This window comes from Camellia sinensis, chromosome 3, assembly GCF_055761805.1.
Source record: "Camellia sinensis isolate YWXY chromosome 3, ASM5576180v1, whole genome shotgun sequence".
NCBI lineage: Eukaryota > Viridiplantae > Streptophyta > Magnoliopsida > Ericales > Theaceae > Camellia > Camellia sinensis.
The window spans coordinates 124,913,290-124,985,378 of NC_138963.1; the positions used below are offsets into that span (position 1 = coordinate 124,913,290).

A 72,089-nucleotide genomic window follows, 5' to 3' on the forward strand; every position below is an offset into this window, starting at 1 on the left:
AGGTGCACACCATATGCGCTTATGTAAGTTTTTACGAATATATATAGGCTATTTCATAAAATCGCTTAAGCTTTTACAAATATAAATAAGTTGTGATTTCTTAAATTTTTATGAGTTAACTTACATATATTTGTAAAAATTTACACAATTTTATGAGATAATTTATGTATATTTGTGAGAATTTACACAAGTATATATGATATACACTTACACACTTAAAAATTGTCCTTGTTATAAATTATATACATTGGGATACTTTCCTGAGATATCTTGTCTAAGGAACCTTAGAAACCCTGAAAAGGTGAAAACACTAGACATGTTCATACAAAGAAATTGAGAGTGATACATTTGAGGTATTTATGAAATTGACCCTACCCTCTCAATTTCAAATTTTTTTTGTCATCTAATCTAATCGGAGTTAGGGCGCCTGCTGGATGGTGCAGCCTATGGGCTTATTTTGGGATCCGTTTTGATAATTCGAACCGTTCACATTTTAGAGTATATCGAGTAGAGCATATTTATAAAAAATTAAGTTAATCGGATATCATTAACCCTTTCATTCATTCACATTTATATTTTCAAAAAATAAATGACATTGTGATTTAAAGTATTAAAATGAATACATATGTGAGTGGATGAAAGGGATAACGATATCCGATTAACTTATTTTTTTACAAATATGTTCTACTCGATATACTCTAAAATGCGAACGATTTGAATTATCAAAATAGATTCTGAAATAAACCCATAAAGTCACACAGTAGTGCTTGCTGTCCAATCTAACATGTGTATATGGAAACTAACGAAAATCACTCAACAAAAATTAATTGTTCAAAACCCTTTCCAATGTTACTCCCACAAACACTCCCTTTAAAAGAAAGAATATATATATATATAGTTTTTCACTTAGGCGACAAAGGAAAATATGATAAATTACATTTTGCACCTTTTATTTTTTATTATTTTTTCATTTTAACCCTTCATATTTTATATTTTTTTCAACTTACTCTAAAAACTAACTTATGTCTAAAATTGGACAGAAATATTGACCACCACGTGTCATAAAAATATTTATTATATGTAGCTCATACCTCATAAACAAACTCAAACCCAATATAATATATATTTTTAAGGAAACATTACTATTCATAAGGTGTTTTTAAAAATTGTTACACATTAGTGAAAAAATTTATATGTAACGCTCCGAAATAATTACAATAATCTATCCACAATATCAATAATCGACAACAATGATAAAATAATTATCTTCCATTAAATCCAATTGGGTTTACAAAAGAGAAACATATGCGGTACACATTCATTATGTATGGCCTTGAATCTATAGCATATGTTGTGAACAAAAGAAAAATAATGGAAGTTTAACAAATAAGAAATTCCCTAAGGGCTTACAGCTTTCCAAGACGATGTTTGGTTGTAACAAAAGTGGACTTAAGTCCAATACAGTTTAAGCCCTTGGCTTGTACAAAAAGTAAGTATAGAAAAATAGACAAAAGAAGCTTTCACCCCAAGTCCTTCCAAGCTATTGCCTTGGCGGAGACATATCATCAGCACTTGAAATGTTTTTTCCACATAGGGTGAGCCAAAACCCAGTAGAAATAATCCAACATAGTATATGAATCTTAACAAAGCTATAAGGTGAATGCATATACAATGCTCAGGCCAGAATATATATTTTTTTTATACCACTTTCCAAAACTATTCAATGCCAAGTTAATGTCTCGATTCGTAAATCACTTCCATTATAATAGAAAATAGGGTAGTGAATCACACTTTAAGAATTTCAAAACAATCCAACCCTTCCCGGAAATTTCATCAGGATGAAACCGTAAATCGGAACCCATGTAAACGTAGGCTATACAAGCATTATTATTGCCATTTCACAGAAATTCGTTCGGGGAATCGCCACCCATGTATACGCATGGTTTTCAAAACTTTTACCCAGGACACACAGGCCAACTTATTTGATGTAATAACAATTCCTTTCCTAGATTCACCCATTTTCTCAAAACAGTAACATTTCCAATCTATAAATGAGAGATAATGCTCAATGCAAATGAATGAAAAAATAGTTTCAATTCTCCTAATTCACATGCAATTTCTACAACAATCATAGCTATCCTCCACCGATAGCCCAAAACAGATATTTCTAAACAGATAATTTATATTCCATAAAGATACACTTTCCATATTCCAAGAAGTGAGTGATAATACATATCCAACTCTACTATCCTCATCCATACCAACCCAATTTCATAATTTCAACATTAATTTCATTATTTATACAAAATCAACATTTGAGGCATTTAGGGCAAAATTCTTACTCTTTTTCAAAATCAACCCCAAGTATCAAAATCAACCATTTCTACCCAACTCAACATTATTTCCAACATCAAAATCGTTCCCAAGAATCTATTTGAAAAACCCCTCTTTTGATTTTTATCCAAAACCCTAGGTTATTCCAAATCTTCCAAAACACTCAATATTGTTTAGAAATAACAAATAACTAAGTTAAAACGCATAGAAAATGTGGAAAATATCTCTATCTCAAGTTAGAAGACAAGCAAGAGCAAGGTTGAAACTTCAATGGAGTCGAAAATGGACTTTGCTCCGATCAAATGGAAGCTCTAGGTGAGCTCTACCTTATTAACAAAGGGACTAGGGTGTAAAGGTCAATGGATGGTTTAAGGGTTGAAGATGAGTTTTAGAGAGAGGTTGAGATATATTAGGGCTTTGAAATGTTTAGAGAGAGAGAGAGATGAAAAGGCGACTCAAAATTGGCTATTTACGAACTGATATACGCACAGTTCATTTGAGCGCAAGATGTGTCGCTTGAGCGACCAAACACAATAAGTTTTACCGCTCGAGCACAGAATACAAACTCCCAGTAGTTTTGCATACAGAGATTGTCGTTCAAGCGCAAGAAGCTTAGCTTGAGCGAAGAATACAAACTCTCAGTATTTTCGCAAACCTACAAAAATACTAGAGGTTCACAAAGACCATTCGAGCGTAAGAAGTGGTGCTCAAACGAAGGAACAAAAATTTGGGCAATAAAAGTTTGAAAAACAAGCCACTAACCTATTCTAAACGCAAACAACACAACCCAATAGCCAAACTCAAGGAGAAATAGTGGGAAACAAGGTAAGAACAACTATTCAAGGAAAAGAAACTTGAATCCAAAAGTCAAATGAGTCAGGTCTAAACCAGAATCGCTATATTATAATTATAATTTTTAATATTTATAATGTTTATCACATTTTTATAATTATTTTTCTTGTTCACCACTAATATGTTATTTGTCCTATTTGTTTATGTCATATGGTAGTTAATGTGGCATTTTCTTTTTAATTTTGAACAAAAATTAATTTTAAGAATAAATTGAGAAAAACCTAAAACATGAAGGGTTAAAGTGGAAAAATAAACTTCAAGGGTCAAAGTAAAAAAATTGCCAAACATAAAGGAGGCAAAGTATAATTTACCTAAGAAAATAAATAATTGTGATTTCTTTGTCACACTTTTGCTTTGGATCAACAATAAATAAAGCAGAACACATGTGTCTTTTATTTTATTTGTTTTGTATTTAGAAAGGTCTCTTAGATAATATCAAATTTTGGGCAAATTACAAAAAAAAAAAAAAAAAATCCAGGGTTTCCCGTATTTTTCAATTAATTTAAACCCCAAGATTTCAATTTTAACAATTAAAACCCCGATGTTACTTCTGTGTCACAATTTACTCCATCTGTCCATCTCCGTCCGATGAACTAACAGAGACCTCCATTTTTCGTAGTAGAATTTTCAAATTCAAACCCACATGTTCAAGTCTTGTATCTCCCTTGTCATAACTCTATTTTGCCTCATTTTTGCGTCGTTACCCCATAGTCTAATTTTCATTTCTTCCCTCATATGCCTTACTTCATCTTTTTTGCATGTCGTCAAAACTCCGCCAATTAACAAAAACAAGATTTCTCTCTCTATCTCTCTCTCTCTCTCTCTTACTTCTTCCTCTATCTTCATCTCCATACTTCTTTTTTTCTCATTCCTTTTCACAATTACTTTCTTTTTTTTCCTTTTCCTTCATGGCCCTTCCATTGAGCTCATGGTGGCCATCGAACCTCTGATGGTAGCGGTGTCACCATTGCCACCACAAACTCAGTGGAAAGGCCATGAAGCAAGAGGAAAACAGAGAGAATAATTGTGGAAATGAAGGAGGAAAAAAGAAGCATGGAGATGAAGATAGAGGAAGGAAAAAAAAAAAGAAAACTTTATTTGGACCAACTTTCGGAGTTTTGATGGCATACAAAAAAAGGTGGAATAAAACGTATGATGGATAGAATGAAAATTGGGCCATGGGGTGAATCCAATGATGCAAAATTGAGACAAAACTAAGTTACAACAATGGAGATACAAAGCCTTGAACATGTAGGTTTGAATCTAAAAATTTTGTTGCTAAAAATGGAGGTCTCTTTTAGTTCAGCAGGCAGAGATGGACACTAGGGGTAAATTGTGACATGAGAGTAACATCAAGATTTTAATTGTTAAAATTGAAACCCTGGAGTTTAAATTGAAAAACATGCAAAATCCTGAATTTTTTATTTATTTACAATTTGCCCTAAAATTTTTATAGAGCTCAATTTTCGTTTAGTGTGCTAAACGCTCTTGTTTAGAAGTTTGAAATAATTATACATTCTTTATGAGAGTGTGTGTCATAAAAAAATACAATCAAGTATATTTGATGGTAAAGTCAATCTTAAAAATCCCTCTTTCTTTTCTCTTTAGAGTTTCTGCTAGGGGAGAGGTAGACGACAATGGTTCTCCTGCTTCTCTGATCTTTCTTTCCTCTCATTTCCCTTCCATCTGATCCTTCTTCAGATCTAGTATTTAACTCAAATATGATGTTTATCTCACTAGTTCGACCATCAATATCTTACCTTTTCTACGCTCGAGGCCAAAACTTTAAGATCTGGCTTTAGATCTTCTCACAGTCCGAAAGCTGGTGCTAGATAATGCAATTATTTCATGTTAGGCAACCACCTTAATTTCAATGTTCAATTTTGACCAACGGAAGTGGTCGTCAAATTCAATGTTGAAGGTTGCGGAGGAGGTGTGTAGTTTTGGATGAGTTTGGTGACAACTTAAATCTGGTATTTTCTTAATTTTTAGTTTGTTGATGTAATAGATTTTCTTTTATGGAGGTTTTTTTCCCTTCCTTGTAAGGGCATTTTCTCATTCTTTATGGAGGTTTAGATCCTCATTCTATAGAGTATGGATGTGAAAAATTGAAAAAATCAACCAAATTGATTGAATTGGATCGAACCAGCTATATTTGGTTTGCTTTATAACAAGAATCGGTTTGTGCGATTTTTTAATTTATTTTTTCCTATTTTTGGGTCAGTATCGGTTCAAGTATGTTGTACACCAAACTAAACCAAAACTGACCGCTTCAACATGTATTTTATTTATAATATATATAATCTAATAATATAATGATATTAATAAGTATAATAAATTATTAACTTTAATTAATTAACTTTATCATCTCTATAACCTAAATTTATAAACTCTTATTAGAAATTATCTTAACTCTAACTCATTATTCTTAAAGCCTTAGTATTTTTTATATTTTTCTTTGTATTATTTGTTAATCTAGAAATTGAAAAGTATTTTTTAAATGGATGAATTGAATATGTTTAAAGTGGTGGACAAATAATTAATTCAATATTTTTACATACATTAGTGATTATACTAAAAAGTGGCTCAAGTTTGAAAGGTTCAAGACCGATAAAATGGAACCAAATTAAACCATTTGGTTAGGTACGGTTTGATGAGAGAAGCGATCTGTATCGGTGTTCAAAATAGTAAAACTGATATTATTGGTTCGGTGAAAAATTTTGCGTAAATACCGATCTTACCGAACCAATTACATCCTTACTGTAGAGGTTGTTTATTTCTTTTTGAGATCTTATGATATTGTTATACTGGATTGATCCAATTTTTTTTATCAGTTTTACAATTGAGAGGGTAATTTGTAAACAAATTGGGCCGAGTTAGGAAGAGTCTTCTTTGGGAGCTGGGCTGCGTAATGGGCCGAGATAAGGGCCGGAGTATGGACGACGAGTAGCTCGGTTCCTTTTTATATGAGTACCAAACTGGGCAAAGGCGTTGACCAAGCTACCTAAATACTAGGCCCAAGGGTTGGTCGAGGTGTTTGGTAAGACAGATGGCCGAGCTAGGTATAGCTCAGTCAATGCTTCTATTCCATTACTTAGTTGAGCACAGAGCCGAGGTAAAGATGACAGTCGAAGTAAAGAAAGTTCTGTAGCAAATCGAGGTAACATCAATGGCGAGGGCCGAGCTGTGTATAGCTCAGCAGGGTGGCATTCGATAGATCGGCTTTTGATCACATGGTCCGAATGGCAGAGAACTGAGATAAGGCAGTTCGGTCAGGAATGTATAACCGAGGTAAAAAGGTTCAACCATCTCACTTGGCTTGCAATGATGAGACTCCTAGTAGGACTCTGCTAAGGAGAGTTAGAGTCCTACTGGGATTGTGCAAACCATCTCACTTGGTTGGTAGTGAGTAGGAATATGACTCCTAGGAGGACTTTGCTAAGGAGAGTAGAGTCCTACTAGGATTGTGCAAAACTATCTCACTTGGTTGGTAGTGAATAGGGTGTGTGATTCCTAGGAGAACTCTCATAGGGAGAGTTGGAATCCTACTAGGATTGTGCCAAAGTAAAGTCTATAAAAGCTCATAACCAGACCTATGGACAGGTATCCCAATTCTTACTCTAGAATACACAAAGCTTATTGTCTATTGTCTAGTTGCTGGCTTAGGCATCGGAGGGGTTTTCAGCACACACCCGCCGGTTAGCTCACGTTTGTGTTTTCAGATGGTAAAACAACATTGTTTGGAGGATTGCAAACTTGATCAACAGGATCATACGAGAAGAATTATTTCGTGCTCGTACAACAATGAAAACTTTCTTTCTGATCAAAGAATATATATACATATATATGTGATAGTAATAGTTTATATCTAAAATACTTATTTACTAGTATTTTTAATATAAAGTTGGGTATTCACATGCTTTATACTGGGAGAATATTTCCATTGGGTATTATTTAAAAAAAAAAAGATTTTGTTTTTTTGTATTTTTTTAAACAAAAAAGAAAATTTTGAGAAACACCAATTATTTTTCATCATATTATTATTTCTATGCAAAAAATTAAAAAATGAGTATTTTAAAATATATATATATATATATATATTTCAAAAATGTGTCAAACATGTTTTTTGTAAGAATTTAGTTTTTTGTTTTTAGAACAAAAAAATAAACAAAAATTGATCCCAAGGACTTTGCTTCTCTCTATTCCAGTTATGTAACAAAGAATTTTCATTACATACCTAAATTTATAATTATTTTAAATTAGAAAATATCATTACACTTACATGTATTTAGGAAACACATTTGTTGGCTTATTTTTCCAACGAATGAAAATATCATAAATGTGAACGTGCTAGTAAGGATTAAAAAATCCTTACAAATTAAATTGAAACCAATTATTAAGAAATTGTGTTGACGGTTCTTTTGCCTCAATGAAGAGGATTTCAAAATTACCAAGTGTAGAGAAAAGAAAAATTAAAAGAAGAAGGAGGGAGACGAAGAAAAATGATTAAGTGAACAATTGGGTTGATTGAGTGAACAATCAAAATAACAATTAATTACTTCTACTCTTATGCTTTGAAAATGAAGTGCATAAAATTACCTCTACTCCTCTGCTTCGAAAATGAAGTGTTGAAAATAAAGTTGTGATAACCCTGGTCTGTATTATGCTAATTAACCTTAATTATAATTGTGATTATGTGTTTGATATGATTTTGAATGCCGTTTATATGAATATATGTGGTTTTAAATTTCTATCTGTTCACCGTAGGAAAATCTGTTTGACTATCTACTTTAGAATTTAAATTGAATGCCTTATCGACCACAGAAACTGAAATTGACTACGCCATTGTGATTGACGTAATTTTTAGAGTCTATGGTGAAATTTAATTGAAAAATGATTTGGCTCGAAATAATTAGATTCAGAATGATTAATTAAGCACCATTACTTAACCTTAATCAATTTGATTAAGGCAAGCATATATAAAGGCCCCATTACACTTATTTTCATTTTGCTTGAACTCAAAATCTAAAATTTACACTCTAGTGAGAGTGAGGGGCCGACTCTAGAGTGAGGAAGAGGGAGAATTGTGCATTTTGGCTCAAAGCTTGAGAATTGGGGGCTAAACTCAAGGAACTAATTACATTTGTGAAGATTGGAGCCCTTGGGTGAGTAAATTCATGAGTTTAAGCTTGTGATTTTGTGAATTCAAGATGAAATAGTAATCAAGGAAATGAATTGAATTGATCATGGTGAGATTGAAGTTTATATGCACATGCATGCATAGAATTGCGATGTGGTTGCATATTTGAATGTAAAGCATGTTGATCATGATGAAATTGAGATCAATGTATGCATGCAAGTAACAATTTGTTATGAGTCTTCATGTTTGTGTATAAGACATGTTAAATGAGTTGAATTGGAAGTCATTTAAGACATGCATGCATGATTGATGAAGTTATAGAATTTGTATGAAGTTTGAATATACAAGTTTGGGCCATACAAGAAGAATGTTGATTTATTTGAGAATTAGACCATGATTTTGAACAATTGGCCTCATATTGATTATGTTCTCATGTTATGTAATGTATTCCTATGTTTTGTGTCCAAAACACGAGTTTTGAACCTTTGGATGTTGAATTTGAGCTTCAAGAACAATTCTGGAAAACCCAAAATTCGACATGTCCGCTCGAGTGGGGTAATGGCGCGCTCAAGCGTGAAATGCTAGCTCCCAACAGTTTTGCAGACAATGTCGTCCGCTTGAGCGGGGAGAACCACGCTCGAGCATTCAAGGTACATTTTGACCTTCAGCTCGAGCGTCCGAAGTCGCGCTTGAGCGTAAATATGAGGCAACTAGTATTTTTGCAGACCCAATGGGTCCGCTCGAGCGGCTTTGAGCCTTGCTTCAAAAATTTTGTAAAGATATTATGTGTTCCATTTTCCGTTCTTTTTCATTTCTAAGCACTCTTAGACATACATTAAGTATTGTAAATGAGTTAAAAGAATAAGAAAGAAGCCCGAGAGGGATGTATGAATTAAGAACGGATTGCATCGTTTGTGACCCATTATGTTCATGAAATGTGTAGGGTCAAGCACGAAAGCAAATCCACCGGCAGATCACTGTGAGTAATATCTTAGTAAAGATATTTTGAAGTATGATATTTGTCCTATTACTTATTCCTTTATAAGCCTTATAAGCTCGTTAATTTGAACTGTGGGCAAATATTTGTTTTGCTATATAATTGGGCCAAGGGCCGTTGGATGCGAATGATTGGGCCAAAGGCTATTGGATATGAATGAAATGGGCCAAAGGCCGTTTGACATGAATGATTGGGCCAAAGGCCGTCGAATATAAACGATTGGGCCAAAGGCTGTTGGACATGAATGAATGGGCCAAAGGCCGTCGGATATGAGTGAATTGGGCTCGAGGCCGTTTGATACATCTAGAACTTTTGACATTTGATACATTAGATAGAAACATGAATTGGGTCCAAGGCCGTCTGATGTAACTGTTTCAAAGTTCGTTCATGTATCTTCTCTGCTTGATATTATTCATTGAGCTTTCGCTCACTCTCATTCATGTGTCTGTAGGTGAGCCGAGTGATGTACAAACCCAGCCTCGGTGAAGTTATGTGAGAAGAGTCAAGTTTTGTAGAGTCAGCCCAAACGTCTCACGTACGAGATTTGTTTTCGCTCTTTTGTTCGTTGTTGTACTTTTGCTAATATTGGCGAAAACTTTGGACCGCCTTTGTACGTAAGCTTTTGGTTTGGCTGGCTATGACTTGAATGATCCCTGTTGTGTAAAGTTTAAATGTTAACTTTCTTTGATGTGGGTTATTAACGAATATATGTGAAATGTTATGGTGTGCCATGTAAACACAGCTCTATGAACAAAGTTTTAAGTTTGCTTCCGTTTTGGCCCCTTAACTCTGTTGGAATATCTTTTATTTGGTTTAAGGCCGTAGGTAATCTCATGATTACTGGCTGGTTATGTCCTTAACCCATGGGGGCGGGTTCGGGTCATGACAAAAGTGCAGGAAATATAAGTAATAAGAAAAAATATGAATCAATTGTTTTTTATTTGAGTTCGATGTCCATTTCAATGTAGCCATAAATAACTATTTATAGGCAAACATTTATAGAAAAAATTACTTAACAACTACCATATCATTCCATCTCCCACACTTCACACTTCATGATCTTTCACTTCATCTCTATGTCTTCATAACTTTCTTTAACCTTCAATTCATACTTCATGTTCTCCACTTTGTCCCCCATCATCCTTTTACATGGGTTTAATGATTCATAACTTCTCATAACCTCCAAATGAGTAAGAGAGTGCCACATGTCTTGCAATTATATAGATTATAACTAATACTAAAATTTTTATTAGTAAATTACACTGACACCCCTTGAGGTTTATGTTTATTACAATTCCCCCCTCACCTTTTGGAAATTACATCCCCCCTTGAGATTTAAAGTTTTATTACAGATTCCCCCCTTCAGCAATTTAATTTTTTTAAATACCAATTTTACCCTCATTGGGTAATTACATTGACACCCTTCAGATTTTAGAAATTACAATCCCCTCCCTAAGGTTTAAAGTAGCATTACCAATTACCCCCTCGGTTAGTAGTAGTTGAAAAAAAAATTCATTGAAAAAAAATTAATTGGAAAAAAATTATTTGAAAAAAAAATTAATTGAAAATTTTTTTTGTTATTAAGTTTTTAAATTTCTATTTAAAAACCAACGTAAGCTCATTTTTTGAATTTACATTTTTTCCTCAAATTTACAAACTAAACAACCTTTTATAAACCAAAAAAATTATCAAACAAGTTTTTATGACAGTTTTTAAAATTTTTGTAAATATAAATTGAAAACTGAAAACGAAATTGTTACTAAACATGCTTGATGGTAAAAATTTCATAAAATTAACAAATAATTAAATAAGTTACCAACGTAAAAAATGACTTATCAAAAGATTTTTAGGCTATGTATGGTTTGATTTTTAGAATTTTTTTAAAATTAAAAATTAATTTGGTTAAGAAATAAAAAATAAAAAATAAAAAATAATTATCAAACCGTGCATAGCCTAAGAATAAATTCTTAGGCTATGTACCACCAAACACATTATCAAACCGTACATAGCCTAAGAATACTAAATTCTTAGGCTATGTACCACCAAACACATAATATTTTTTACTTTTTTATTTTTTATTTCTTAACCAAATTAATTTTTAATTTTTTTAAAAAATTTCTAAAAATCAAATTATACATAGCCTAAGAATTTTTGAGAAGTCATTTCTTACGTTGATAACTTATTTAATTATTTGTTAATTTTATGACATTTTTACCATCAAGCCTGTTTGGTAACCATTTCGTTTTCAATTTTCAATTTGTATTTACAAAAATTTTAAAAAAAGTCATAAAAACTTGTTTGATAATTTTTTTAGTTTATAAATAGTTGTCTCAGTTTGTAAATTTGAGAAAAAAACATAAATTCAAAAAATGAGGTTACGTTGGTTTTTAAATAGAAATTTAAAAACTTTACTAACAAAAAAAAATTTCAATTAATTTTTTTTTTCAAATAATTTTTTTTTCAATTAATTTTTTTTTCAATGAAATTTTTTTCTAACTAATACTAACCGAAAGGGCAATTGGTAATGTTACTTTAAACCTTAGGAAGGGGATTGTAATTTATATAATGTGAGGGGTGTCAATGTAATTTACCCAATGAGGGAAAAATTGGCATTTAAAAAAATTAAATTGCTGAAGGGGGGAGAATCTGTAATGAAACTTTAAATCTCAGGGGGAGATGTAATTTCCAAAAGGTGAAGGAGAACTGTAATAAATATAAACCTCAGGGGGTGTCAATTTCGATAACACACAATCACTTACAAACTAATTCATAAAAAAAAAAAAAAAAAAATCACTTGCAAATCCGCATATATATGGGTTAAAGCTGAATATTTTTGTGTCCCATGATAGTCAAATGTGAGACCTATAAAAGTACCCCAAAATAATGTTCACACATGTTCAATTCCATAACCAATGGACAGGGTTATTTCTAATGTTCATTTTTTTACTTTCATATATATAGCATTGCTGTAAACGCAAATACCAAGCCTAAATATGGGTTTAGGGCGAAAAGAGTTGCAGCATAGGGACTGTTATGCAAAAAAGTGAAAGACAATTTGGTTACTATAATCAGAAGCCATTGAACCTAAAGAGCCAAACGTATGATTATCATCTACCACAAATAAAACCCCACAAAACACCAAAAAAAATCTCAAATCATTGCACTTATCAGAGATCCAAAATCATAAAAAATAATTAAAAAAATTAAAAACAGCCTCTCCTCTGCCTGATACACGTGAAAATCCGGCAACCAATAAAGGACAATCCACGTCAGCCCTAAAAATCTCAAACACCCAATAACGTTTTGCCATGTCATCAGATAAGAAACTTTCCCATGAAATTTTTGTAGGTGTACGGGTAGCGTTGGCATACTTGGATCAAAGCCAATCCGGAGGACATCCATGCTTGCGTATAATTACCAAACTACCCTCATATGCAAATTTTATATAGCTGGATTGCCTTCAATCGTTTGGATCTTCTTTTCTTGCCTCCAATAATTAACACCTCCATTAAAAAAAAAAATAATAATTTAAAATGCTTGAAATAACATAAAATATGTGTTACATACATGCCATCATTTTCTATTTTTAGTTTTTTATTTTTTTATATAACGTCTCTCATGCTATTAGGTTACGGTAGAATTAGAAACATCAAATTATTTGATAATGTCAACTTCTACTCTTGTAAAGATAGAAAATTATTATACTAATACATTATCTTATTTTTAATTAAATTCCAAGACATTATTTAGCAATAAATATTGTTTGCAATTTATTTATTTTTCATCAGATTCAAAGGAGCATAGTACACAACAATTTAAAAAATAAAAATAAAATTGGTAATGAACAAGTGCACATGAAAGTAATTTAAAATAGACATGCATTATGTAGAAGCTGTACCAAAATTTTCTAATAAAAGCTGAATTATTTATCTTTTATATGGTGTTTCTTATTAGTTTTAATTTGTTTGTTAGTCCAAATGTTTAGTTAAAAATCTTTACAGATTCAAAACATACTATATTACGTAAATTTATATGTCTACTTACACCGTATTTCGTAAATAAAGAGACTTGAATTTGAGTCGCCTTAACTTATTTATCAACACCCGATAAAAAAAATATTTATCAATAAAAGCATATGTATTATGCCTCAAGAGAAAGAGTTAGAAAGAGATAGTATTCTTGATAAATCATTTCGCTTTTGGAAATGAGACATCGTGCTAGACTTTAGCAAATATTGCCACATGGTTCAATTAGATTAATAGAAATGTCATGTAAATATCAGTATCTTAATTATTTTGTCTTCAAGCAATAATAGGCATTTAAGAAAACCAAATTAAAGGTCAAAGCATAAAATTCCATTACAAATGCATGACAACTAACCAAAATATTGTAGTTAGTTTTACAGGCTCCGTTTGATTCGAAAGAAAATTTGGTAGAAAGTGAAAGTAAAAGAAATGAAGTGAAAGAAAAGAAATAGAAAAGAAAATATATTTTCTTACAAGTATTTGATTAAGATTAAAATTTTGTAAGAAAAATTTAAAAATTTAATCATAGATAACTCACACATTCAATTTTTCTTGTGTTTTCTTGTGTTTTTTTTTTTTTTTTTGCAAGAAATAAAAGATTAGTTAGAATGCTAATATGGGTTGTACAAGAAAATTAGTTTTCTTATATTTTCTACCACTTTTAAGCTAAACAAACTCATAAAAGTTAAATTATTTCACTTTCTTTCACTTTCTACCTATTTCATTCTAAACAAACTGAGGAATAATGAGTAGAAAGTAGTAGTTAATAAATAAAAGAAAATACTTGTATCTTTTAATTTTTAACTGTGGTTTATCTTTTAAGACCTTATTTTAATGGTGATGGTCTTTCTATGAAATTTCAATAGTGAACTTGCTATTTTGTTGGTTTTATTTTGTTAAAATATGATTCGTTGTATGATTTTCTATATTTATTAAATCTGTTTTTTCTAATTAGATATTTATTAGATCCTTATGGAATGATTTCTCATCTCTATTGAGCTGGTCTCTATCGTGGGATATATTAACACAAGAAATACTATTGTAGGTCTGTGAGATGCTGTTGTTCCCTAAAACACAGCAGTCCTGTTGTGAATTATTTTTAAAGTGTTTATTGAGTATATTTTGATGATACAAATTGTTCATATTGTAAGGTTTATCGAGTATACCATTCACAAAAAAAAAAAAACAAAACAAAAACAAAACAGAAAAACAAAAAAACAAAAAAACAAAAAAACAAAAAATTAATAATAATAATAATTAAGTTAATTGAATATCCGTAATTACATGATCAAATCTTAATTGTTTTAAAAAAAATTATCAAAATGGTGATAACTGTTTATTTTTTAAAAAATAAATGTGCTTTTGTTATGAGATTACAGATGTCCAATCAATTTAATTTTTTTATATAACTGATTTATTCAACAAATCTTATAATATAAATGATTCGGATCATTGAAAATGATCAGGACAACCTCTCTTCGAGCATCGCAGTAGCCTACTGTGCCATCCCATTCCACCATTCTACTGTATAAATTTGTTTATTTTTAACATACTTGCCTTTAAAAGAAGAAAAATAAAAACTTTTAATACTTTGTGTTAAAATGGATTTACAGAATGTAGTGGGTGATAATAACTACATCAAGGGCCAGCAATTGGTCACATGTCGTTATTAGCATAACATTAACTAGGCCTCTTTTATGATTGACAAATATCATTAAAATATATATATTCTCGCTTAAAGAAAAAAATAAAAAATAAAAATAGAAAAGACAAACATATGCTCCTAATGAACTTCTCAAGCTCAGGAGAGTTTCTGAATGTTTCTTTTCTTCTGTAGACTTTAATAATAAAATTTTATTTTATTAATTTATTGGTGAGAAAAGGGTTGGTGTTTTTTTTTTTTATTCTTTTTATTTTTTTGTAATGACATGGATTGAGCTGGAGGGCATTGGTAAAAGACTAGACAACGAGGCTATTTTAGTAAATGAAGAATTTTAGAGAGAGAACAGTGGTCCCACCCAGACAAGTGTTGAAGCCTTTTGTCTCTTCCTCTGTTGTCATCTCTACCACTCAAACCCACTTCCTCAATCCCTTCCGTCCACTCTACAGAGAGAAAGAGACAGAGAGAGAGAGAGAAGAGAGTGAGAATCTGTCCGAGCTATTTGTAGCTGTTTCTACAAACAAAACTCCCAACGGATCTTTTCCTCTTGTATGCATGAGTCGTCCCGTGACTCACTCTGCACAAAACAATCTTCTGTCCTTCTGTTTCTGTGCTACATATATATAAACATATTCTTTCTCTCTCCCGACTGGAGTCTTCCATTACCCTATTGGATAAATTTTCATTTGTCACAAATTTCTCAATCCCTTTGGGTGCCAAAATCTATCCCATTTATAACTTTCAATTTTGGGTTTTCAATTCATTTCATTAGGTTTGTTCTTTCTGGGTTTTTCTCTGTCACTGTAGATACTCTGTTTTGCTTCTACTTCATCATAAGCATACGCCCACTTTTCTCATATAACTCAAAATTGGTATAATAGGCTTTTAGGGTTTTTCATATACCAAAATAGTACTAGTTTGCTTGTTTCGATGAATTTAAGATGAGTTTTTTAGGGTTTTGTTAGTCGAAGCTTTTCTCAGGTTTTTCTGTTTTTAAAGGGTTCTGGTATCTTCTTGTACTCTAATATATACTGTTAAAAGTTTTGGCTTTTTTCTCTCTTGCCTTTTTTTTTGTATTAATAAAATCAATTTTTGTTTATAGGAGTGATAGTTGTAGGGTTTAGGGTTTTGTACTTTAGGAAATATTTTACCTGTTCAACTACAGCCTGACAACCTCAGATTCTAGTACTTTCTAGGCAATCCTGAACTGGGTTGTAATCTCTATCACCAATTGATACGAATTAGAACTGGGTTTTCTTCATCAATTTGAGGTTTTGTCACTAGTTTCAATTTCAGTTGTCTTCTTTCTTTAGGCTTCTAAGCCTTGAATCCTCACTGTTCTTCAGCTTCTGTTTCTGAATTTTGTGAGACTCTGCCTGGAACTAATTAATCTGTGGCTCTTTGCTGAAGGAAGAAGGAAAAAGGTTTCCTATTATCTTGGTTGGATTGAATTATTTCATTCTTTGTTTTGAATTTCATCCCAGAAATGTCTTCGTGTTTAAGCGGAGGCAGCCGGGCTTATGGATTCGATCTAGAAATAGTGAAATCTCCATCAACTTCAACCAGAATTTCGCATTCATCTTCTCCTTCTTCAACTCTCTCTGAGTCTAGCAATTCCCCACTGGCAATCTCAACCCGAAAACCTCGAACTCCTCGAAAACGGCCGAACGAAACCTACAACGAGGCTGCGGCACTTCTCTCGACCGCCTACCCTAGCATTTTCTCTACCAAACACCTAACAAAGCCTTGCAAATTCACCAAGCTACATCCACACCCACATGACACTTTCTTGAATCAATCTGACTTGCTTCTACCCTTTCGCGTATTTGACAATTCTGGTTTCTTACTCCATCAACCAATCCCAGAAAAACCCAATTTTCGATTCGAGACAACATCTCCAAGAGTTGTGAGTTCCTGTGAAAAGCCATGCCAGAGCCCGGTGGAAAATGAATTCCAGGCGGAGGATTCCTTCAACTTGCAAGAGGATTTCGATGCAGAATCGATACTTGATGAGGAAATTGAAGAGGGTATTGACAGTATTATGGGGAATCTAAGTGTGAGTGTGAACGATGAGTCAATGGATGAGTCCAATGTTTCTAGTAGTTATAGTGGTCAGATCAATTCTTGCTATGGTCATCCAATTGGGTTGGGATTCGGAGGGAAATTCGATGTGGGTTTTGGGATGAGAAGGAGAGGTGTTAGAGCATTGAGACATGTTGATGAGGAGAGAGATTGGTGGAGGTTTCCTACTGTAGATGTTGTTGAAATCTCCCCCAAACTCAGCAAAGCTCCCGCAGAAAAGAAGAAAAAGAAGATTGAAAAACCAGTGGAAGAGAAAGAGAATGAGAAAGAGAATTCCATTCCCAAATCCAATCCAGGGTTGCTCCTGAAATTGAACTACGATGAAGTTGTGAATGCTTGGTCCAATCGTGGGTCGCCATTTTCGGAGGAAATTCCATTTCCAGCCAGTCAGATGTCCAGGAATGATCTCCATGTAGGTTTCTCATCTCCCGACGGGAAATCAAATTCCTTGGAAATTTAGACCCTGTTTGTTTGTCTCAAAGCCACATTCTGTTATTTTTAAGTTCAGTAGTGTGTGTGTGTTTTTATTTATTTATTCCCTTCTCTTTTGTAAATTTTTTCTACCATACGATCCTGTATTTGTTGGATGTTTTGATAGATAATGCCACCATCCAACGGTGGTTATGACTCCGATCTTTCTCATCTTTTATTTTATTTGTTTATTAAAGATAAGAATATTAATATGTTAATAAAATTAGATTATAATTTAAAAGGTCATCGCTGATTCATCAATTTAAACCCGAGACTTTCTGCTAACCATAGTCTAAGACGAGATTACATATGACTCGGCCACCGGGCTCAGCCATTTTTTGTTTGTTTTGTGGGACCATTCTATTATTTTTGTTTAATGGGTCAGTTGAACAGTCTAAAATAACAATCTAGTATTTCTAGCTGGCCATTTTTAATACAGTGACTCAGAATTCTTATAAAGACATTTATTCAGAATATATATATATACTCCAAATTCAACTCTTATTTAGTAGGCTTCACACCTTAATACTGTGTTTGGTTGGAGGATTTGGGGAGGGATTTGGAAAGGGAAAGGGAAAAGGTGTGTGAAACTATGTGAAATTTAGGCATATTTTAGTCTCATTTCACCTACCTTTTCCATTTCTCTTTCCAAATTCCCTCTCAAATCCCTCAACCAAACACAACATAAAAGAATAGGGACAACACATTTATTTTATAGATAGAAACAGATCTAACTATTTTAATCATCGTCAATGTTATTTTAAATTATATATATATTTTTTGTTATGAATCTTTAATTATTAATTTAATGCAACTTTTGGAGTCTATTTATGCCTATTTCTAATTATTTAAGGAAAACATGATGAGAGTAGTTGTTATGTTTAATTTGTGATTGCGGAGCACTGAATCAATCCCTTTGTGTGGTTTTTTGGTTGGGGACAGGCAAGGATGGCGCAGATAGAGTTGATGTGGGAGAGCGGAGGAGGGTTGAGAGAGGCCAGCGTGTTGCGCTACAAGGAGAAGCGACGTACACGCCTCTTCTCTAAGAAGATTAGATACCAGGTCAGAAAAGTTAACGCTGATCGACGGCCCAGAATGAAGGTCATTTCTCCCCTCTTCTTCTTCCTCTTTTCTTTTTTCATGTTAATTTCACTTTTATTACTAAACTATCACTATTTATTTATTTCATCCTTAAACTATCAAGATTGTATTTGGATCATTAATTTGAATGGAAATTTGAAAAGAAAAAGAAAAAAAGATTAGTGAAATGTAATTATATTTTATTCACATTTCATTCAGTTTTTTTCTTCCTTCCTTCCAAATTCTTACCTAAAACTCATAATTCAAACATATTTTTAAAATTTTTAACTTTTAATTCATTTGATTCTATTGAAGAAAATTGTATGAATCTCTATAACCATTAAAGCTTAATTTGTTGGGTAAAATGATTTTATTTTTTTATTTTTATCATAAAATAATAATCATTGAAACTTGATTTGATCGATAAAAGCGGCATTTTAAAATTTCAACAAACTTAAATCATAAAACAAAGCACTCCTTTTTTAACATGAAATTATGTTCAATTGTTATTAATTTGTATAATCTTCACCAATTTATCACAGGAATTAAAATAGAAAATTCAGAGACTAAATAGATAAAATTGATAGTTTAAAAATAAAATATACAAAATAATAGTAGTTTGGAAAAAAAAAAAAATTATCCCTTTTTCTTTAGAGTAAATTATAAATACACCACTGAGATTTGTTTAAAATATAGATTACTCCTTGCAGTTAGATCTCCCTTGAAATTTTAATTTCATAATAAATAACCATTTTATAATAAATCATCAAGTTAATTAATAATTTTTAATGATGTCAGAAATTTATTTTAATTAATAATTCAGATAGTTTAATTATCATGTAAGAGAGTAGTTAGAAATTTTATTTTCTTCAATTAATTTTGTTGAATAAATTTTTTTGATAAGGGATATGTATAATTTTTCAAATCATACAAAGCAATTTATATTATAAACAAATATTAAGAAATATATTTATAATTTACTCTTTGCTTTAATACTCATTTGAAAGGTCCCCGCCTGCAGGTACTGATAGATTAGATTACCAAGTAGTAGATTTCCCCACGTAGTCGATAACTTTTTTTTTTACTAATTTTTTATTTAACTAATATATATATATATATATGTAAATAATATTATCTTAAAAAAAAAACACTAAAAGTTAAAAAAATTTAGAGAACCCAATAAAAACATAATCCAAACTCTTAAAATACTAAAGAATACTTAAAAATTGTACAAATTTTATTTAGATGTAGCAGCTTTGTGTTTCGCTTCAACTGGCCTAATTATGCAAACTTCCCATTGAATTCCATCAATACAGGGGTACAGAGAAACATGAATAAGCTTTAGATTCTGGTTAAAACTTGAGATTGCATGGTTTTCCAACAATTTTCTTTATTTTTTCTTCTGATTCATATATAATATTATCATAAAATCTAAAGCTTCCAATAAATACAAATGAAAATAAAACTTACAAGTTACACTCAATTGGAAAAATTCAAACTACTAATCACTTAAAGGAGGTGCAAGAGTTCTCACCAAACAGAATACCCTGTTGGTTTGTCAAGTTAATTATCATTCTAAACAATTTAATTAAAGAAGAAAAAACAAGGGAAAACTTAGAAAAATTAGGCAAAATATATATATATATATATATATATATATATATATATATATATATATATATATATTTGTTGATTGTTGTACAAGCACGAAATAATTCTTCTCGTATAATTCTGTTGATCAAGCTTGCGCTCCTTCTTACGTCGTCACTTTGCCACCTAAAAATACAAGCGTGAGCTAACCGGCGGGTGTGTGCCGGAAACCCCTCCGATGCTTAAGTCAGCACAACAGACAATAGACACAAAAGCTCTGTGAATTCAGGAATCAAAGTTGTTTTACCTCTCCATAGGTGATGCTGTGAGTTTTTATAGGTTCCGTGTGGCACAATCTTAGTACGATTCTTATTCCTCCACGTAGAGTCCTCCTAGGGATCACACTCCTGAAAGATAATGCTTATCCTTCAACACCCCCCTCACTGCTTAAACCAAGTGAGATGGTTATACCTCGGTCGTATGACAAAACGACCGAGCTAAAACAGCCATGCTAGACTGGCAGAATTGACCGAGTTCTGACTAGCTCGGTTCTTCCTTTTACAACTTGTACCTCGGTTTCACTTCTTGAGACCGTGCTATCCACAGCATGCTTGGACCGAGCTATTCAATAGCAAGGTTCTGAGTAAAAGCCCAAAATACCCCGATCCTTAGTGGTATGACCGAGCTAACTGCTACTACTCAGACCGTAGTGACCGAGCTAACTACAAAGCTCTTTCTAGACCGGGCTAACTATAAAACTCTTTTACTCAGCCCTTTTTACTGTGGCCCACAGAACGGCCCATCACCCAGCTCGGCTCAATTTATATATAAATTACCCTCTCAATTGCCCCTTAATTCCATCTGCGCAGCATGATAGGGATTATCTTTTACCAGCCGAGCTAAAAACTTTAGCCTTTCAACCGAGCTAAATTCAGACCGGGATATCAATCTATCCAGTCAAAACGTCTCTTCAGTCTCTGTAATTGAATCGCTTCTCATTCCAAGGACACGTGGCAAACTCCGATTGGCCCAATGCAGCTATCTAGCCGTCTTCGTACTTCGCAATATTTGAACAGTCCCGCCCAAAAAGTCTTACACAAAGCAAAATCCCTACTTTTTGAATCATTCATTTGCACTATTCACATTCTCTCTCTCTCTTGTTTGAGCCTCCATTTCTGCAACCACTGTTTTTTGCAAAGCTCGTGTTCTTTCTTGCGACTTCGATCTTCATCAACTTGCCTCCATACTTGTAAGTGATTCAATCTTCTCTTGCTTTCCATTCATTTTGCAAATACACATAATATAGATATATACATACACATATATATCACAAAGCATACTCTATATAAACACATTATGGGTAAGAATAGAAAAAGCAAGACCCCCAAACCATAGGTTCATGTTTTTAAGAGCACACCCTCTGGATTCAAAAATCGCAATGCTTGAATCTGGAATCGTGGTGTGACCGAGCTAGAAACTTGTTTGGGCAATCTCAAGGTTTAGATTTAACCGAACTAGGAAACCTTTTAGGTATGCACCCAGCCAAACTAGATAACTTTTCAACTGACCGAACTAAAACTTCATGCTAAATCTGTAATTTCAATAGGTCCAAGTACCTTTTGCTTTACTTAGCCGAGCTAGCGAACTGCCTTAAGTTTGCACAATACCGCGCTAGAAAGCCCTCACCACCAACCGAGCCACAACTTGGGGCTAAACCAGCTCCCTTAGTCAAAACCAAACTAAGAATGCTGCCCTAAATGCTTAACTGGGCTCAAGACCCTTGCTCAAACCAGGCTAAGAATGGACAGTATCCCACGCAGCCGAGCTCGGACTTCATTTATCTTGCCTTTGTTTCTTTTAGCACGGTCCAACGATCTGTGCTTAACACCTTTTTTTTTTCACTTTGCAAACTTTGACTAGGTTGCCCAGGCATTCCTTTGAATGTCCAACCGAGATGACCAACGTCATCTCAGCACCGAGCTAGTACTCTCTGTTAATTTATACTTAACTTAAATCCACATGGGTAAATATCGGTTTTTAGTAAACTCACCAGGTGCCATGGCCGAGTTTCGAAGCGACTACCATATCCCTGATGATGTCCATCTTATCTTAGCCGAACTAGATACCACACCTGGGGAAACCCTGGCTTTGTTCCCTTTACCCTTCTTTCCATTGTAGAAACCGGACTTAGATTCCTTGTACAGCCTCTTCTTTGCGAGTTCCTTAGACAAACCAACCTCTGCCCTACCCAGCTTTCCACAAATTCATACCGCATAATAAATGGCATCGCCGACCTAAACCGCCGGGCTGGCCTTAATCTCAGTTTAGCCGAGCTCTTCCACCAATATTCCATGGGATCAAATGAAGATGGTTGGGTTTACTATTTAAAAATAAGGCACCGGCGTGAAAAGATAATAAAGAATACCCCAGATAAGGATGTAAACGACGATGATTTCTTCTGGGTTTCTGGGAACTTCGAAAACCAAGAAGCCCAGATTCCGGCGACCGAATAAACTGGACTACAGGAGTCGCCGGTATAATTACTTCAGCTCAGTTTTCTACTTTCTTTTACCTCGGTTTCATATCTTGAACTGTACTAACTGTTGTCCTTTTTACTTCATGCAGATTTGAATTTTCTCAAGTCCCAGTACAGCTATCCAAACCTTGCCACCGTCCGCGCTGCGCTAAGATATCCCAATCGGAGTTGGGTCGAGCTACTCAACTTTGAGCCGACGTATAGATATAGCATCAGGCGCAAGACCAGGGTGACCGACTTTTTGTTGGAGCCCTCACCTGAGCCTGATCCTTCCCTTCCACAAATCAACCTCATCCAATTAACAGAGCAAGAGATAGAGAGAAGAGAGCCGTTAGGGCCCTAATCACCAAGAAAAATCAAGTCGAAGCATTGCCCACCGGCCAATCACAAGTGGCCGTGGTAGCCCTACCAACCGCACAGCCTTTTTCATCTCGGCCAAACAAGCGCGCCCGGACTTCCACGACCGAGCTGCGCCTCCTTGATGAAGAAGACACCGTGTTTCCGTAATCCACACCGCCCAGCCCACAACCGGAGCGCTCTAAACGAGCTAGCTCTTCCAAGTGGGTGCCTAAGGTTACCTACAAGAATCACGCTATCACTGACTCCGACTCAGTGGTCGCGGAGAAAGACCATATGCTGGCCTTTAATCTGGCCAAGAGCGTCTACCTTCCAGCCGATATGGATCACCACGATCATCTTACCGAGCTGAAGGCCATTCACTCAGCTTCAAAATCAATGGTGTTGGTAAGTTCTCCTTTTCCTTCTCTAAATTTCAACATATTTTCTCTCGGTTTATCCCAAAAATTGTTTCTCCCTTCTTGCAGGCCTTACAGAAGAACCACATCGCACACAAGCGCGTGCTGGAACTTCGAAAGATCACTCGGGAGGCCATGGCAGAGGCCAATGCCAAAACAGCCGAGCTAAAAGAATCAAGGCAAAAGATGGCCGAGCTACAGACTGAAGTAGCCCAACTAACCGACCTAGTCAATTCAGCCGAAGCAGACAAGCTGAAGGCTGCAGCCATGCTGAAAGACAAATATTTGCGCGGGCTGGCCAAGCTCGAGAAAAAGAAGAACGATGAAATCGCTCGGTTGGAGAAGAACGTGGAAGATGTAGAAAACCGAGGTTACAAGGAGGGAGAGGACATCTACATCCAGTAATGCGAGGCTGCCAAAGACATATTTTTCAAATGTGGATGGAAGACGGCGGCAACGCAGCTCGGTCTTAGCCAAGAGACCGAGGTCTTCCTCAACCCTCCACCACATTTTATACCAAGCTACATGGCGTAGTACGCCCACGCCATTCAACAAAAAATTCTTCAAGATGATGATGAAGAAGAGGCCCCAGAGCCCAACAATGCGCCGGTTATCGCCAGTGATCCCGCCGTTCAATCAGCTCGGGTGGAGCCCCCGATAGAAGACTTGGTTGAAAGTGTGATCGAGCTACCTACTGAAACCGGGCTTCGAGTTGAACTGGACGCGGATCTTGATGATCTCTTTTCTTGATCTTTTTTTTTTCTTTTTACTTTTGGAAAGAAACTGTAACCAGGTTATATTCCCGCTCCTTTGTAACTCTAACTTTGAACTTTGAGTGAACGGCTTCTTTTGTTTCAACTGTTGTTTCGGTTTACTGCCATGCTTGTATTTACTTTTCAATTATAATCTTTAATGCAGTATAACATTTTCTTGCCGAGATGCCTATCTCAGTCTTAACCTTGAAATCTCTAATAATACCTGCCAACCTCTTCAGCCTAGGTTTTTACCTCGGCTGAAGATTACCAAAAGTTGTTTACTCTAGCCAACCACTCTTCAGCTTGGATCCTTATTTTGGCTGAAGAGTACTAAGAGTTGGTTATTCCAGCTAACCACTCTTCAGCCTGGATCCGTATCTCGGCTGAAGAGTACTAAGAGTTGGCTATTCCAGCCAACCACTCTTCAGCCTGGATCCTTATCTCGGCTGAAGAGTACGAAGAGTTGGTTATTTCAGCCAACCACTCTTTAGCCTAGATCCTTATCTCGGCTGAAGAGCAATAAGTGTTGGTTTTTCTAGCCAACCACTCTTCAGCCTAAATCTTTATTTTGACTGAAGAGCAATAAGTGTTAGTTTTTCCAGCCAACCCACTCTTCAGCCCAAATCCTAATCTTAGCTTCAGAGAGCTCAAAGTTTGTTATTCTTGCCAACTTAGAGTGAAGTGTTTGGTTTTTCTAGCCGAACGCCTTGCAGCCTGGATCCTTATCCTCGGCTTAGGAGAGGTGTTGGTTTTTCCAGCCAACTTCTTCAGCCTAGATCCTTATCTTAGCTTGAAGAGAGCTCCGGGTTGGTTATTTCGGCCAATGTAGAGGGAAGTGTTTGGTTTTTCTAGCCAAACATCCTGCAGCCTGGATCCTTATCCTCGACTTAGGAGAGGTGTTGGTTTTTCCAGCCAATTTCTTCAGCCCAGATTCTTATCTTAGCTTGAAGAGAGCTCCAGGTTGGTTATTCCGGCCAACGTAGAGGGAAGTGTTTGGTTTTCCAGCCAAACGTCCTGCAGCCTGGATCCTTATCCTCGGCTTAGGAGATGTGTTGGTTTTTCCAGCCAACTTCTTCAGCCCAGATCCTTATCTTAGCTTGAAGAGAGCTCCAGGTTGGTTATTCCGGCCAACGTAAAGGGAAGTGTTTGGTTTTTCCTGCCAAACGTCCTGTAGCCTGGATCCTTATCCTCGGCTTAGGAGAGGTGTTGGTTTTCCAGCCAACCTTTTCAGCCCAGATCCTAATCTTAGCTGAAGAGAGCGCAAAGTTTGTTATTCCGGCCAACTCTGCATACAATGCCCCTAGCTCGCTAAAACAACTTTTACAGCGGACAACAATTGTGTTAAAAAGAAATTACTTGTTTTATTGAAAAAAAGGGAAAATTACATGTAATTAATAGAAAAGCTAAAAATAGAATAGTTTGAGATTGGCAGTGTTTCATGGCTTGGGAATGGCTTTGCTGTCTTCATCTTCCAAGTGGTATGCCCATTTTCTTGCTAATCCAATCACTTTGTAAGGTCCTTCCCAATTGGGCCCTAACTTGCCATCTCCGGGTACCTGGGTGTTTCCCATTACTTTGCGCAGTACCCAATCTCCAATCTTGAATTGCCTCGAATGTACGGTCTTGTTGTATTTTCTAGATAACTCTTGCTGGTATGAGGTGATGTGAACCAGTGCTCTTTCTCTTCTTTCTTCTGCAAGGTCGAGCTCTAAGGCTATGGCTTCTCCATTTAACTCTGGGTCAAAATTTTAGCTTCTGATGGTGGGGAGGCCAATTTCCAGTGGGATTATTGCTTCCATGCCATAGGCTAAGGAGAATGGCGTTTCTCCAGTTGATCGCCGAAGTGTGGTGCGGTAAGCCCATAGAACATGAGGAAGCTCCTCGGCCCACTTTCCTTTTGCTTTCTCTAATCTTTTCTTCAATCCATCCAAGACGACTTTGTTTGATGCTTCCGCCTGGCCGTTTGCTCGGGGTTATGCTGGTGTAGAGTTGTAGAATTCTATCTTGTACTCCTCACAAAAGCCTCTGAAGATTTTACCATCGAACTGAGTGCCGTTGTCAGATATTAGAGCCTTGGGTATGCCAAATCGAGTGATAATATTCTGCCAGACGAACTTCTTCACATCTTTCTCCTTTATTGATGCGAGTGTTTCTGCCTCCACCCACTTTGTGAAGTAGTCTATTGCTGCAAGAAAGAACTTTCTATTGTCGGGTGCCGTTGGAAGTGGCCCTACTATGTCTAAGCCCCACATTGCGAAGGGCCATAGGCTAGTTAATGGTAGAAGCTCTCTGGCTGGTTGATGTATTTGGTGTGTGAACTTCTGACATTTCTCGCACTTCTTGACATACTTCTCTGAATCCGCTTGCATGTAAGGCCACCAATATCCCTGCGAAATCGCTCTGTAGGCTAATGATCTTCCCCCTTGGTGGCTCCTGCATACGCCTTCGTGTATCTCAAACAAGAATGCCTCAACCTTGCTAGGATGGACGCATTTCAAGTAAGGTCCTGTGAAGGATTTTTTGTACAAGGCCATTGATGGGGAGAGCCAAAATCACTGCGACTTTACTCTGATCTTGTTGGCTTCTTTCTTTTCTTCGGGTAAGACGCCGTCTTTTAAGAACATTATAATGGAATCCATCCATGAAGGGCCTAATTCGGTGCAACATACCTCTTCTACTTTAGGTTCTTCAATGCTTGGTCTTGGCAGGTAGTCAATTAGCAACGGATTTGGGATGGATATATCTGCCATCGAAGCAAAGCCTGCTAGTTCGTCTGCTCTGCTGTTTTCTTCTCTGCAAATCTGCTCTATTCGCACTACTTTGAACTTCATGATCTCTTTTCTGACTAACTCTTGGTACTTAGCCATCCTTTCATCCTTTGCTTCGTAGTCGCCTGAAATTTGGTTTACCACCAGCTGTGAGTCACTATAGACCATTAGCTCAGTGGCCTTCATGAAGAGTGCTGATTTTAGTCCTGCCAGAAGCGCTTCATATTCCGCTCCGTTGTTTGATGCTGGGAAGCCAAGGTTGACTGTCTATTCCACTACTAGGCCATCTAGTGAGATGAGGACTATGCCGAATCCTGCATCGTGTCTGTTGGACGCTCCATCCATGAAGAGTTTCCACATCTCTCCAACGAACAGCCTTTAGCAAGTAGAGGGATCGAATGATGCCTTGGGGTCGTGAGTGGTACTGGTATTTTCTTCCAAGTCCATGCTTACTGTTTGCCCCTCACTATCTGATTATACCAAGTTTTTATTTGTTGATGTGTCTTTGGGGCCTGGTGTAGCATGGTCTACCTCTTCGTGCTTGTCTTTAGGCCCGTGTGATTCACAATGTGGCTGAGTATCTGGTATTAGGGTTTGCGCATTTACTGCGACACTTTCCGTCCCCATTTCGGTTGTTCCAGTCAAATCAACTGAGCAGATGTGATGGCTTCTTGGCGTGAACTCAGCCACAAAGTCTGCCAAAGCTTGGGCTTTTATTGCGGTCCTGGGTTGAAACTTGATATCGTACTGCCCTAATTCCACCGCCCACTTCAAGACTCGCCCAGAAAAATTCGCCCTCTTAAACAAAGCTTTTAATGGAAAAGCTGTGAGAACGATTACGGTGTGGGCATGAAAGTAATGCGACAACTTCCTCGATGCCATCATCAAGGCTAAGGCCAGGGCCAGTTTTTCCAATGGTAAGTACCTGGTTTCTGTGCCCAGCAATGTCTTGCTGACATAAAAGATGGGCAGGTGTTGGATTCCTTCCGCTCTGACCAACACCGCGCTGATCGCGTGCTGTGAAACGGCCAAGTACAAAAAGAGCTCTTCTCCAGGTATTGGGGTTACCAGTAACGGTGGAGAAGACATGTATTCTTTCAAGCTCTCTAGGGCGCGGTCGCATTCTTCATCCCATTCAAACTTGCCTTTTAGTGCTTGGAAGAATGGTCGGCATCTGTCTAACGACCAACTTATGAACCGGTTGAGCGCAGCTGCCGTGCCGGTGAGATGCTGCACTTCTTTTACTGAGTTGGGTCTCTCTTGATCCTGGATTGCTTTGATCTGAGAGGGGTCTGCTTCGATACCTCGGTTGGTCACCAGGAAGCCTAGGAATTTGCCAGATCCTACGCCGAACGCATACTTGGATGCATTAAGGCGTAACTTGTTCTTCTTCAGGATCTGAAACATCTCATCTAGGTCCTTGAGATGGTCATTCTCATCCTTTCTTTTGACCACCATATCGTCTATGTATGCCTCCATTGTTCTGCCTAACAATGGTTCAAACATTTTGGTGACCATCCGCTGGAATGTTGCCCCAGTGTTTTTTAGGCCAAAGAGCATGACCTTGTAGCAATATAGTCCTCTTGGCGTTGTAAATGATGTGACCTCCTAGTCTGGTTCATACATAGCGATCTGATGGTAACCTCTGTATGCATCAAGAAAGCTAAGTCGGTTGTGCCCTGCTGTTAGGTCTACCAGTTGGTCTATCCTGGGTAAGGGAAAGCTATCTTTTGGGCATGCCTTGTTGACTGTTTTGTAGTCTACGCAGACACACCATTTCCCATTCTTCTTTGGCACCACTACTGTGTTGGATATCCACTTGGGGTAGTGCACTTCTCTGATAGCTCCCACCTCTAGAAGGTTTCCCACTTCTTCCGTCACTATCTCGGCGTGGTGGAGTGTTGATCTGCGAGTGCTCTATATAATTGGTCTGGCATTTGGGTGGACATTTAATTGGTGACAGATAAAGTTTGGGTCAATGCCTGGCATATCATACGTCGTCCAGGCGAACACTTCGATGTTAGAGGTCAAGAATTTCATGACCTCTATTCTTTCAGTGCTGGACATAGATGAACCGCACAAGAATAGCTATTTGGGGTTCTTTTCATTTATCCTTACCTGTACCAAGTCTTCCACTGCCTTCTGTTCAGCGGCTTTGCCAACATCCGCGAACAACTCATTGTTCTCAGATTCTTCCACCATCTGTACATACCCCTTGGCAGCGTGGCTGCCATTTACTATGACGAAGCATTGTTTGGACATAATTTGGTCTCCAAGGACCTCTTCAATTACTCCGGTTTCGTTAGGGAACCGCATTACTTGATGGTAGGTTGATACTACCGATCGCATGGCATGCAGCCATGTCCTTCCCAAGATTATGTTGTAAGTGAAAAGGACTTTCAACACCCAGAAGTCCACTTGTTTTGTCATGCTTCCTACTTTGACTGGGAGGATTATCTTGCCAACTGGCCATTCTGGCATTGAGTTGAATCCGATCAGGGGAGATATAGTAGGTGCCAAGTCTTTATCCTCCAGTTTCAATTGTTTGAAAGCTTCATAATACATAATTTTACATGAGGTCCCTTGGTCAATCAAAATCCGTTTGACGTCGAAATCCTTGACGCATAGAGTGACGACTAGAGCATCATTGTGAGGGCTATAAATCCTTGCCAAGTCTTTGTCTGAAAAGGATATGACATTCATGGCCTCTATTCTCCCCTTCTTAATGACAGGTTATGCACTTAATACCTCCCTTACGTGCTCAGCCTTTTTGATCGTTCCTCTGAGCTCACATGTTTGCTCAGGTTCAAATACTCCATGTATTACATTAACCACGCCTTGAGGTGGAGCATCGACTGGCATCCCATCTGGGATGTTGTGGTTCTAGGGGGCTGGCTGTGTCCCTCCTTCTATGTATTGGTCCAGATGCCCAGCCGCCACTAGCTCCTCCAAATGCTGCCTCAATGGCGTGCAATTTTTAGTGTGGTGCCCCTTTTTATCATGAAAGGTGCACCAGGACCTCTCGTCATAGTCTTTTGTGCTTCTCCTAACTTAGCTGGCCATTTGACGAAAGGTTCATCGTGTACTTCACTGAGAATTCGGTAGATCGGTTTTTTGAACACCGTGGTGATGGCAGTGCGGACTCTTAGCCACCTTTTGTCTGAGTCCTCTCTGTTGGCTCGCTTGCCTCGCCTATTCCTGCATGGGCGTTCTACCGTGTTGACTTTTGTTGTAGTCTTTTTATCTGGCATTGCTGTTGTGCCAGATTTTGCTTTAGCACGGGTGCCGCCCTCCTCCACCCGAATATGCTGGTGTATTCTTTCCATCAAGGCCTCCATCGTGAGGGGGGCATCATTGTGATTGAGTCCCTCAACTTGTTTCTGACTGGTAGCCCTCTTTTGTACTGCGCGATGGCAAGATTGGTGGGGCAGTCTCCTATCTGGTTGAAGGTCTCCCAGTAGCGATTATTGTAGGATCTCAGCGTCTCCTTGTCGCCCATGTCAATGGAGAGTAGCTGATCGATCTCCACTGGCGTTTTGGTGTTCGTTCGGAACCTAGTCACGGACGCCTCCGCTAATTGCGCCCAGGAGGCTATGCTGCCTTCTAGTAGCCTTTCGAACCAGGTTAAACCTAGGTCGCCATGGCTGGATGGCATTAGGATGCACATCAAAGCCTCGTTCCGTCGGTATATTGCCATGACCTGGCGAAAGTGGCTTAGGTGCATGTAGGGGTCTGTCTTCCCCTCGTAAGTCGTAAATTTAGGCTGGATGAAGCCTGAAGGTAATGGTGCGTTCTCAATCGCCGGAATGAACGGTGAGCTATGTAGCCTTGCCAATGCTTTATCTGTTGGTTCGTAGGCAAGGTGTGGTATTGGCATTCCTACCTCGACGCTCCCATGCGTCCGAGGAGCCAACCGTTGAAGGGCTGAAACTCAGCGTGGGTCGCGTGCCCTGGCATCCTCCTTCCATCGTGCCCTTTCTTCGAGCACAGTTCGCAAATCGGACGACCTAGGCAACTTCGTCTGCCTGGATGACGTCTGGTGCATGCGTGAGGGCCGATAAGTGCTTCCCTCAGTATATGACCTCTTAGTCCTCGTTCTTTCAGACCTGGAGTAATGAGTCCTGACAGTCCTTGATTGAGTGTCACATGTCTTGAGGCTCCTACTCACTGCTTGTGACGGTGTGGTATGCCTACCACAATCTTCCGAGTGGCGAGGAGGCGTATTGCTTTTGCGTCCCTCTCTTGTCGCCACCCCCTTCCCTTTTATTTGGCATTTCATCAATTCCATGTCCGCCGCCATCTTCTTGATTAACTCGTCCTGCTCCTTTACCCGATCCTCCAAAACTTGAGGGTCGATCATCTGCCTCTGCCTATCAGGACTTGATGAGCGACGGGGGTTGTTACCCCGCTTCCCCCTTGCATCGCTTCGGGGGTTCTGTCGCTGGGGCTCTAAATCTGCCATGGGAGGGATGGAAGGAAAACATTCGCGCCTCTCACCTCTCTATGGGGTTTGTCCGTCAATGGTGGACTACGGCAAATCTTCATTGTGCACCATTGCGTCTAATCTAGTGAGGAAAACTTTGATCAAGAGGTTTTGTTCTTTCTGTGATTCCCACAGACGGCGCCAATTGTACGAGCACGAAATAATTCTTCTCGTATAATCCTGTTGATCAAGCTTGCGCTCCTCCTTACGTCGTCACTTTGCCACCTGAAAATATAAACGTGAGCTAACCGGCGGGTGTGTGCCGGAAACCCCTCCGATGCCTAAGTCAGCACAACAGACAATAGACACAAAAGCTCTGTGAATTCAGGAATCAAAGTTGTTTTACCTTTCCATAGGTGATGTTGTGAGCTTTTATAGGTTCCGTGTGGCACAATCTTAGTACGACTCTTATTCCTTCACGTAGAGTCCTCCTAGGAATCACACTCCTGAAAGATAATGCTTATCCTTCAACACCTCCCTCACTACTTAAACCAAGTGAGATGGTTATGCCTCGGTCGTATGACAAAACGACCGAGCTAAAACAGCCATGCTAGACTGGCAGAATTGACCGAGTTCTGACTAGCTCGGCTCTTCCTTTTACAGCTTGTACCTCGGTTTCACTTCGTGAGACCGCGCTATCCACAGCGTGCTTGGACCGAGCTATTCAATAGCAAGGTTCTGAGTAAAATTCCAAAATACCCTGGTCCTTAGTGGTATGACCAAGCTAACTACTACTACTCAGACCGTAGTGACCAAGCTAACTACAAAGCTCTTTCTGGACCGGGCTAACTATAAAGCTCTTTTACTCAGCCCTTTTTACTGTGGCCCACAGAACGACCCATCACCCAACTCAGCTCAATTTACATATAAATTACTCTCTCAATTGTAGTACATAACTTGAATAAAAATGTAACCCATATTCAAAATAGGCTGATTTTTTTAAATTTTTTTTTATGACCGAGAGTAATATTTGAGGTCATAAGTCAATTATGGCCACGAGTAAAGATTATTTCTTCCCTATTAGAGACTCTTTCTTAAGTTCTTTATTTCCTTCTCGTCATCGGGTTTTTCTTATACTAGGCCTAGTTTGGCATAAACTAAAAAATTCAAAAAGTCAAAAAGTCACTATCCTATTTAAGTCACATTATTTTATTTAAGTCGCATCTACCACATCACTTCAAATTCAACATATACCAAACCCATATTTCATAAAAAGTCAAAAAATACACTTATTTAGATCATCCCAAACAACCCCTAATATTGTTGGTGTTAGGCTTACGAGTATTATCTGTTGTTGGACTTTCTTAAATTATTTTGATAATTGTAAATAATCTCTTCCTAATTGAACCAAAATAAAAAATAAAAAATAAAAAATAAAAAAATAAAAAAACTAAAAGATCATAAGTTGTTCTATTTTATTTATTTTTTGGTTCAACAAATTTGCATAATTGTTATAATTTGTCACACGTTTGCGTAATATTTTGATAATACCTTTCTCAAACACCTCCTTTGATCAATTAGGCAGCTAGTTTTAAATAGAGTAATGATGATATATATAAACTAAAAATTCATACAAATTTCTATACATGATGATGTTTATATTTCTTGTACAATTCTTTTGTTGAGGATAGAAGTTTTTTTATTTTTTATTTTATTTTTAATATTCTTTAGTTTATGTATCATGAGTGCAATTAATTACCATCTGTCCTTCATGTTTTGCTCAAAAACATGATTCAGAAGATGCTTTGGTTGAAAGAGATCTGCTAAATCAAGATTATGTTGATTCTTCTAGTAATTGTATATTTTATATTTTCTAACATTTTGTTATATTATTTGTAATGTCACAGGGGCGATTTGTTAGACGGCCAAATTCTCCTATAAGAGAGCGAAGATGAAAGTGATATACATAAGTGCTTGAAGGGTTTCACATGCCAACCCCATAGCAACTCTTCCCATTGTGTTTTTGTTGTGGTAATTAGTTTTTCCTTTTCCTTTTTCTTCTACTCAATTTTGTTTCAATTGGATGTTCTAGTTATTCTTTTTCCTTCTAATTTTTTGAAAAAATCTTCTGATTTTTGTCTTTTTCCTTTCTATGAAGTACCTTAGAAGATGGATACTACAAGAAGAAATATGGGATAGAAGTGAAATTTTTTTTTTCCCCCTCATTTTTGTCTCTTCATTTATTTTTGATTTATTATTCTATTTTTCATTTTATTGTCTTTTGGATGATATTTTTGTCAATATTTTGGGGGAAAGACCATGAATACCTTTGTTAGCCTAAATAGCGTAGGTACAAAACTCGTATATTTGTCCTGAATAAAACAATTTTTCCTCAAATCTAAACCTAAATTTATGTTCCTCTACAAATCGACAAATACAAATAAGCCTAATAAAATCATAGAAGATAAATAATATCAGTATATTAAGAAAAAAATGGATAATAACATTATACGATGTCATGTGAACAACTTCATTTTTTCAACGAAAGAAAGGTTTAAATGTTAGTAAGACAAATTTTATTAATGTTTGCATCACATTTAAACAAGAATAGGAGAGGGAACTTAGAAGTACAGTGCGACGCTTGCAAACAAGAAGAGAATTAGGTGGAGGACCTGAAGAGCTAGCATGAGGCATATTAGACACCTCAAGATCAGAGACGAATTCATTTGGGGTTACATCAGGATGAAAGGGGTTAATATGAATCAATTCATCCGTAACAATGGGAGAAGGAGTAGAAGGAAGAGTAACGTAGGGTAGTTTTCCCATGAATGTGACATGTAGGGTGTGCATGGGTCTGTTTGGCTTAGGTATACCATTTGCCCTCCATCCTAACCAACACTATCGATTTGGCTAAGCAGTCATTCATTCTCGACCGACTCACTGGTCAAAATCGACAGAATAAAAGACCTGGGTTTAGTGGTCGGATCGGTTGATTTTGAGCACTCAGTAGAGAAAGATTAGGAAAAAAAAGTTGTGAAAAATAAAATTAAATTTTAGAATAAAAAACCTAAAAGCTCATATATTTATATATATACAGATCTAAGAAAACTTATATATTTATATAAATACATATACATATATGTAATATGTATACACATATCTAATAGATATATTATAACTATTTTAAAAGTCTAAAGAGCATATATGTTTTTTATTTTTTTCACATCTCAAAAATACCATCCAAAAATTTTTAACATCACGCATCAACTTACATCTACCGAACAACCAAACACCTTCAACCATCAAACACCTTCAAACGTCATAATATGATTATTTTTTTAATAATTCTACTATTCTACTTTTCTTCTATTTCAAAAATACCCTCTTTATAATTGGATTTGAATGAAACGGCAAGCATGAAGTATTGCCACATTTGAATGAAAAGGTATGTACAAATCATTGCTTCCATCTATTTACTACTATAACAAGAGAGTGGCTTATCTGTAGTTTATCAAAAAAAAAATTGGACTGTCCAGTCTTGTAAATGAGATGATACCACTTCATCATTTTGTCTATTCAACAGTTCAAATTGCATCATGTTCAGTGACGTCCCTCCCCGTCGTTGCCCTTTCTTCCCTCACCCATGGTCAGCACATCATGGTTCACCTATTAAAAAAAAAAAAAAAAAACACCTTTGTTGAATATGAAGAGAAAAAATAATTGAAGGCATGAATGGTTGCACTAGAGCATGGGTTGCAAATTAGTTGATGAGGGTTTGGTTAATATTTGAAAAGATTAGCTAGAGTATGGTGGTCATGACGTGCATCAGAAGTTATTGAAGGAAATTGCATCAATTGGTTGTCTCCAACAATCGGAGTTCAGATTTCAAGTGAATGTGAGATGTCTTTATGGGTTGTGACGGGTGGAGACGACATACATCATGACCAAAACATAATGGTGCAAAAGTAAGTCCATTACATTAATTCTTTGATAAATTTTAACATATAATTACTAATAATTCATATAAAAGATTTTGATAATGTAAATTGACGGTGAAGTTGAATACATTCATAACAGTGGGTCTATAAATATCAAGAAATTACTTATGCAATTTCTATATAGATCGAAACATTAAGGTAAAATTCACTTACAAAATAAATTTCACATAGTTTCTGCATGAATTATGAATATGAATAATGTTACCTTTCTCATTATGAAGGATGTTCACTACATAGGAAATCAGTCCCCCAAAATTTTTATTCATTTTTTTTTCTTTTTCCTTCTTTTTGGTAACATTATATATTTAGGAACTTATTTATTGTATTTTTAAAGTTTATACATGTTATGTTTTGTTCATGATTTTGCTAAATTGTCTATACAATATACTTTCAAATAGGTGCATTGTTTAGTATGCTTATTCTATTATAAAGTTTGTTCTCTACATTACAAGGACAACTACAAGTAACAAGGACTTTTAAAAGCTAATTACATTACATTATATTAGATTAACCACATGCAATGCACGCACACCCCACTACTATATATAAGAGAGCAAAAATAGAGGAGAGAAAATGAGGGTAAAGATGAGAGAGAGAGAACTCCTCATCGCCATCATCCTTACTCATCGGTGCCGCTACTGCCGCTTATGGAAGCTGCAACCACCATCGATCATTGTTACCATCTCCATATCGAAGACGAAAGGGAAAGAGAGAGAAACAGATATAGGGAAGACAATGAGAGATGACTATGCGTTTGAATCTCCAAAGAAAAGAAGAAAATGAGAAAAAAAAGAAGAGACTAGATCTGAGAATGAAGAGAGACAGAGGGTCTCTTCATTTTTGGAGTTCTTAGGGTTTATGAGATAGAGTAAATAATTATGGAGAGTGTATATGTTTATGGAAATTGAGAGTTAGAATAGAGAGAGAGAGAGAGAGAGAGAGAGAGAGAAGGGTGGGTGTTAATGGTTTAGGGTTTAGGGTGACTGCTAATGGTTATGGAAAATTAACAAACCTTGATGAATAGAGAGAGAGAGAGAGTACTACCATGAGAAGTGATATAAAGTGGAACAATCTGTGTGACAGACTGTGATGAGATAAGATCAATGCAATAGAAAATTAATATACATCAATATCTATTCGGTTGGGTAGGGTTGGCTCGGTGCGCACCACTTCTACTCATTTCGACCATGAAATCATGAAATTAAATAACAAAAAACTGCAGCTGATTATGTTGATCCTTGAAACCATCCGTAAGAGCTCAGGTTGGCCCGGATCGGACGGTTTTGGCAGGTTGATGGGTTGCATGCACACCCCTAGTGACATGTCAAAAAATATAGAGCTTTTTGGTCACGAGATCTTTACAACGATAACCCTTATGGTGAATACTATACCCCAGAAACATACATAAGACATAACGAGAACTAAGTTTGGAGCGATCCCATTTGGAAAGAAGAACAAAATATGGTTAGAAATTGCACCAAAGAGGCACTCAGTAAAAAGAGAAGCCCAAGAGAACATGTGCAACAATCTGTTTTGGGTGAGCGGTCATTTGGTCGCTCGTAGCGAAGATGCGCAACTCCCAGTATCTTGTATGTTTGCAAGTGAGACCATTTAAGCGATAAAGTGGTCGCACAAGCAAAGAATTCAAGTTCTCAGTATTTTCAACATAGCTCTGTAAAACTTTTGAGACCTTGTGTTTATCACTCGAGTGATTGAAAGTTCGCTCAAGCGGTCTCTTTGTATTATTGCACTTCGCTTAAGCGGTGAATTGTTCGCTCAAGCGGTCTGGTCTGGACAACTCACTTAAAAGTCGACCAAACATTTCTTTTTCTCACCTTTTCCAACTCTTTCCTCTCTCTAGCACCCTTATTCTAAAACCCTAGCCCCAAACACTTGATTTCCCTTGATTTCTACCAAGATCTACCTTATATCCTCCAATAGGGTTGAAGATCAAGCCTAGATAAAAATACATTACTGATTGTTTTCTCAAATTTTTTTTTTTGGAAGCTTGAAGTTAGGTATTCACCTATTGTCTTCAATCTTAAGGTAGGGGTACTTTTAACTCATTATATTCTTGATTTGATATATATATATATGGTATTTTTCTAGGTATAGCATGGTATGAGATGTCTTTGTTCAAATAAAGTGGTTTGTTTAGTTAATGGGAGCTTGTATCTAAAAATTTTGAGAAAGATTGTACAAGTCTCTTGTTGATTCCTTATGTTGACTTTTTATATGCAAATAGGAGGGAAGCCCCAAAATCTATTAAACCCTACCTTTCCAATTTAATTGACAAAGGAGAATGTTGTCCAATTGACTCCTGAATGGTGAAATTGAATGTGTTGAATTTACTTTGGCATTGAGATTTGGACTTTTGATAACCTGTGAAAATAAATTCTTGAAAATTGAGGAATGATGAAATTGTTAAATTAAAGGATTGGTTATGTAAAGAATATTATAAATAATGTTGTTATGGATTGAACCAACTTTAGAGAAAATATATTTGAAAACTTATGCATCATGTGATTTAATGTAACGCCCTGAAATAAATAATACAACCCATCTCATAATCAATACGTACAATTGATCAACAACATTGTATATTCCCTTTCATTATATCTTTGATCATTACAAAATGTGACATATGCAATATATATTCACAAATTCTAGATCCTAAATCTATAGCATATGGTATAAATACACGAGTAAAAAGGAAACCAAGTACTGAAATGCCTTAATGGCTATAACTTTTCGAGACGATGTTGGTTACAACAAAATGAGTTTAAACTCAATACAAGTAAAGCCCTAGGCTTAAACAAAATTAATTACATCAAGAACAAAAAATGAAGCCTTAAGCTCCAAGTCCCCCCAAGCTACGTCCTTGGTGGAGGCATATCATTAGCACTTGAAAGTTGTTTTCTACATAGGATAAGCCACAACCCAGTAAAGATACTCTAACATAATATATGAATCTTAGCAAAATTATAAGGTGAATGCACTTTCATGCCATTTTTCCAAACATTTCTCATTTTTCCATCTCAAAACAATGCAATTCCATATTGTATATCAATTCATGAAAATAATCATTTTATATAGAAGACTGGGTAGTAGATACAAAACACTAAGAATCTCTAGGTACGTGTCTGCCAGTAGGTTATACAAGCGCTACCAAAGCCATTTTACCGATACTAATCGGAAGGATCGGTACCTAACCGCATAAGTTTCTAGACTTTCACCAAGGAGACATAGGCCAACATAATAAAACCACAACCACACCTCCTAACCAGATTTACAACGGTATTCACACATTTTTTTTTCTCAAAAACCAAAACATTTACAATGTTCAATATGAAATGATGCTCAATGCACAATGTATGAGAAATTAGTTTCAACTCAACCTAATCGTCATGCAATGTCTATAACACTCAAGACTATCCTCCATTGATAGTCCAAAACAGATATTTTTATTCAAAATATAATTTCCAATCAAAAGATACAATTTCATCAATTACAATCGAAGTGTTATTACATATCCAACTCCACCATCATCATCAACATCAATATCACCATCAACATTATTTCAATTTCACAGTACTTAACATCGTTTTCCATTTCCCTTAACAATTCTAAATATCCAAAATCTAGGGCAAACCCGCTTTATTTTACAAAATCAATTTTAAGAAGAAACATCCATCATTCTAACATATCTCACTCAGAAATACATCCCCCCATCCATTTTCAAGAATCCCTTTGGAAAACCCTATCTTTTGATTTCAAATTCAAACCCTAGGTTTTTCTCAAAATTTCCCAACACAGTACCCTTTTCAAAGAACAAATAACTAAGCTAAAAATCATATAAAAGAGTCAAAGAAATCTCTACCTCAAAGTAGAAGACATTGGGTACAACTTGACGGAGTCGAAAACACTAACTTCCCTGATTAAAATGAAGCCATTGACGTGCTCAACGATTTACTCCAAAGGATAACGGTGAGAAAACCAACGGATTTGGAGTATTTGGAGCTAGAGTACAAGAACTATAGAGAGAAGGTAAAGATTTTAGGATTTTGAAATGTTTAGAGAGAGAAAGAGAGATGGAAAAGTGATTCAAAAAGTCTTCTTCTCGGACTGATATACACACAGACCACTCGAGCGACCAAAACACCGCTCGAGTGAACAGACACGATAAATGACATCGCTTGAGTGCACAATGGGCCCCTTCTAGTAGTTTTGCAGACTGCAAAAGATTGCTCGAGTGCAAGAAGTGTTGCTCGAGCGAAGATATCACACTCTTAGTAGTTTTACAGACTATAAAGGACCGCTCGAGTGTAGGAATGGTCGCTCGAGCGAACAAGCAAAATTCTGGGCAACAACTTTTTGAAAAAGTAACCTCTTAACCTATTTCAAATACAACCAAAACTTCCAAAAGCCAAACTCAGTAAGCAACAAGTTGGAAATGTGATGAGCAATAGTTAAGTACATGAGTTCTCAGATTTGAAAGCAATAATTGGGTCAGGTCTAAACCAGAATCGTTATAATCTCTCCCTTAAGGAATTTCGTCCCCGAAATTTAAAATCAACTAACATTCAAAGAAAATGAAACAATTTCCACATCATTCAGATTTGTAACAGGGATATATCAAGTTTCTTAACATCAACTATCACAGTTTAATTTTCCCAAAACATATACAATGTTCACATATTACAACATTTACAAAATTTTCAGCATAAGTTTCAAATATCGGCAAATAGGTCATGATACTTCTCACAGACTTCTACCTCACGTTCTCAAGTCGCTTCCTCAATTCTATGATGTTGCCACATCACTTTAACCAACGAAATAGTCTTGTCTTGCAAGACTTGGTCCTGAGAGTCTAAAACTTGTACCGGTCTCTCCTCATACGAGGCATTCTCATCTACCTCTAACTTGATCCAATCTAATAAGTGTGAAGGATCAAGCTTGTACTTCTAGAGTATACCAATATGGAATACGTCATGAACCCTAGAAAGTTAGGGCGACAAGGCCAAACGATAAGCTACCTCCCCAATCAACTCTAGAATCTCAAAAGGCCCAATAAATCTAGGAGACAACTTCCCACTCTTCCCAAATTTCATTAAACCCCGTCTCGGTAATATCTTCTAGAACACGTGATTTCTTATCTCAAAAGACAATGGTCTCTTCCTACGGTCGACATAGCTCTTCTGGTGACTTTGAGCTGAAGCCAACCTCTTACGGATAAGTGCAACCTTCTCAGTTGTTTTCCGGACTAATTCAAGACCCAACATGGGCACATAATCCACCTCAACCCAACAACTGAGGATCTACACGGTAGGCCATACAAGGCCTTAAATGGTGCCATACCAATACTTACCTAAAAGTTGTTATTGTAGGCAAACTCCACTAAAGGTAAGTGCCTCTCCCACAATCCCTTAAAATCAAGAACACATCCCCGAAACATGTCCTCTAAGATTTGAATGGTTCGCTTGGACTGTCCGTCTAGTGCCTAAGGCATTCTGTAGGCTCTACCACAACCAAGCCGTGAAACGAGGATCTCTATTCGAAACGATAGTTACAAGGACCCCATGAAGTCGAACTATGTCCCTAACATAAATGTCGGCAAGATAATCTACCGAGTCACTCGTGTGCATAACAAAATGTGCTGATTTAGTTAATCGGTCAACTATCACCCACATGGCATCATTACCCTATTGAGTCCTCGGAAGACCCACAACAAAATCCATTGTAACATGCTCACATTTCCATTCGGCTATAGGTAAGGGTTGCAACAAACCTGCTAGTCGCTGGTGTTCGGCCTTCACTTGTTGACAAGTAAGGCACCTCGAAACAAACAAGGTTACGTCTCTTTCATCTCCCTCCACCAAAATTGGCAGCTAAGGTCATGGTACATCTTCGTGCCTCCCAGGTATACTGCAATGCATGAATGGTGAAACTCTCGAAGTACCTCCTCCTTACAAAGATTCTGGCATGAAAAGACAGTCCAAATACCTCACACTCGAGTTAGAGTGCATGTTCAAGCCCGTTTCTATTTTCCCACTGAATATCTTTCCTCAGATGGCTTCTATCTCATGATCACCCCGTTGTGCTTCTATAACTCGACTCACTAATGTAGGTTATGCAACTACAGTAAACAAAATAGCTGACTCAACGAACTCGCCAAGATGCAAGTCAAACTCACCAATAGTATCCAACATCTCCCATTCCCAGATGGCAATACTAGCTACACTGCTTACTGATTTGATACTCAAGGCATCAGCCACTACATTGGCCTTCCCTGGATGATAGTACAACTCAAAGTCATAATCCTCCATAAACTTCATTCATCTCATATGTCTCAAATTCAAATCTTTCTGTGAAAATAGATACATCAAACTCTTGTAATCGGAAAACACCTCAAATCTCTCACCATATAAGTAGTGCCTCCAGATCTTTCAGGAAAAAATCACTGCCACTAGTTTTAGGTCGTGAGTAGGATAGTTTCTCTCATGAGTTTTCAACTGCCTCGAACTGTAGGCTATCACCTTCACCTCTTGCATCAACATACAACCCAAACCTTCCTATGATGTGTCATAGTAAACTGAATAGCCCAAACCTCTCCAGAATAATCAATATTGGAACAGTAATAAGTCTAACCTTAAGCTCTTGGAACGACTTTTCACAAGTCTCACTCCACATAAACTTCACCCCCTTCCTCATCAATCTAGTTAATGGTGAGGCTGTAGCTAGTTTTTTGTGCTCGTCGGAGGGGTTTAATCTCCTTAGGTACAATTTCCTACAGTTCAGATTCCTGTGGTTCTAAATCTGGTTTCACAAGTGTAATGTGAAACAGAAAAATGAATGAGAGTCCAGATCCAGCAAATCTTAGAAAAATCCATTAATCATAAGAGATGCCAAAAATGGACTGTATTGCTAAATTTCAGAGTTGCTACCTAATATTTTTGGAAAAATTAAGAAACCCGTGACTCCAGCCAAAGGCCACTTGTCCGTCACAACCAAAGTGTCTCGGTTCGGGAACTTAGGTATGAAAGGAAATGGTCATGAATTAACCACCCCACTCACCCGATCAAAGATCGGCCTCTACTAAGTCATGATGTTAATTTTATAGACATTATATGCTCATATTCTGATTTATTAATAATGCTAACATTACTATGTAAAGCAAACAAGTATAGACTATGTCACTTACTTTGGAATGCTTTGATCTTGTGCAATTTTGAAAGAGTTTTGAGTATGTACAACTCAAAGAAAAAATGAGCTCATATATACAACAATCAAAGTCATTCCAACTTAAGTGAAATAGCATCCATGCACAGGCATTCATAGAGTTATTTCAAGTAAACAAGTAGCCTCATGGCAATATGCTTGACATGGTAACACAAACACACACATATGACATACTAGAGCACAAAATGCTCATCTAGTACTCATTTGTGGCAAGCCGAAGAAAAGAAGATAATTAGAAAAAAAATGTATGATTCTAAAAATGCATATGACTAATGTAACACATACAAAAGACAACTACTAGATTCGGCTATTAACATGACATGTGAATCAACTCAAAGCATGATGTAGTGCACATAATCAAGTAGGAAATGATAACAACATCAAGTATGATGAGCCGAACCTTAATGTATACAAAAATGGATACAAAGCATAGAAATGATAAAGGAAAACATGATGTTCTTTTATAACTATGGTAAGCATAAATAAAAGGGAGAAAGAAATGGAGGTTGAAAGACATACATCAAGTGTTACAAATCTAACCTCTTTATAAGAGGGTCTGAATGGCCTGATTAACAATTATTACATCTCCAAATGAATTAACTAATTATTACATATACAAATTTCAAAGCGACTAATCTAAAGGAGTTGAATAAAGGGTGGGAAACCGTGCGTTCGCAAATGGGAACATCCTCCAGAAACAGCTCTGCCTGTTGTCAGAAATTGCTCTGTTTGTAGCCAGAAAATAGTTCCGTTTTAACCTTGAGGTCTACTCTGCAAAGCTGAATAAACACATTGGTCGTACAAATGAGTCTGTCGGCCATACACTTGACTTGGCTATCCAGCTAAAGAAATTGGTCGGTCATACACTTTACTAGCTGGCCGTAAAACCATGTTGGAAAACCCGCTGCAACAGAACTGGAACAGAGCAAACAAAGGGTTTCCAAAAGATGTTCATCCTTCATGCTCCCTCCTATCATGAAGATATTTAAGGAGGAAATAGGTTTGCTTCACAAACCATCATAGATGAAAGATTTAATGAGTAAGAAGTTGAAAACAAGCAGAATCATTCAAAGAATTGGTTGGAACCTACTACATCTCATAGTGAATAAGAGTAAATGAGTACTCAAATTTGGAGAGAATAGGTTAAAGAAAACCAAATTTGAAAAACAAGCTTGTTAACAAGAGGTTATATCTTGAAGAAAAGGATTAGAAACTCCTCTCCCTACTCATGGAACATGGATTGACATCCATTTCCATGCTTTGAAATGGAACGAGAAGAGAGTTTCTAATACTTTCGATGAAAGATCTCTTGTTTTGCTTCGAAGAGAACAAAATCAAAACTAAAAGAAAACAAATATAACAACTCAAAAGTTGTTGTAAGCTCCTCTTCCTACTCATAGAATAAGGATAAGACATCCATTTCCATACTTCAAAGTGGAACTAGAAGAGAGTTTTCAATACTTTTTGACAAAGAGCTCTATATGAGCAACAATGGGAATAAGGGAGAAAATAGAAAATCATGCTAACTATTAAAGCTTAAACACACAACTCGTCAAAGTTGTTGACAACTCCTCTTTTATTCTTGGAATAAGAATGAAACATCCATTTCCATGTTCCAAAAATGATCGAGAAGAGAGTTTTTAACACTTTTAAAATGGAAGCTATCACCTAGCTTCAAGGTAAACAACAATATCATGAAAGCGAAAGATTTACAACTAGTTAGTCAAACTCATGGTAAGCTCTAAACCTCCCATGACCACAAGGTTTCAATATACTAAGGAAAGCTATAAGAACAAAAGTAAAGCAATCAACTCAAACGGATTGGCGGCTATGTCCTAAACACACCAAATTCGTGAGGACTATTACACTATTACAACAATGTATATCACACAAAAATAACCTAAAAATAGTGCTGAAAATTAACTAAAAGACGTGAAAAAAATAGAGCAAAGATGACAGAGAACAAAGGAGTTACAACTAGTGAACAAGCCTATGGAAGGGTGGCTAGCCCTTCCACTTTTAACAAAGCTCAATCACATTTTTTAAGCCTAAAATAACCTTTGAAAATTAGTATATTATGACAAGAAATGAAGACTAAATGAGTAAAATAAAAGGTGATGAAAGGAGTTCAAAGGTTAACCGCTTGGAGAGATGAAAAACTTCTTAGTTAACAAACTTCAATCCAAACACCCTCAAGTATCTGAAATATGGTTCAAAACTTCAGCAAAAAGCTTCAAAGTTTGAGCTTCAATGGTGTATCTATAGTGTATTTATAGTCAAGAAGGTTTGAAGATCAAGAAAGAGCTTTGAACAATGTTCTAAGCCTTTTGAAAAATTTTCTAACCCTAAATTCTGAAGGGAGATGGTCTATTTATAAGATTTCAACCTTCTTCTATCAAAAATATCTTTAAAAAAGGACAGGTGACCAAATCCTGTGCATGGGAGCAGCCTGTGCTTCAAATGTAACAGCCTGTGCTAGGAATGTAGAATAAGATGCTACACATGGCCGACCGGCCAATTGATTATATGACCAGCCAAATTAATTGGCCTACTACTCTCTATGTGGTCAGGCTAGAAAATAGGGTTTTGATCAAAAGTGGTGCAAGGTCTGGGTTTGGAGCTTGAATTCAAATTCCTTTACTGAAGATTCAAAAGATTACACAGCGTAACATTTCATCGGGTGTTCGGAATGAAGCGCCCAAGTCTTAAGGACGGTCAAAATAGGGTGTCTATAGTTGCCCCTCTTTGACAGAGCTTGGATCGACATGACATGATGTGAGTGAATGCCAAAACCTGAAGACGACCCATTTGACGAGGTCGTAAGACTTGGGCAGATAAACAAAAATGCAGATGCAGTTGGTTGAACTCAAAAGTTGCCTACGTATCTCTTTGCAATGAATCAAACCAGCGTAGTTTAAGGGCAGGATTCAAATGGTATACAATGCAACACAACAATCAAAACCACAAACGAGCATACCATCTGAAAATCATAAAGATGAGAGGGGGTACAAGCCAAACTACATAGTGCGTAGAAAAAAGTGAAAGGTACAAGACAAACTACGCATCATGTAGAGAGGGTGAAAGATACAAGCCAAACTACGCATCACGTAGAAAGAGTGAAAGATGCAAGCCAAACTACGCATCACGTAGAGAGGGTGAAAGATGTAAGCCAAACTATGCATCGCGTAGAGAGGGTGAAAGATACAAGCCAGACTACGCATCCCTCAGAGAGGGTGAAAGATATAAGCCAAACTACGCATCACAAAATGTGAAAAGGAGGAGGGTGCAAGCCAAATCAAGCTTGTGTGATAAGGGTGAAAGGTACAAGCCAAATTATGCATCACGTAGAAAGGGTGAAAGGGTACAAGCCAAACCACACTCGTGTAATAAGGGTGAACAAACCTAAATGCATGCAATGCGAAAATGGTGAATACAAGTCGAATCACACCGTTGGGTGATAAGGGTAGATACAATAAGATGATATAGGTACAATGCATATGAATGCGATGCAATTGCTGTGGTTGATGCAAAATACAATGCGATGCATGTTCAATGCAACGCACTGGAAAAGATGAACAAAAAGTTGTGCCTTCGAGAGCACCTCATGGGGGGCAAGCGGTGCCTTTGAGAGATCCTAAACACATTTCAGCGTGAAAAGGATAGATGCTACAAGATAAGGTATAATGCAAATGGATACAATGGGTGCGATAGATGATGTAATACATTTGATAAGCAATGTAGACCGTTGGGGAATGGTGTTTAGGGAGAGCACTTTTAATTGGCATTCTGACTTTAAAGCAAGCTTGAACTCGAGGTTAGGGTACATTCATACTCTGAAGAAACGGCGAGACCTAAAAAGGTGCATCTGGAACATAATTTTGAAACTTTCTGAAGTTGAAGCAAACTCAAATACTCCAATTTTCCCTCTTCAAGATGAATATAGGACCACCTATGCATAGATTGGGAAAAATCCAACCAAAACACATTATTTCCCAACTTAATTAGTTGGCTGGGAAAAAAATAAGACGGCTATACAAATGTTTGATCGGCTGGCCAAACGTATCAATTATGGGGCAGTTTTGGGATTTCATACTCGAGGCTCTTTTGAACACGGTTTTAGCTCTTCATTTCGTGCACAGACCATCCAAAAACATCTTTTCTATCTCTCTAGGTACTCTCTCCCTTTCTCTAGATTTTCACTTTATTCGCATTACCCAAATGAACTTTTTCTTGAAAACCCTTTTAACCCTCTACATTTTGAACCGATTGGATTTTGATTTGGTTTGAGTTTTGGGATTCTCATAGTTTTTTTGCTCATTTTCACAAGTTCTCTTCGATTTTCTCTACTCACTCTTGAGTTTTCACTTTTTTTCACTCATTTTATCTCACCTAGGGTTTGGTTTTGGGTTTTTTTCACCTATTTCCCTCACTTTTCTTGCTTTTCTCTCACCACCAATCACCTTTTCCAGGGCCAAAGATGTTCCACAGGGTGGTGCCCCTTTTTTTATCCCCAAGGGTGATGCACCACTCGCCGATCCTGAGGTACCTATTCTTCCGTTCGCCACGGGTGCCGCGAACCCAATGTCAGAGGATACAGGCATTGTGGCAGGGGACATTCCTGCTGATATTGTCATGGAGGAGATCTACCCTCCTAAGCCTGAGTTGCCACCACTGAGGGTGAGCTCATTTGATCCGGCTACTTGTCACCTGCGTACTCATGCGATGGCTCCTGACGGTATGCTGAGATTTGATGATTTTGATCGGGATGTGCCTGAGGACTTTCTCTTATGAGAGCGCATGCTACACCTCTCCCATGATACTTTTGAGGTACGAACCCTTGTTTCTTTATGTACTTTGCTTTGAAATTTATTGCAATCCTTTGTCTGGCTATGTATTAACGAATTCTTTTAACTACAATACAACGCTTACTTTTAGAGAGGCTATGGAGCCATGATGGCAAGGGATTGGCATCAGGTGCTCCTAGCCATGGTCCAAGAAATGGTAGATGATGAAGGCTTCGGCCTTTTTTGCTCTAGACTCTCGTAGCTATAGGCGAGCCGACCTCTAGTCGGTGCCTTGGTGGAGAGGTGGTGGGACACCACCAACTCCTTTCACTTCGCCTCCACAAGGGAGATGACGATGACACCCCACGATTTCTCAATGATCACTGGGCTACCAGTAGGGGGTGATCCAATCCCCTTTGACTTGGATATGGGCCAGTGGCAAGCTGCCTGGGTTCGTCTACTAGGAGTGCGTCCTTGCTTAGATAGGCCATCCATGGTACGATACAGTTGGTTCTACAACCACGTCTATGGGGGTCAGCCGACGACTGAAGAGCAAGTTGAGTAGTACACTCGGGGATTTCTCATGTATGTTCTTGGCACCACTTGTTCGTAAACAGGTGGAACACCATGGGTTTGTATCTTTTGAGTGCACCAATGGTGCTACCACGGGTGCATTTTTCTGACTGGGGTGGCGCTGGCCTTGCCACTTTATATGGTTACATAGGTTTTGGTTCCTGCAAGAAGGGGCATATGGTTGGTGGCTACTGGAGGGCTTAGGCGGTATATCCTACACTTTAATTTTCAATTTTTGTTGTAAATCATGCTTTCTACTTTGCATTTTCTGTCTTTGTTTCTATTTCTTGCTGTTAACTTACAAACTGCTCTCTTTTTGCAACTCTGGGCCTATGCCTACTTTCCCGCTCTTGCCCCAGTTCAGACGGACAAAGTGGCACCGGCCATGCCTCACTCAAGGTTCTACGATGCCAAATGCTATCCTCGCTATCGCAATGTCACTACTTTTGCCTACTACCGTCGCTTCTTCAACACGGTGACGGCCTGTGAGGTAACTGAAACTCATACCCATTTCCATTCCATCTTTATTGCTTTCGCCCATACTTTGACAACTAACTTTATCTCAAAATCCTCTAGTTGCAGATCACTTGGTAGCCCTAGGTGATCATGTCTGCTGGGACGAGGGATAATTATGTCGATTATTGGGGAGGATCTTATTAGAGGGCCCTTTCTGCAGGGTCTGGTACTTGGGGGAGCACTTCGTGTGCCAGACACTAGGCCTCGCCAATCTTATAATTCCTGCTCCCTCTCATCCATCTATGAGGACCGCCGATAGTCTTCCTATCGAGGCCATTGTTACAATCATGGTAGGGTAGGATGGTGATCTATACCGCGGGGCTGGAGACTATATTGCTTTCATTCGGACCCACCTCATGCCATCTTTGACCCAAGTTCGCGCGGGTGGCACTGCTGATGTACCCATCATTGGAGTGTTGTCCTCGTGGTTAAGACTGACGTGGAGGCATTGCCCCTATTGTTCATGTGGCCAGTCTCCCTGTGATTCTGACTGCGATTACCTACTAGCGGTCGAATGGGATGATCCATCAGATTCCCTTTGAGCGCCCAGAAGAGCGAGAGTATTGTAGACACCCCATTTTTAACTGACCTTAAGACTTAGACGTCATCGTTTGAGCACTCGATGATTGCGCAGCTGAGTGCCTTGCCTCCGGGCTTGTGAACTCTTTGTGTTTTGGCTCGGTTTGTGGACCAAACCTTGTCTTCCCTTGTCTAGAGGGAGAGAGAGGTCCGTAGACCACTTTTCTCTCTTGGAGACTAGTTTCCGGTTTCCGAAGCCTTCGGCCGCATGCCTTGTCTCGGGACCGCTTAACGTTCTCCTCTTAGCTTGGTTTTTGAACCATGCCTTGTTGCTTTGGTCTAGAGGGACACAGAGGTCTTGTAGACCACTTTGTGGCCGTAGACCAATTTTTCCTCCCGTAGACCACTTTTGGTGCCCGTAGACTAGTTTTCGAGGCTTCCAACTGCGCCTTGACCCGCAGACTCTTGTCTTGCATCCTTTTTGGTTTGTTTTTGGCACAAACCTTGTTTTCCTTGCTTGGAGGGTGGAATAGGGGTTGTAGACCAAATTCTCTCCCTGAAAACCACTTTTCTTCCCCCCCAGCCAGTTTTCTGATCAATCAACTGGTCTTGGCACCAAAAGTGATCAGCAGCCATGCCACCACCTTGCTTTCTTGGTGTAGACCACCTCTCCCCCCCTGTCTACCACTTTTTATTCTTGCAGACCACTTGTGCTGGTCAGCCAACCAGTGCAAGTAGCTGGCCAACCACTTCAACTGGTCGGCAACTTTCCTGCAGATATTTTCTTGCCAGCTGTGACAGCTGGTGAGCACAGAAACCATCCTCCATACACGTGTATGAAGGGATTGCATCTAGCTTCAAGCTTGAGGCTTGGTTTTCTATATAAAGGAGGCCCTCTCTCCCTTCTCCAGGTTCAGAAAAAGTGGCTTGAAGCTATACATACACTTTTATCTCTATCTTTCTCCCTTTGTCTCATATTTGTGCTTGAAAGTGCCTTTTCTTCACACTTTTGCACACAAATACATAGTGAAACACCACACTATTAGAGCTAAGGCACCTAGAAGCTGGTTTTGGTGTTTTTGGATTGGCTTGAGCTTAGAAAAGCTGCTAGAGTTGCAGCTTTGAAGTTGTTCTACAAGGGTGAATTTCTAACCCCTTAAAGCTTTGTTTTGGTTTAAGCTTTTGGCCCTATTTGCATGCTGATTTAGGCCTAACTTTCTACTGTAAAAAGTTTTGATTTTTAGTTCTTAACATGTTGGTTTGAGACCTCTTTGGTGTTAGGGATGGTCTACCCCCTCTTGTGCCTTGTTTGGCTTTACTTTGTGCTATCCTTTTAAGCTATTGGGACCACCTCTTTTTGACATTCTCACCACTGAAACTCAGAAGAATTTCAGTGGTGGAAAGGGTGTTTTGAGGTCCCAAATAGGAGGGGGGTCATCCCCTCTCCTTATGTCTTGTGTGCTTGCCTTATAGCTTATCGAAGTAGCATGTTTGCTAAGCTTGTTTTGGGTCTATCTTAGTAGGTTTTTGGTGTTGTTTCAGCATGTTATAGCTCTATCTAGGGTTGGTTTAATTACCCCTTGCATGCTCCTTGCACTTGTAGTGCAATTCCACTAACTAGCCTAATGTGCATCATGCTTTGGACCATCATTCTAGCATACTTTTGGCTCTACTCAAAGAATCTTTTGTTCATGTTTTACCATGCTCGAGCTCTGTTTTATGTTGTTTTGGTCATGCATGCCTTGCTTTGTATAGCCATAGTGCATTCTAGCTCACTAGCCTTGAGTTTCCAAGTCACTAGCATGCATTGCTTGGGCTATTTGCATGATTTGGCATCATTTAGTATGTGATTTCAGAGCATGTTTCACTGCCATGTCTTCACATCTTTCACTCTTTCAATGCTTTGGAAAGTTAGTGCTTTATGCCTTAAAAATGAGCCATTGTGTATGCCATCTTGCCTAGGCTTTTGGGCCACCATTTCAGTGTGTTTTTGGTCTTGTTTTTCCATAATACAACTCTGATTTTTGTTGGTGAAGTCATCTCATGCTTAGTTTTGATAGGTGTAATGTAATCTTGCTCGGCCTAGCCTACTTTATGTTTTGGCCCTTCATGCTATCTTGTTTTGGCTTTGCTCCATGCATGTTTTAGCATCATTTTGGCATGCTCTAGGACTGTTTTGGGTTGCCTTGGTAATATGGTTCTTGTATTGCATAGCTGTAGTGTAATTGGCCTTGTTAGCCTTAAGTTTTGAGCACCATAGCATGCTTCATTTGTGACATGTGCATGATTTGGCATCCTTTAACATGTTATTTCAGAGCATATAGCATTGCCATGTTCCCATTTCTTTCACCCTTTGAGTGCCTCTAAGGGTCATGCATTATTGCCTTGTTTGGGGACCAATGCGTATGCATGCTTGTCTAGACTTGTGAACTCCCATCTCAGCATGTTTTGGTCCTTGTTTTGACCTATTTGAGCTCTGTCCATAATTGGTTCAATCATTTGTGCCATGTATTGCATGCCTCTTGTGTAGTCTCATTGAGTAGCCTTGTGCCTTAGGCCCTCTTGCATGACATACTTGGGTTGTTTGAATGGTTTGGTATCATTTCATACATGATTTCAGAGCTTGTAGTGTTGTTACACTTCCATATTTGTCACTCCTTGCTCATGTTTGAGAGTTGTGCTCTTATGCTTAATTGGTGAGCCAATGCATGTGCATGCATCATCTTGCCTTTCATATCATCCTTTCATAGCATTATGGCCGCTGTTTTGGCATGATTGAGGTCTGTCCATATTCGGTTTAAGTCCATTGAGCATGTTGTTTGAATGTCGTTGTTTGCATTGTGTTTTCATGCTGTTTGCATGTGCATGCATTGCATTGAGTTTGCATGCCATTAGCTTTGTTAAGTTGATCATATTTCATTGCATTGTGTTTGGGTAGGGTGTTAGTCCAAACACGAGAAATGAGGGACGTTTCATACTTGAAGTGATGAAACGTGCCTTAATTCTCGGTTGCCGACCCTCTTGATCATGCATGATAGAGGTTAAAGCTCTTATGTGTTATTTGTGCATTCATTGACATTGAATTGTGCAAACTTGGCTTCTCGGCCATCGTGCGTTGCAATGCTCGATTGGTGGCCCGAGAGTCGAGAACCGCACTCCATTGAGCTTAAGAAATGATAGGGAGAGTGGTTGTGCACACATACCTTGCAAATACATTGTTGTGCCCCTTTTTGTTCTCCGTTACAACAAAATGGAACTTGGCAGCATTTTCTGGTCGACAGACCAGTAAAAGTGGCTGGCCGACCACTTTTTCTGGTATGCAGCATGTGTAAGTGGTCTACAGGTGGTCTACAACACCACTAAGTGGTCGGTAGCCTTCCTGGAGGTCTTCATGTTGGAGTGGAAGCTATTTGGAAGTTTGTACAGTGCTCTGAGAACAAATGCAAACAAAGGCAAGTTGGAGCATAGTGATGGATTTCAGAATGAGGCGATCGAGCATGCATGCATTCTCGCCTCAAGGCTCCTGTTTTATTGCTTTGCTTAGCTAGTTAGCTATTTGGTTCTGTACTTAATTAGTTAATGCACTTAGCTATCCAATTTGTGTTGTAATAACTAATTAGTTAACTAGGATTAGTTAATTAGCTTCGTTTTGTAATAATTAGTTTAATTAGCTTAGATTAGCTAGTTTACTTATTATTCGGACCCTCCATCGAGAGGGCGAATTTTGTAATAAGCGTACGTGTGTGTGATGCATGTCTTCCAACCCCCATTTCTTTTTCCCTTTTACTTATCAGCTTTCGATGTTTAGTTTTAGGACATATTTCAATTAGCATACTTATGCTTCGCATGCGTGCATCATTCATCTGTTTTGCATGCACCAGGCTCGGCGCATCATACAAACTGCATTGTAGTTCAATACTAATTTAAATACATGTTATCTAGTTGCATTCGCATGGCATTCTAGATAGTCGAGCCTATTTTAGTTGCATTTTTGCATGTGTTGCATTAGGCATCTTAACTTACCTAGGATCATGCATTGATTACTAACTAGCTTCTTTTTTTACTCGGGGTACTAGGTAAGCTTTTACACTTTAGCATACTACATGAGATGTGTATGTTTCCATGTATAGCATGCTTGCCATGAGGCTATTTGCTTAACTGATATAACTGCATGAATGCCTGTGGATGAAGGCTTCATTGCTTGAATTGGAAAAATTCATCGAAATGTGTGTTTTAAGCCCACTTGGAGTGGCAAATCACCATGTTTTCTTAAGCCCACTTGAGGGTGGCAAATCCACGTCTTAGCCTACTTGCGAGTAGCACTTTCAAACCATTTTCAAACAAACAAACATGAGATGTTTTGTTCCAACTTGAGTGATTTAGTCTATACTTGTATGCTGTGCGCATCACATAGTAATTCTAGATTAATAACCAGAATAAGAACGCATGTGTTTTCAAAAACAACATATCATGATAGTAAAGGCCGATCTTTGATCGGGCGAGCGGGGGTGCTCATTGCATGACCTTCCCCTCTCGTACCCAAGTTCCTGAGCCGAGGCAACTTTGGTGATGACAGACACGTGGCCTTAGGCACGAGTCAGGGTTTCCCAAATTTCCCCAAAACAAAATATTTAGGTGGCGACTCTGAAATCTGGCAAAGCAGTCCATGTTTGGCGCTTTTTGATTAAAATCGATTTTCCAAAACAATTTGCCGGATTTAGACTATTTGGTGATTTATCAGTCTTACATTGCACTTTGTGAGATTAGATTCAGAACCGTGACATGAGTCCGAACTGTAGTAGCTATGAACCACAATTCGCGCCCTCGCGTGCGGAGCAGAGTTTGGGCGGTCTGCAAGTATGTTCGAGATCCTAACATCCAATAAGTATGCACTTGTCTTATAGTTTACATTTCTTATTGCCCTTTCTCTATATGCTGATGTTCAAGCTTAATTATAGGTGCCAGTGGGCTATGTGGACAGTTTCCTCGAGCTGGATGACTCCTTGGTTCACATGGTGCGGAGGATGGAGGCATTGTCTCTTATTATGGTCATTAGGTATCCCATTTTCTTCTTTTGACCTGCTAGTCACTGTTCACATTATTTGATTGCTTTGATTGCTTTTGACATACTCTTACTAATTTTGCACCTAGCTATTTTGACACTATGTATCTTGTAAACTCTTATGTTAGGGAAATTGTCCTACTTCATAGGGTTCCGATGAGCATTATCTCAAATAGAGACCCTTGCTTTACCGCTCAGTTATGGCAAAGTTTACAAACTATCATGGTCAGTTGATCTTTAGAACTGCCTACCACTCTCAAACCGATGGACAGTCCGAGCACACTATCCAAATACATATTGAGAGCTTGCGTACAGGACTTTAAAGGTTCATGGGAAAACACTAACTTTTAGCGAAATTTGCCACAATAATAGTTTTCAAGCTAGCATTAGAATGGCACCTTTTGAAGCTTTGTATGGGCGTTCATGTAGATCACCTGTGTTGGATCGAAGTGGGGGATTCACCCATGCTTGGACCAGACTTGGTTCATGAGACCACTGTAGACACCCCATTTTTGATAATCCTTAAGACTTGGATGTCATCGTTTGAACACTCGATGATCATTCATGTTTGTGTTTATTTTGAACGCCCGAAGTTCTTGGCGGAGTGCCTTACCTTTGAGCTTTTGAAACTTGTTTGTTTTGTGCTTAGTTGTGGACCAAGAGCTTGTAGCTTTGATTCTGGGGAAGAGGGTGACCTATCGGCCAGCCCTACAACCCAACGGCCAGGGTTTCTTCCCATCGACCATCAGTGGTGGCCGGTCGGCCACCAATGATGGCCGGCGGCCATTTTTCACATTTTTCAGATATTTTATGTGCCAGCTGTTGGTCACTGAATGCATCCTCCATACACGTGTATGGAGGGATGGAAACAAGCTTTTAGCTTGTTTTCCTATATAAGGGGAGGCCTCTCCCCCATTTTGGGGGTTACAAAATTTGTGAGCAAATTTTCCCCCCTCTCTCTCTCTAGAATCCTCTCTCTCTCTCTCTCTCTCCCTATTTTGTGCTTGAAAGTGAGTTTTCTCCATATATTTGCATACAACCCCTTAGCCAAACACCTTCACCTTGGAGCTGAGGTTCTTGGAGGCTTTGTTTGAGCTTCTCAAGGTGGTTTGAGCTCAAAAATTGTGCTGTTTGTTGCTGTGCTTCAAGGGTATTAAGCTTACTTCTTTAAAGCTTCGTTTTAGTTACTTGTTTAGCCACCTTTGCATGCTAGTTTTAGGCTGGTTTTAACTTCTAAAAAACTCTGTTTTTATGGTTAAAGTAGTGGTTTGAAGTTTGTTTTGGAGTTAGGGGTGGTCCACCCTCTTTTGTGGCTTGTTTGCTAAGTGTTGTACCATGTTTCAAAGCTTTCAAAGAAACTTTTTCTTGGCCTTTTAACCACTGAATTCCAGGGGAATTTCAGTGGCAAAAACTTGGTTTTGAGGTCCAAAATAGGAGGGGGTGGCCTCCCATTCTTGTCTCTTGTTTGTATGTGTAGATGGCCTAAGATGTGAGCATGCTTTTCTACCTTTTTGTGACTTAGTTCAAGCATGTTTTTGGATTTGTTTCGACATGCTTCAACTCTGTTTTTTGTTGGTTGCAACACTTCTTGCTTGCTTTTTGTACTTGTAGTGCAATCATGCTTACTAGCCTAGCATGCCTAATGCGCTAGCCTATCATTCTAGCTGGTGTTAGCTTGACTCCAGCACATTTTTGTTCATGTTTTGACATGCTTTAACTCTATTTTGAGTGGTCTTGGTCATATGAGCTTAGCCTTGCATGGTTGTAGTGTAAATGGCTTCACTAGCCTTGTGTTTCAAGGCCTCCAACATGCTTTGCATGAGATGATTGCATGATATAGCATCATTTAACATGTGATTTCAGTGCATATACCTCTGTCACACTCTCACTTATATCACACTTTCATTGCTTTTGAGAGTTGTGCTTTGTGTCTCGCTTGCGAGCCAATGTGTGCGTATGATTTTCTTGCTTTTTATGCTTTTATCTAAGCATGTTTTGGCCTTTGTTTTGGCATGTTTTAACTCTGTCCAGAGTTGGTTTGGTCAATTAAGCTTTGTATTGCATGCCTTTAGTGTAGCGCTCTTCACTAGCTTTAATGCTTTTAGCTTTGGTTATGTCTTGCATGTGTTGCTTGTATGATTTAGTGTCTTGAGCATGCCATTTCAGCACTAAACAGTCAGCAACCTCCCTCATTTCTTCATTTTTTCATTTTTCCATTTTATCGCTTTAATTAGTTAGTATAGCTAATTATTCAAGTGTTGTAATATTTTAATTAGTTAGCTTAGTTAGCTAGTTATTCAAATTCAATGTGTTGTAATAATTAATTAGCTAGAATAGTTAAGTAGTTGGCTTGTAATACTTAGTTAGCTTAATTAGCGTAGCTAGTTAGCTTATTTATTCGGACCCTCCTTCGCGAGGGCATAATGTTGTAATAAGTGTGCGTGCGTGTGTGCATGTCTTCCAACCCCACTTCTTTCTCCCTTTTACTTAACCGTTTTCAATGGTTAGTTTAGGGAACGTTTTGATTAGCATACCTTATGCTTGTATGTTTGCATCATTCATTTGTCTTCCATGCACCGGGCTCGACGCATCATCCAAACTGCATGTTAATCAAGTTGTTGCATTCATATGCCATCTTAGATAGCCAAGCCTATTTAGTTGCATTATTGCATGTGTTGTATTAGGCATCTTGTATAGTTAGGATCACGCAAATTTCTAACTAGTTTTTTTGTTTTGGCTCAGAGTACACTGTAAATCTTTACGCTTAGCATCCTTGCATGAGTGTGAGTGTTGCCATGATAGCATGGTTTCCATGAGGCTATTCACTTAATTGATTACCTGCTTGAATGCCTGTGGGTGGAGGCTTGGTTGCCTGAATTGGAATAACTCATCAAATGAATGTTTTAAGCCCACTTTGTGAAGTGGCAAAATTATGTTTTAAGCCCACTTGAGAGTGGCAAATCCGCGCTTTAGCCTACTTGCGAGTAGCACTTTCAAACCATTTTCGAAAACAAACATGAGTTGTTTTGTTCCAATTCTTGCGATTTTGTTCTATACTTGTATATTGTGTGTCACATAGTAAAGCTAGATTAATAAACCGGAATAAGAACACATGAGGTTTATAAAATAACATATCATACTTAGTAGAGGCCGATCCTTTGATCGGGCAAGCGGGGTTGCTCATGTTATGACATTCCCCTCTCGTATCCACGTTCCCAAGCCGAGGCAACTTTGGTGATGATGGACACGTGGCCTTTGGCATGAGTCAGGGTTTCCTAAATTTCCCAAAACAAAATATTTAGGTGGCGACTCTGTAATCTGACAAAGCAGTTCAGTTTTGGCATTATTTGATTTAAAATCTGATTTTCCAAAATGATTTGCAGGATTGAACTCTTTGGTGTTTATCAGTCTTACATTGCACTTTGTGAGATTAGATTCAGAACCGTGACAGGAGTCCGAACTATAGTAAGACCAATTCGCGCCTCTCTGAAAGGGGGGCGCGCGAAGAAAGTTGGATCTACAGTTTCTGGCGACTCTGCTAGGGATTTAGAGAGCTTGACTCAAACTCATAATATGTTGTTTTATCTACATTTATGTGTTTCTTTGCATTGTATTTGCATTGGTGCGCCTAAGTCACAATGTTTGCCATCTTCTATTCCTGAACGGTTTGCCAGAAGCTTGCTTGGAAAAGTGTGCCATAAGGCTGACCGGTTGCGGGCTCTGCCACGATGGGAACACAAACCTCGGATCTGGACTGCCGCTGTACCGTTTGATCCTCCTTTCACGTCTCGGTGTTAGGAGCGAGAGGTATATTAGGTGGTCTTGCTGAGGCACCCTTTTTGACCATTTAACTTAGTTACATATCGGAAGCCATAGAGACTGTTCCAAACTAGAACAGGCTGCTTACCCGAATACAGGATTGTTTGAAACCGCATGCATGCGTAGTGAAACCCTAGCTCCTGAAGAAACTAGGACAGGGAAACCCTACCCCACCATAGGGGTGTTTTGGCTTTCACTTGCTTGATATGTGCTGTTAGGGTGTGCCTCTACAGGAATGTATGTATCAGTTGCAAGTCTGGGTATTAGTCTGAGGACATCAGTATTTGAGGGTATCAGTATTGTGGCAGAAAATTTGGGGGCAGAAATCAGTGTTTGAGTACAGATTGTCCAGCTTATGATTTCAACTGTGTGTTGTCTTTATCTAAGCCGAGGTGCTATACGTTTTTCTGATTTTTGTTTTTTTTGCTTTATTTTCTGTTTTACAAGGCCGTATTCTCATCATTGCTTCTGACGAGGCAGTTACCCCCCAAGCACTCTAGACCAAAGTAAGAAGGCTTTATCGATCTGGGGATCTTGTGAGAGGACAACCGGTGTTTGCTTCACTACCCCCGGTTACAAGACAGACGAGAGTTCGGCACAATTCACCAGTTCGTCAGTCACCTGTGCTCAGTGAAAACTAGTTTTCTACTTCTACTTCAGAGTGTACACCAAGTCTGTTAGACTAGTACCCCTCAGTCAGTATGGAGAAAATGAAGTGTCAACTCCAGCAAACTATCGAGGCCATGCAGCGGGACGCTGCTCGCCAAGCTGAGGTTACCGCTCGACAAAGAGAAGTTGTAGCCCAGCAAGCTGAGTTGATTTCCAAGCTTCAACTACAACAACAACCACAACAAGTAGCAGCATCTGCTTCGCACCCACCCTTACCTAGGGTTCCAATACCTGGGAAGGCAGCTAACGTCCAGGAGAATACGAACACTCCAGCGGGGCCAATCCCACCTCAGACCTCCAAAGCACCGGCCTACCCAACGGACACACCGTTCGAGTTTGAGGTCGATCCAACCTCTCTGAAAGTGAGCAATCTTGAGAACCTGTTCAAGCGGGCTCAGGGAGTTAACTCAATCCCAGACATAGAGGATGGCTACACAGATTCGGCGGTGACATTGTCGGATAGATTTAAAATGCCTCACATAGACCGCTTCGATGGCTCGGGCAATCCTATGGTCCATTTGAGGCTGTTTTCAGATATTCTGCGCCTGATGGGCTTGACTAGAATACAGAAGCTATCCCTTTTTGGTCGAACCCTGTCGGGTATTGTGGCCAACTGGTATGCCAAACTGGAGGATTCAGTGAAGAGGAATTGGGAAGAGATGGCCGAGGCGTTCATTGCCCAATATTCGTACAATACTCAAATCAAGGTCATAACTCGTGATCTCGAGGCAACCAGACAAGAGCCGAAGGAGGGCTTCTCTAACTTTGTCACCCGGTGGAGGGCTAAGGCCACCATGATGACAACTAGGCCAACTAAGAAAGACCAAATAAGGATGGTCGTGCGGAATCTACAACCAAGGCTGCTGCAAAAGATGATTGTCTTACCCCTCCCCAACTTTGCTGATCTTCATGAGATTGGGGTACAGATAGAAGATGCTACGAAACAGGGTCTGATTGACCAGGAGAAAGAGCAGCCCAAAAGGGCCTTTACCTGCAGTTCAAATGCAGCTATGAGTAGCAATGCAGTTACGAGGACCTCTGACGTGGGATGGTCACCACCACACCAAAAATAGCCACACCCTTCACCGACTCATCTGGAGCCACCTCTCAACCTGCAAAGTATCCACCCGGGGGCTAGAGGGTTTTCACCCCACTTTACATGTCTCTATCTGCGGCCTTGAGGGTCCTAATTAGAAAAGAGCATCTGAAGTCCCTGGAACCACATCCATTGCCAAATCCCCTCCCTTCTACACACAACCCAGCCAAGTATTGTGCCTTCCATCAGCAGCATGGGCATGAATCTAATTTGTGCATCAGGCTTCATCATGAGATTCAATATCTCATCGACAATAAAGTGATAGCGCCTCTTGGGAAGCCAAATTTCACTACAAACCCCCTTCCACCACATAACCAACCCCCTCCTCCACCCAAGCAAGTTAACCTAATCCAAACAATGGCCATCTTATACGACCCTAGCATATACATCACTCCCTCCAACCTGCCTAAGCCGGCGTTGTTCATCCCAGAATGCACAGACTTATGCATGAAGAGCACGTCAATATCCCAACCTGAACCCATGGTGGTGGCTGTGATAGAAGAGGGAACGCTTGAGGGCTCTGCAAGCTTAATTAAGGAAGCATACAACCCTTGCCACTTTATTGCGCTAGCCGATCAGGCCAAGCCGATGGTAAAATTGCCGGGGGAAAATCAGGTGAATGTAGTCTGGAAAGACGAGCCAGGTCAGGGGTTGGATGATTTAGCAGAGCTTTAGGAGGACATTGCTAATCTACAGTTCTTTGATGAGCAAGATCCGAGGGATGTGAGTATCAACTGGTTTGACCTGAATGGATCAACAGACAATACAGGGTGGCTTAGTGATGAGCCAGATATTGATAAGGGGTCTTAGCGAAAACAGGGACAGTCAGAAATAGGAACGTCTGCAATGGCCGGAACGGTCGACAATGAGGAGAAGTTGTCGGAGAGCATCGATACGAAGAATTTTTCTCGGGAATCGGGCAGTATTTGTACAGCAGATACAGAACAAGAGGCTGCGCTGCAGCGGTTTGAACAAGAGAGGATCGAGACTGATCAGAGGGCTAGAAAAACCAAGGCCCCTGCGGGGACAGAATGCGTTGTGAACACGGAAACAACTACAGCAGAACCGGACAGTTGTTTGTCGGTTGCTGAGGGAATGTGGTGGGAAGACAATGATTTACGTCTGGCCCATACTGATGAGGACTGGGGACAGAATCTCCCAGATGATACGTGGTACACTGAAGAAGTCGACCACATGACCCGAAATGGGCAGTATTTTAAACCCCCACACCTAGACCAGCCAGAGGCATCAGGGAAAGACAAGGAAGCTGAGAAACAGAAAGACAAACTGTTAGAGAAGGAAGCTATATTGAAGCAACTAAAAAAGATTTAAGCAGACATCTCTATCTGGGGACTGCTCATGGCCTCGCAGGTGCATAGACATGCCGTCCTATCAGCAATGGACAAAACTTTCTATTGATACAACTCCAGAGTAGTTGGTGGGACTAGTGTTTCCGGGTGGCACCTCACATACTTTGACCTTCACAGATAAAGAATTACCACCTGAGGGCTCCGAGCACAACAAGCCGTTATACATCTCTGTGGAGTGTAAGGATAAGTGGATACCAGTTGTCTTAGTTGATACGGGATCTACAATAAATGTGTGTCCGTCGTGTACGACTTATGATATCGGATTGAAGCCCGCAAATTTCGTACCAACAGCCCAAGTGATTCGGGCTTATGACAATTCCAGCCGAGAAGTGATGAGGACAGTACGGATCAGAACTCAGGTTGGCCCGGCCCAACAGAACATCAAATTTCATGTTCTGGATGTTCCAGCCACCTTTAACTTACTCCTTGGACGGCCGTGGCTGCACCAAGTGAAGGATGTCTCTTCTACTTTACACGAGATGTTGAAATACCCCCATGGAAAGGGGGTAGCAATTGTTTTTGGGAACTCTTCCATACATCCACCACCGAAGGTTACTACGCCGATCTTGGAAATTGCACACAGCGAGGAGGATGTCTTTCTATCTGGGTTCACCTTGGCTGAGGCTCGGGTTGTGCAAGATCTTCTAGCTGTTGATGAGGGACTGCATGTCAGTGCACAATCCGTTTACCTCATGAATAAGCTTCAACATATACCCGGGATAGGATTGGAAAGGAGTGGCCGGAAGGGCGTCGCTGCATTGGCCGAAGTGCCACACAACCCTTATATCTTTGGTCTAGGTTACACGCCTACCAAAAAGGACTGGGTGAGAAAGGGAAAGGAGATGGCTGAAAGAGCCAAGGCTAAACAAGCTGGGAAACACTATGAGTTAGTGCATAGACCTATCCAAGGAACCTTGAATAGCCGCTTTGTCTGGGAGGGGGAAGATTTCCCGTTTTGCGGCTTTCCAGAGCCATGGCTGAATTCAGAAAAGTGACAGTTGTCGGGTTTTGAGATCTTTTTTTGACTTGCACTTGTCAGGGGATGAAGTTCCGAAGAGCAGACTGACCCACCAGCTGAGGCTGAACAGTGCAAAGAGGATGCGTCCGATGGCACAGATTTTGAGATGGGAGCTGCGGTGGCTTGTCTTCTCTCGAATCCTTAGATCATACCGGAGTGCTCGGGGAATGATTTCTCTGTTTCCATGATTGGGGATCAATCGGCTGTGTTCCCTTCTTCCAGTATTTTGGATGCATCTATCGCACCCTCCCTCATCTGGCAGTACAAGGAAGGCTTTTTGTCTAGCAGTTTTGGGTCAGGTAGTGAACCGAAATCTGATTCCACAGAGTCTGTAGAGTCGGAATCAGATTCCAGTTCTTCTGAGTTAGAGCCCGGTATTCCTAGGGGTGATAACCAGGAAACTGTTGTGTTGTCCAGGTCGTCTTTTTCATTTTCTTTTGAGTTGGTTGTAACTGAAGAATCAGATGAACTGGAAGTTATTAATAAGAATGGTATCGCCGTGGCTTTTGAGTACTTTTCTGTGCCGCTCATTTATTGCATTAATCAGGACTTTCAAAACTTTGATGAAAATGACGAGGAAGAAATTCCTCCGGTTTTGAAACATTTGATTGATCGAGAGCAGGAGAGGTTTGTAAAACCTTTGGTTGATGAAATCACTTCAATTAATGTTGGTACTGAGAAGGATCCACGTCTGGTCCAGATCGGGTCCACGTTGTCTTCGAAGGAATGCGAGCGCTTAGTCACTTTATTAAAGGATTTCAAAGATGTTTTCACGTGGTCCTACGAAGACATGCTTGGAATCGATCCTCAGATTATACAGCACTGGATCCCTCTTGACCCTGAGGCTCGACCCGTCAAGTAGAAGCTTTGGAGAATACGCCCGAACTGGGCTCTGAATATCAAGGAAGAGGTCACCAAGCGAATTGATGCAGGGATCCTGTTAGTATCTGAGTATCCTACTTGGTTGGCCAACATCGTTTCGGTGTCGAAGAAAGATGGCAGAATTCGGGTGTGTGTGAATTTCAGGGATCTGAACAAAGCCAGTCCGAAGGACGACTTTCCATTACCGCACATCAACGAATTGGTGGACCTCATCGCGGGGCATGCACTGCTCTCATTTATGGATGGGTTTTTCGGGTACAACCAGATCTTGATGGCACCCAAAGATAGGGAGAAGACTGCCTTCACCACCCCGTGGGGGACCTACTGCTATAGGGTGATGCCGTTCGGTCTGAAAAATGCTGGGGCTACTTATCAACGGGCTACGACCACTATCTTGCATGATATGATCCACAAAGAGGTTGAGGTGTACGTGGATGACATGATTGTCAAGTCCAAGGAAAGAGAGGGCCACTACACCACCTTGAAGAAATTTTTCCAATGGGTCAGAGAGTATCGGTTGCGACTGAATCCTCAGAAATGTACTTTTGGTGTCACAGCAGGGAAAATGCTGGGGTTCTTGATTACGCAAAGGGGCATTGAGGTCGATCCTTCCAAGATTAAGGCCATCTTAGAAATGCCACCACTAAGGACTAAAAAGGAGGTGCGCGGCTTTCTAGGTAAAGTGCAATTCATAAGACGGTTTATTGCAAAATTAACCTTGACTTGTGAACCACTATTTGGTCTCTTGAAGAAAGGAAAAAAATTCCATTGGGACGACCAATGCCAAGTTACTTTTGAGCAGATCAAGCGGTATCTACAGAACCCACCCATGTTGTCACCACTAGAGCCGGGGAAATTGTTGATATTGTATATGTCAGTAACTGACACGACAATGGGCTGCATGCTTGTGTAGGAATCCGAGGATAGGGTGGAGAAGGCTATCTATTACCTGAGTAAGAAGATGCTGGAATATGAGACCCGTTACACTCCGCTGGAGAAGGCTTGTCTGGCCTTAGTATGGGCTACCAGGAAGTTGAGGCACTACCTATTAGCTCACTCTGTAATCCTAGTTTCAAGATTAGATCCCATCAAATATTTCTTCGAGAAACTAGTGCTTATGGGAAGGCTAGCCCGTTGGTTGCTTCTTCTCTCCGAATTTGATTTGAAATACATGATGCGCAAGTCTGTGAAAGGGAGAGCGGTAGCAGAGTTCCTAGCCGATCACCCAGTGGAGGGAGATGAAGTAGTAGCGTATCTGTTCTCAAATGAGGCCATTCTGTAGGTCGAATAAAAGATTTGGACTATGTACTTTGACGGAGCATCTAATCAGTACGAGTATGGGATAGGGGTGTTGCTGATAGCGCCCGACAATTCCCATATATCCTTAGCCTTCAAACTCCGGTTCAAGGTATCAAACAACGAAGCAGAGTATGAGGCATGTATCGCTGGCTTGGAAGCCGCCCTGGAACTAGAGGTAAAAAGGTTGGACTTCATCGGGGACTCGAACTTGGTTGTGTCTCAAGCGAAAGGAGAGTGGAAGGCTAAGGAAGAAATGATGAAAATCTATCACCAAACCCTAGACGTTATAATCCCCAGGTTTAAGAAGCTAACCTTCACGCATCTGTTAAGAGAGAGCAACAGGTTCACGAACGCTTTATCAACTTTATCTTCCATGATAGACATCCCTTTGGGAGTCCGGCTGCGTCTAATCATTATTGAACAGAGGTATGTGTCGGCCTACGAGCTGATCCCCGCGATAGATAAAGTACAAGATCAGAACCCCTGGTACTTTGACGTCTGGAACTTCTTGGAAAATGAGGCTTATCCACCAGGGGAAAATGCCAAATATAAGAGGGCGATACGGCGAATGGCTACTCAGTTTATCATCTACGGGGGTAAATTGTACAAACAGGGTCATCTGGGAATGCAAAAACTGTGTGTTGATGCTGAAGAGTCAGGGCGCCTAATGAGGGCCATCTACAGAGGAGAGTGCAGATCGCACATGAGCGGAGTGATGCTCGCTCGGAAGATCCTCAGACAGGGTTACTGCTGGTCAACCATAGAGGAGGATTGTATTGGTTTTGTTTGGCGATGCCACAAATGCCAGGTCCATGCAAATCACATGAACATCCCGCCATCAAAGCTGTATAACATGACTTCACCGTGGCCGTTTTCAGTCTGCGAAATTGATGTTATTGGGGCAGTTACTCCGAAATGGTCAAACAGGCATGAGTACATCCTGGTGGCGATAGACTACTTTACAAAGTGGGTTGAGGCCCAATCTTATGCAGTGTTGAAGGCGTCGCATGTAGCTAAGTTCATCAGGAATAACATTATCTGTCGGTATAGGGTCCTGAATGAGATCATCTCGGATAATGGTTCCCACTTCAAGAAGGAAGTGATCGACTTGTTGGAGAAATACAATGTGGCTTTTCATAAGTCATCCACATATAGGCCGCAAACCAACGGAGCAGTTGAGGCCGCCAACAAGAACATCAAGCACATTCTACAGAAGATGGTGGAAACCTACAAGGACTGGCCAGATAAGCTGCCATTTGCTCTTTGGGGTTACAAAACATCGATTCGCACTTCTACTGGGGCAACTCCGTATTCTCTGGTTTATGGGATGAAGGTTGTTCTGTCGATCAAAGTTGAAGTTCCATCGCTGCGGGTGATGGCTGAGTGCCAAATAGCGGAAGCAGATTGGCTACAGAGTAGGTTTAAGGAACTTATGTTGTTCAATGAAAGAAGGCTGAAAGCACTGTACCACGTTCAAGGTTATCAGCGCAGAATTGCCAAGGCTTTCAACAAGAAGGTTAAGTCCAGGAATCTAAAATAAGGGGATTTGATGCTCAAAGACAACCGAGCTCCTATCCATGACCTAAGGGGCAAGTTCAGACCCAATTGGACTGGCCCTTACATTATCAAATCTATCTGGTCGGGTGGAGCTGTCATTCTTATGGATTTAGATGGCCTCGAGTTCTCCCAACCGGTCAACAAGGACAAGTTGAAGAAATACTATCCTTGAGTGGCTCGCTAGGCTGAAAACCTGAAAGGGCGACCTAGGCAAAAGTTAGAGCACAAAAAATTTGAAATAGGAAAAACTGAGCTCGCAAGGTTGAAAACCCAGAAAAGGCGGCCTTGGCAAAAGTTAGATCGCAAAAGGAGAGTGTTAATACACAAGTGAACCTGAACCCGAACCGAACTATGCAAGGCTTGATTCTCATCTTTGGGATACATAGACAACTTCATTCTGAAGTCCAGCCATAAACACTTCCAAATCAACTATGTCCATGTGAATGTTTCAGTCATTTTTGTCTTTTTTGCATTCAAGAGTTCGGTTGTGATCTCTAGTGCAATGCTATTCAGACAAGGGGCAACTTTCCAGTTGTTGGATTTGGGGTTGTGCATCTCAACGACAGATCTCGGGCGTGTCCAGTTGTGATCCATATCGAAAATGGTTTTAAAAAGTTTTAATAAAAGTTGATTTTGTTCAAATTAATCTTTTTTTTACAACTTAGACCATTTTTGGACCCAAACGGAAAATTTTTAGTACCCACAACCTTTAATTTCATTGATTTCAATACAGAGTTCTCCGACTCTCGATACAAATTGAAGTTGCTTTTTATTACATTCAAAAAAAAACTTGTAAGTACAGATTAAAGCAATAAACTTGGGGCATAGTCAGGTGTTCCTGCTTTCCCTCCTAGAACTTGTGGAAGCTTCAGATGCCAAAGTAGGCCCAGTTTGTGCCTCATCTTCAAGCCAAGCTATGCATTCGCCAGAAAGGGCACAACTGAAATTGGGACTGGGGGCCAGAAGTTTTCTCGTCCTCCATGTAGTGGAATATCGAGCTAGTTGTGGGCCCCGGATCGGAAATGAAGCTGGGTACTCTATCCCCTCTTCTGGGCAAGTCTGGTCGTGGTCGAACTGACGCTTGAACTGAAATGAAAGTAGAAGACACAGTGTGTCAAGCCAATCAACTGAATGCCAGGCTGCCGGGACATGTTGTAGCTCATCTCAGGCAGATCAAACCAGGGGCAACACCAAGCGATGACAACAGCAGACCTGCTGCACATCCAGTGGCACCACCACCCCTCATTCGGAAAGTCAACTAGCTGAGGGCGAAAAAAATAACCGCGCGCTGAATATGCAGGACAAGCATCCACTACTTTCAACTTATCCATCAGCCATACCTGGGGAAGGATGAAAAATAAGAGAGATTAAAGAATAGAGAGGTGTACGTGGAGAGAAAAGTGAGAAAAGGGGTTTTAAGAGAAAAAACAAAGCCTGAGGGTCGAGTGATGTGAGAAACACATGTGAGTAGGGTGGGAAACATTACCTGCAAGAGTAGTGGACTTCCTGCAAATTTAGTCGTCTCCCGACAATGAAAAGCATCAAAGCCCATCAACGTCTCAACTAATGGTAAGCCAATGCAGCTCTTGCCCTCTTTTAAGCCTTGGGCCACTTCGATCAAGCAAATGCTAGACCCTTCGAAGCCAGGGGCAAGCAGGAAATGAGCCAACATACACAAGCAAAGGGCATGTTGCTGAAAACCTTACCAAAAACGATCGTCGCGGTCACCGGCATCAGAAAACCGATGGATCAAGCTGGAAATGTCCAATTCCCCGTTATGAACCAAAGATCAGGCATCATGTAAAGTAAGCCCACACATCCTTCCTAAAGCCTGGATATGGCCAAAACGGGACTGGGGCAGGATTTCCTCTTCACGCTGTGATTCCATAAGAACTTGGAATTCTTCAATCGTCGGACATATCTCTTGTCCCCCGAAGCTAAAAAAACATGTGTGATTGGATTCCAACATCTAGTTGCGGCATGGAGGAATGGAAAACACAGCAGTGTACGACTCAATAGGAATAGTGCATTTATCCCAAAACCCCAGAAATTCACCTTTTTCGAGCCATCTAAAGCTGCGATCCAATTGGAGAGTTTTTCGACAAAGAATGGCTCCATTTGTGGCAAAAACAGAGTTAAAATGAAGAAGCTACGAAGCTGGGGCTTTTGTAGAAGATAAGGAGCTGAGTGGAAGACAGGTGGCAGCAATCTGGAAGTTCTCTGCATTAGTGGCCGACCGGCCAATGTTGATGGCCGACCGGCCATGTTTGTAGCCGATCGGCTAGTACTAGTGGCCGATAGCCATTTCTGGTGGCCGGTAGCCTCCTCTTATGGCCGGTGGCCTCTTCTTTTGCTCCCTGAGCCATCAATGTGTTGAAAATGCTGGGAACCTGTGTTTGGTTCCACTCTCGGTGTCTTTCTCCTGTCTCTTTTTGAGAATTCTGTCGATTTGCTTATCGAGTTATTGTTTTTGCTTATCGAGTTGTATTTTTGCTGTTTATCAAGTTGTTGCATCGAGTTGTATTTACGTTGTTTAGCCTGTCAAGGCCTTGTGTTGTTTATCGAGTTGTTTTGTTCTTTCAGTTGTTAGTTGATTCACTACCTGATTAAGACAATGCAATTTGAGTGTGCAGTTTTCAAACAAAGATCAATCTCATTTTCATGCTGTGCAATGTCATGCGATGCTTAGAATACAGAATGTAACACTTTTTAAACAAAAGGTTGTTTTCATTCCAATCATGGTTTCCTTTTTACAAGCGAGAACAAGTTTTTAAAGAAAAATAAAACTGCCTGAGGTTGTACAATGTGCTAATACTACTAGCAAAAAGAAAACTAAACAAAAAAGAAAAAGGGGAGAAAACATCTTAATCGGCACCAGCCACCTTAAGATCAAGAGGCCCTCTTTGCCCTCTTATTGGGCATGGCCTCAGAACTGTCATCATCAGTGCCGCTGCCTGAATCTGAACCGGAGCCATCTCCAGCATCGTCACTACCCTGAGACGACTTTGACTGCGGGCTCGCTGGCTCCTCGTCCTCGTCCTCGTCCTCGTCAGTCTTATCATCCTCTGGGATAGGCTCTCATGAACTGCTCTCGGTATGAGTATGCCTAGCCCCGCCTCGGCTATGTGCTGGAGTCCCTCGTCTCTCTCTCTCCCTACTGCTGGGGGAGGCACTAAAGGTCCTGCTACAGCTCCTACTGGGGCACCCGATGAGGCTGACATCTGGAAAAGAATCTGAAAAGGATAGTTTGTCAGAATACATTAGTTGTGATGTATATCAGATGTAGTATACCAGATTCAAAAGATGATGCACCGTGAGTAGTAAATGATTGCAGTGTATGAATGCCGTGAGCAGTATATGGGAATAGAGTATCAGGTGCAATGTTATTTTTCATGGTGTGAAGTGCAAACTGAGAAAACTTACTGGAATCTTGTAAAGGCTGAGCAAGTTCAAACTAGTCTGAACCATCCCCATCAGAGAAGTCGACAGCTTGAGAGCCCGCCCGATGTACTCTATGGAAGCCTACAAATGTGTTGAGATGATTAGTAATCTACAAAGCATAGCTGAAATGAATTGAATGTGCAAAACGTAAAGTATGGTACATACCAGGGTCGGGCCTCGAACTCTAACAAGCTCGTGACCACCTGGTGCAGGCCCGATGGGAATCTGATAAGTCTCTCCAGAATGTCCCCAGCAGGTCATGGTAGTAGGCAACTCTGGTCACCCTACTCTCCACCTCGTTTGGGAGCCTCTCATGTCATGGGCCTGAGTCGCCCTAGATCCTCCCGCTCTCTCTGTTGCGGCTGGAGCTTTGTCTCTCTCACCCCTGCGAGTGCCGGTCAGAGGCGGCATGAGATATGTCTGAATGAAAGCAGTATAATCGCCATAAAGCCTGGAGAAGTCGGCATCCCAACCTCTGGTGAAGTCGATCATCTTCTGCATGGTATATCTCTATGTGATCCTCATGTATGTAGGAGGCGGCATCGGAACTATCGGCTCAGTTAAGCCAAGGCTCTGTCGCAGAAATCGCTCTCCTAGGTACCACGCCCGACAAACTGGGCCCTCGAGTAAGATTCGGAATCAGGAAGCTTCCCGAGCACCCACGAACTGGTCTCTGACCTTATCAGGTATCACTGCCCACGGCTGCCAGGTAATCTGCAGTTAGTGAATATAGTGATTGTTAGATGCCATCAAAGATGTAATGTGAAGTGAAACTGAAATAATTGTAAGGTTTGAAATACCTCTGCTGCAGCCACAGTATCGAAGTATCGGCGAAAAAATGAGAATGACTCTCGAGGCCTCCGTTGGCATCTCCTATCGTATCTGTGTGAGTATGGGACCATGGGAGGTATCTCTACCTCTGGCTCTGGGGCAAGCCTCGGGAAGTAGGCATACACCCATAGCTGCAAAAGGTGGAAGGGTAACAGTGAGTATATCTATCGAATGTATAGCGATATATAGATGATGTAAAGCAAAGAACAGATGGTGTGCGGTGCAGTGTGTATTGTGCGGTGTGTGCGGTGTACAAATAATGTAAAGCAGAAGAGTAGAGTGCACCTCCCAGGCTCTCTAGTAGCCTCCTAGAAGGTGCCCGCTCCGGCGAGAAGAGGAGCTCATGTATCCATATAGTGTGGCCAAGCCTGCGCCGCCCCAGTCGTATAGTCGGACGCGAGACAGGTCCACTAATGCACTCAAGAGGTAGAGCCCGACAGTGTTCGCCCTGTCAACGAACAAAGTAATTCCAAACAGAAACATGAGAAAGCCCCGGGCGTAACACAAGGTCTCCTCGCAGGTCGTCAGTGTCGTCCCCTTCAAGTAATCAGCGAACCATGAATATCATACCATCCCTGGTCGGGAGAGGGGTGGACGAATCCCCAGTAAGTAGACCTGAGCGGCCGCCCACTCACCCTTGTCAGTGTCGTAAGGAATCGGATGACCCCCTACTCCTATGCCTGTAAGCAAGGAGAAGTCAAAGGGAGTCATCGTCATCTCTCCTGCTATAGAGAAATGGAGGGAATCGGTGGTATCCCACCACCTCTCCACTAAAGTGCCTAGAAGAGGCCTGCTCGCAGTGAGACGTGAGAGCCCCATGCTAAATGCGCTGAATCCGGCCTCGTCAATGATGTGGCGTACTGCGTCGGGTAGCTCCATGTACTAATCCCTCGCGGCGATGGTCCCGTAGCCTCGGAAGGCATGTGAATCTCCCTGTAAATAGAATAAACAGATACAAGGCACTGTAAGAAATACAGTGCAAGGGTCTGTTCACAACAAGCAGATGCAAGGTAGTGTAACAAATACAATGCATAAATGTGTTCAGGATAAATAGGTGAAAAACAGTGTGAACTATACAAGAATTGTAACCTACATTGCAAAAAATAAAGAAGTGTATACCTTAGAGGTGCCGTGGGATAAGTGTGACTCCGGCTCGCGTAGCAGGAGGTCCTCCGGTGCACCTCGCGCAAACCCCTTGAACTGGCGGATGCCATCGGGAGGCAACATGTATACCTCGGGCTAGTACATCGCCGGGTCGAATGGTCGGGTGCTAAGCGGCAACGACTCAAACTCGGGATCCATCTCCATCCCCGGAGGAGCTCTGTCGTGTGGGATGTCGTCTGCCATCTTAAGAAAGGAAGAAAGAATGGCCACAAATGTGGAAAATGGGCGGGAATGCCAAAAGTCAACAAAAAGTCAACTCCGAGGGGTGAAAAATGGAAGAAAATGTCAAGGCTTGGAAGAGGGCACGGAAATCAAGGATAATTCAGGGGAAACAAACCCCAATAGATGGAAATCAAGAAGGAGGCACCAAAATCACTTTCAATCAGTTCAAAATGTTGAAAACTACGAGGGTTTTACAAATCGGATGTTTGTGGGACGTTGGAAAACGCATTTGAAGCATGGATCGGGGAAGGATAGTGGTCTAGAGCACAATGGGGAAGGTTTTTGAACTTAAGGAAGTGAGAAAATAAGGTTGAGAACCCTATATTTAAAGACCCGAAATAAAATCTCAAATTTGCCCCGAATCTGTCATCGGTGGCCGACCGGCCACCAGTGTTGGCCGATCGGCCACATTGACCCTATTTTGTGGCCGATGGGTGGCCGATGGTTCCCTAGGGTGGCTGATGGATCTCCAGTACTATCATTGGGAGTTGTTTTGTTGTTTTGTGCTTTGATCCCTCAAAAAAGTGCAAGGAAAGTGCACTTTCAAGCTCAAGTAGCCTCT

At 39.6% G+C, this 72,089-nt stretch overlaps 1 protein-coding gene across 4 annotated transcripts; it reads left to right on the top strand.

Moving 5' to 3' along the window:
- The first annotated feature begins 15,416 nt into the window (after nucleotides 1-15,416).
- Nucleotides 15,417-33,693, top strand: LOC114282110 (protein CHLOROPLAST IMPORT APPARATUS 2). 4 transcript variants are annotated; one of them, XR_003636112.2, is made up of 4 exons: nucleotides 15,417-17,502; nucleotides 18,504-18,662; nucleotides 33,376-33,499; nucleotides 33,627-33,693. XR_003636112.2 is itself a non-coding variant. In XM_028224765.2 (3 exons), the coding sequence occupies exons 1-3, from the start codon at nucleotides 16,495-16,497 to the stop codon at nucleotides 33,421-33,423; spliced, it is 1,215 nt and encodes a 404-aa protein (XP_028080566.2). In that variant the 5' UTR covers nucleotides 15,417-16,494; the 3' UTR covers nucleotides 33,424-33,607. The 4 variants fall into 4 exon arrangements, 2 of the variants coding, with proteins under 2 accessions (XP_028080566.2, XP_028080567.2); XR_003636113.2 differs by lacking the exons at nucleotides 33,376-33,499; nucleotides 33,627-33,693 and adding exons at nucleotides 22,857-23,511; nucleotides 23,592-24,465; XM_028224765.2 differs by lacking the exon at nucleotides 33,627-33,693 and having other exon boundaries at nucleotides 33,376-33,607.
- Nucleotides 33,694-72,089: the final 38,396 nt, after the last annotated feature.

What these genes read in the sequence shown, in the direction of transcription:
- LOC114282110 (XM_028224765.2), top strand. Translation starts at nt 16,495, where the DNA reads ATGTCTTCGTGTTTAAGCGGAGGCAGCCGGGCTTATGGATTCGATCTA. An exon ending in TGTCCAGGAATGATCTCCAT is followed by an intron (nt 17,503 to 18,503) that starts GTAGGTTTCTCA and finishes GGTTGGGGACAG; the next exon opens with GCAAGGATGGCGCAGATAGA. An exon ending in ATCGACGGCCCAGAATGAAG is followed by an intron (nt 18,663 to 33,375) that starts GTCATTTCTCCC and finishes GTAATGTCACAG; the next exon opens with GGGCGATTTGTTAGACGGCC.